At 38.7% G+C, this 72089-nt stretch overlaps 1 long non-coding RNA gene across 1 annotated transcript; it reads right to left on the bottom strand.

The window, feature by feature from the left end:
• Positions 1–39215: 39215 nt before the first annotated feature.
• On the bottom strand, positions 39216–60442 carry LOC129146952 (uncharacterized). The gene is made up of 3 exons (XR_008554363.1): positions 60381–60442; positions 60014–60134; positions 39216–39251 (listed from the first exon to the last, which is right to left on the bottom strand). It is a non-coding gene; the product is annotated as an uncharacterized LOC129146952 (long non-coding RNA).
• Between the last annotated feature and the right edge of the window lie 11647 nt (positions 60443–72089).

The raw sequence follows: 72089 nt of genomic DNA, 5'->3' as shown, positions 1-72089 counted from the left end.
TATAACTCCCTTTTGATGTGGAAGCAATAAGAATGGCAACCATAATTATGATCCAACCAAAAATTCCCATTGAATTCTTCAAGAAAATATGCTGATTTTGTGTAGGAAAGCATTTATAATCAATGACATCATTCTTCAAGAACAGAGTTTACAGCAATCAAAAAAGATAAACTCATGCAATTTGCAGCAACATGGATGGAACTGGAAGGGATCATGCTCAGCGAAATAAGCCAGAAAGGAAAGAAAAATACTGGATGGTCTCACTCATAGCAGGGATTTAGAAAACCTAAATAAGAGACCAGGAAAATGACTATAAAAAAAAGTAAAAATCAAAATCAACAAGCAACTACAAACCAGAGACACACTAGGGATGGGAGGAAGAAAGGAGGGATTAGGGTCAAAATAAGGGGGGGGGGTGAGAATTGTATAGGGAATATAACCAAGATAAAAATGCATACATTGTGCAAAAATGAAAAATGATGTAGAAAATATATAAAATAAAATCAAGAAAAATCAAGAAAGAACAGAGTTTACATTTTCTTTCAAGGTTTGAAAAAAATATTTTACTCATATTATAAGCCATTTTATTTCAACAAAAAATTCAATCCATGTTGCCTCGGAATCATCTAATAGGAGTTCTTATGCTTTCATTTTTTTTTTAATTTTATTTTTCTATATTATTTGCATTTTAGTTGATGAGAGCATTTCATGCTATATAATTCATACTACACTAAAAGATGAAATAAATGGACTTAAGTTGAAATGACTATCTCCCATATTTCACATTTGTTTGTGAGACTGAGTTCATTATTAACTCTTTTTGTAGACTATTATTTATAGCAAATATTTTCTGAGATCACTTACTCAAGTGAAATACTTTATTGGCACATGTGATTTCTCTTATGATATTTCCTGAAAACAAAAGACTTGCTACTATTTAATCATCTATTTCTGATAGGATGAGAATCAGCCTTACATTGGGCTATCTGCTTAAAGAAATGCCCCAGAAGACAATGTTTTATATAAGAAATATGACAATAATCAGTTTCCTCTTTAGTAAAAGAAGGTCAGAGATAGCCAGGGTTAGCAAGTTGCTAGTATATACTTGGCCTACTTCTAGTTTTGCTTTAAATTTTGCATTTGTCTTCATGATCCAAGATGGATGCTACAGCTCAGGATCACACCCACAGCAGGGCAGCTGAAGAGATAAAGAAAAGTATGCCACCTCCCTCCACTAGCTAAGAAGGCTTCCCTGAACACCCATATAACATTCCTACTTATATCTTAGCCATAAAACTTGGTATCAGTGTCAGACCTCCATCCAAGGAAGGCAGTTTTCAGTAAACACATAGGCAGCCAGGAAAAATAAATGCTTTCTCTTCATGGAAAATGAAGAGAAAATATATTGAGAGGCAATTAAGTTTCTAATACATGATCTCTAAAGAGATGCCCATTGTCATCAAGAAGTCATGCTGAATCACTAGGCCAATAGTTGTAGACAGAATCTGAGTTGGGATGAGAAGTCAGTGATCACATGCATAACACTTGCTGAATAAAGAAATGTCTTCCTAATATGTCTTAAATAGATAATAAGTAGTTGACTTGACCCTGTCTGTTCAAGAACTCCATGACTAACTCTTACCCTGTAATTGTTAAATGCTATGCGGTCTGGATGAAATACAATTAGAATGGAAATCAATAGTTGTCAGTCTAGTCATAATTCTGTCCCTCCTTGCTCAGTGACCTGAGTTATTTGCCGTTATTGAGACTGGGTTTCCTCATATATTAAATAGACATAAAATATTTTCTTATTGATCTATTCATTCAAGCCACAGATATTTACTGATTGGTTATTAGATACTAGCCCTGAACAGGATAAAGAGGCAAATAAAATACAGTAATGCTTTCTTGGAGCTTAGCAGAGAAGATAGAAACTAAAAATTACTCATAAATTAAAAGCTTTTTTTTTTTTTTTACAAATTATAAGGAAAAGACACGGTACGATAAAATATAATGAAAACCATTAGCTTAACTCACAAAGTCTTTGTAAGTCCAATATACAATGCGTGACTGTTGGGTCCTTGTTACCTTGTTAGCTAATGAGTGTTCAAATCTAATCTCAAGTCGGAGAAGTGAAAACATCCACAACTGGATAAAGCACAGCATTAACTCTAAGGTAGTAAATACTGACACCATGTACTGCATTGAATTGTACTGCATTTAATATACTAATTTGAATGGTTGTATCTATTTGCAGGAGAATGGAAAGTAAAGGAGGGTTTGAAATAGAATGTCACATTTATACCAGGTCTTTAAGAATGAAGAGGATTAAAGAAAAAAAAGAAGGGAAGGAGAGGGATTCTCAACTGCAGGAAGCTTGATATGATACAGACCTACTGTGCCTTGGCTCACCACAGACATGGGAAGCCATGACATCTGTCCTCTCCCAGCTCCCTCAACCTCAGGGCTCTGCCCACTTCATTCCTTACTATGCTCCTCTTTCATTTTATAAAGAGTTAATGCCCTCAAATGTCTCCTTCCCTGTTCCTTTCAGAAAAGAACAAATTGGATCTAATCTATTCACATTGTGAAGTACATGATAAACCCAACTTGAAAACTCTTCAACGGTGCAGTCTACAAAGATTTTAAAATAGAAAAAGGAGGCCTAACAAAATCAATGTTAGTTTGAAATTAAGTGCAGAAACCTTCAAGCCAATTAAAAAATAAAAATTATTTTTTTATTTGTTTATTCTCACCTAAAATCACTGCAAATCTTATGACTTATTAAAGCAAAACATAAGAAACACACAGCAACTGAATAAAAATCAGACAGTTCAATTACAATTACAGAACCCAATAAAATGTTAAAACTATTACCAAAGATAATTAAACCCAATTTACTTAGCACTAAACTAAGTAGTAGTGGGGCATGAGTATGTGGCTGTACATTATTTTTTGTAACTTATAAGAATTAAGTATTACATAATTTATTAAAGTCAAGGTTTATATCCACTCTGCCAATTTTTTTGAGAAAAATATGGGGGAAAAAAACACATACAAAATAAGGTATTCATACATCCCAGTATGATAAGAGTAGCCTAAATAAATAGATTTAAAAACACAATATAACCAGGGAGTACCCAAATGAAGTTAGTAAAGTCAAAACCAGGGAAAAGATTTCAGTTGAATAATGGGGGATTATATAGGAAGCTAAAGCTTAGCCTGCTAAGTAAAACTGAAATTCCAGGTCATGTCCAGTAAATATTAAAGAGATACTGAAGCTCTAGAATTTAAGACATCAGCATTAGGGTAGAAGAAAAATGCTTGAAAGGCAATGGGCTTTTGTCTGTGACACCAAAATCACATTCACATAGATCTTCTCCCTCCATGAGACGTTAGCAGTATCTTATTAGAATCATTGACTGAGTCCTTGCTTATATCCCTCATTATACTTTAAGGTGTTGACAAACATGCATGATACAGAATATGTCAGACACCAGACACCAGGGCAGGTATTGGCCACAACTGAACTATGTTTACATCTAGGCCACTGCATCAGAGCTAGAATGTATTTACCATTATTTCAGATGATGTCCAGTAATCTGAACAGGTGTTGCTTGCAGCAACCAATTTATCAAATGATTGGAATAAGACTTCAATCAAATATCAGCTGGACATAGAGAAATATATCCATCACTTTACATTCTACAAATTCTACAACACCTTCATGCCAATACACAATATGCTTCAGATGGCATTTTTTTCAGTATCACTCATTTGGTATAGACTGTATTGTTGAATTTGTAAGTGAGTAGAACAGATTGTGACCAAATAATATCACAAACCAAGGACAACTGGGCATAATCACTATTTCTACAAAATATTTTTCTTTTGTCTTGAAGGTCCTCACAGAGATCAGAATAGCGATTATTTAGAGAAATAAAAAATCCTATAGCGAATCAAAATGGGTAGTGATGGTATTGCTCTGAATGTTTAGGTAACAATGGTAGAAGAAGAAATACATTACAAAGTTTTTCTGAAACTCAGTAAAGGCAACAATCTAATTATAATATATTATATAATTATGCCTAAAGATGGGTAGTTCAGAGATTTTTTGATATCTATTAATTGATGCATGTATTCACTTATTTATATAGTTAGTGAATTTACTTCTACAGAAGTGGATTTACTTTATTCCTGTTTATTCCCTTCTATTTCTGAGAGAATCATCTGGGCTGAGTATAGTAATTCACTAGGGCAAAAATGATAATGATTTTGATAGAATTAAATATCATGTCCTAATTAGAATTCCTTGTTAGTATGCTTTTATACACTATCCGCTAATAATTGGTTGTTTTATTTAAAAAGAGTATCCAGAAATTATTTTGTGAGGATGCTATGATGATGCATAGGCAGTATCTCTTATCTCTTCTTTGAAACCATTTGGGTTTGGGTACCTTATTTTGGTCTCATTCCAGAAATACATTGTTTTCTTAATTGGTATGCTAGCATTCTCTTGGCATGGTTCCTGCATGCAAGGCCTATTTGCTTTTCATATCTGAGATTTCTATTTTTATATTCATCAGATCTGATAACTGAATTTTGTTTCATTGTTATTTGTACTTTCTGCTTGGTTTTGTTAGACACCACTCAAGTTTCTGTTTTTAATCTTATTTCTTCTGTTTCTTTCTTTTTTTCCTCTTTATGTAACTTCATTTTTATAACAAACTGATTGTCATTGAATTTTTCTCTGCTAGTATTATCATTCAAATATTCTTGAATTTTAACTTGTATAAATTTTTAAAGTATACCTGGTTAATGAATTATTTATAGATCACTATTTAGCTAGAAGTTTCATTGCCCAGCTACCCCTTGATGAATCTAGTGGTGAATTTGTCATTAATAGGTACTATGCATCTCAACTGCATGATAATCTCAGCAGGAACTGAATTACCTGCCAATAGGCGAGTACCTAGGGTTTGAGAGCTTTTAAAAATCTAGAAAAAATTAATAAAGGATTTTAGAAACAGCAGCAGGCTTCCTGAACTAGAATACCAGGCCAGCATCAGCAACACTTAATACAAACAAATGAAAACATTAACAAATAACATAGTACATGCAGGACACAGCAGGAATTAAAACAAATATCAAGTTGAAGATAAGAGAGCATTTTTTAGCACAAAAGAATAACAATTCAAGAATGGATCAGAGCAAAACATGACTTGAAAAGTTTTTCTACACTATTTTAAAGAAACGAAAAAGGATAAGCACATTATTTAACATGAGAAAGGGATGCATTTCTACAAATAAAAATAAGCAACACAATTGTCAGGATACTCATTGGAAGCAGCAAAAAGTACAATAAGAAAAGCAGGAAAACTACAGAATAAAGAAAGGAAAACACCAAACATTGTATCATGGAGAAGAACATGGCTCTCTCACTTGTGAATATTACAAATTCTAGTAAAAATACAAATTTAATCATAATTACATACATCACATACATCTCTGTTTTCATGAAGGATTTCAGGCAAAATTTTATATTTCATTTTTGTGTTAAATATCATGACTCTTCCAGTCATTAGTTCCATTTTCCATTTCCATTTATATTGTTTTCACCTATATACTATTAAGAATAGCTTTATGCAGTTTACATTTTTGTTGCTATATTTTGTTGCTCTCAATAAAATATCTTTTTCTTTTATTTTCTAGTAGATTTTTGCTTTTGAATATGTAACTTATAAATATCTTGATATACTAAACTCCTTGTAAAATCCAGTATTTTAGCTCATTATTTTACACTAATTTTATATATTTTTATTAAATCTTTGAATATTTATTCTCATTAGTTTTCCCGTGTTTTATTCTAACAATTAATAAAAAGAATTAAATAAGAATTATGAAGCTCAAAATGTCTTCATGTTCCTACTTGCAGAATGAATGCCTAGAATCTTATTCTGCAAAACTTTTAACATACAGCAACTTTAGTACTTATATAAAAATGTATATTATCAAGATGAATTTTTGCTGTCAACATGGTTAAATTTTACCAAATGATGTTGAATTAGAATGTGTTTTTCCATTTATAGAAGCTTATTAATTATTACATGGGTAAATTAGAGATTTTTTTAATTAACTATATTTGAAGGATTTTAGAAATTGAACAATCCCATTAAAATCTAATCAGCATTGTTATTTGCTTGTCATTGATAAATTGAAAAAGCAAGCTTTAGTTTTGGAAAAGGTAAACTGATGACAATGGAAAAAAAATGAAATAAGGTAAAATCAGCTTGAATCATGTTAAAAAACTGTAACCAATACTAGAATTTACTATAAAAATGAAAGTATATAACAAACGCAAAATATTATAATAGTAACACAAAGTAGAGGCAAAATTGGATAATGTAAGATAAGTAATGAAACTGTCAGAGAAATATATTGATAAAATCTGATACAATTAAATAAGAATAAAATTATTTATCCTGAAAATGGGCCACCAACCCAAAGAACTCTCAAGGATCTGAGTTAACTCTCTCTTTTTCTGACAGACCAGTACTAGCCTTATTAGTTAAAGGAATGAATTATTTTTTATTTCTAAAGAATAAAAACAAGTATCTTCTGTAATATCATTATTATATGTGCCTATGTCTTGTGTTTTCCTTTGTGGTGTGTGTGTGTGAGAGAGAGAGAGAGAGAGAGAGACTGAACCACATGCTCATGTGTCTGGTTGAGTAACTAAACTCCTATCAGCTTTTATGTTTCTGAAGGTCTTGCTGAAATTGAGATCATAATTTATACTGAGAGCTTTACTTGTTGTTCTTTAAATGTCCTCTTCATCTAACTGATCGCCATCTCCAATTTTATCTTCCTAAGTGGATATTCTATAGTACTAACTTGACATACACTACAATGTTCATATTAGCAGTTTGTTCCAAAAGGAAATAAGCATTTATACATTTGGAGTAAAGCAGACACATCCTGTGTTCTGGATAACCTACAGTATCCAGTATCCTACAGTATCCTACAGTATTTGTTGTCATCGGATGGTGATAGCTATGCTGTAAATACTTCCCTTCCGCTCACTACACATTAATGTAATAGTGAAAATAGGGGTTAACAACAAGGAAATGTCCTGTGAGCCAATCAAGGTACACTGACACTGACTTCTGAAGGAACTGGAAGGTAGGTGAGTGCCGCCGAGAGGACAAGAGTCTCTCTGTAAATGAAGGTTCATCTGCTACAAAATGAATAAATGGTTTGCAAAAATATAGAGAAAAGATACTAAAAGCTTCCCCTGTTCCATACTTCATCTTTGTTGGCAGATTTTTCATTGCTACTTAATTACTTATTCAATTAATATTTAAAAATATATATTAACGATAAAAGAGTGAAAGATTTTCCACATAAATAGGAATATTGGAGAAAAGTTAGACAAATGCTAGAAGTGAGCAGAGGATGAAGAAAACAATAAGAACTAGTTCACCAAGACAGGAATTTCTGAGCTGATCTGACCTGCTGAAATATCTCCTCATTTCTCCTGCTGCAGGGTAAGACCCCCTCTGGCCAGGGGTTCTGTCCACAGACCTAGCACATCAAAAATGGTTGAGCACCTGCTATTTCTCAGGCACTATTCTAGAAGTTCTAGCTACCTATCAGTGAAATAAATAAACATGCTTGACCTCATGAGCTTTATTTTTCTAGAACTTGGAGACACACAACAGACATCAGTAGATTACACAGTAGGTGGAAAGACTGGCGATGCTATGGGGAAAATTTCATCAGGCTGGATACAATGAAAAAGGAGCTTCAAGTAAGATTCCATGGGGAGGTGATATTTGGACCAAGATTTGAAGGTGTTGAGGGAATAAGCAGTGTACTATCAGAAGAAAGGATAATTAACTTTCAATTTAGGGTTTAAGATTGCAAAGTTAATTTTATTAATTGTTAAAGCAAAATGGCTATTATACTTAGAAAATCAGAGTGCAAAATGTTTTGAAGGAAACCCCTTTTTAAAAGTCATAGTAAAAAGATATATTAAAACATGTCTTAAACCCGATTCCCTTTCCTTGGATAAACGAATGCACTTCATGTAAGTACATTTTTTTCAACTGCATCAAGTGTTTTTAAATAATATCTACACTGAGGTGTGTGATATATGAAAATATTCTCCTCACAAGGCTTGGTACATAACACATATTAAATAAAAGTGAGTTATTCATTCATACAACAACTGTTTATAGGATGATAATAATGACCATGAACCAAAACCACTTTATTCTATTCATGGCAAATTGAACTTTTTCTTTTTCAGTGGAAAAAAAATTAAATAGCGTTAGAATTACCTAGATTCCTAGCATGACCATTACATAACTTAAGATCCATTATCTTGTCATGTTTTAAATGTACTATTCAGGACTTTATCATTAATTACTTAAATTTATTTTCATTCTAATACTGTTCCAACTAGGATACAGTATTATTCACTATGAAAAGAACCATTCATTAATTCATTTATTTAATCAGCTTTTATGCATTCTACCAATATTCATCAATGACCTGTACCTCGCCTGGTCCCACAGTGGTACCTGTGATCATCCTGTTGTCTCTAATCTATTCAATCCTCTATTCTTCTGGAAATTATTATCCATAATCTTCTAACTGGGAAGATTTGTTATGCAAGTGTGGATGCCCCAGTGGACAAAGACAATTATGACCCGGCCTTCAAATCCAATCCACGGCAGCACCTCTGCCAGAGCCCATTAGTCAGTCACGGTTCCCCACATTCAGGAGAAGGCAATGAAACTCCTTTTTTGATAGTGAAGTATCACTGAGTTTGCACACTAGCTTAAAAAACTGCTAGCCTGACCTCTAGACACACATTCTTTATATTCCTCTCACATACAAAATACACTCATCCCTGAGAACCGTAGAACTTGCAGCACAGCACAACTTCCTTCAAGCAGTACTGAGAGAAGACCAGACTACAGCAGGCTTCCTGCAGCATAAGCTGTGTCCCCAGGATGACCCCAGCCCTCTATTAAAATGCCTGTCTGAGACAGCTTAAGCCTTCCGGGAGAAAATTCTACTTGTTCTAGCCAACACCTGACTCCTAACCTCTCCTTCTTAGAGCATTTACTCTAAATAACTTACTATTTGGAAACCTTCTTCTGTATCTACAGATAATCAATGCATTTTCATTTTAAATATATATCCATTTATTAAATACACATTTAAATATATATGTACATATGTGTATGGATGGAATGAAAGATCAGATAGATAGATAGATAGATAGATAGATAGAATGATAGAAAGACAGATTTCCTACAACTCAGGAGTATCTTTCTCAAGGACCTAAAAGTTGTTTCTTTTAAATTTAATCATCAGGAAGGATAGTATCTGTCTCCCAGTCTCTGTGGGAGGTAGAGAATTCTAACTTCAATAATTGCCAGCCCAGCAGCACAGCTGACCCAACTGTATTTATGCTGACCGACTCTGTAAGTTTTCACTTGTGTCCCCAGCTCTCTCCCTCCCTAATCCCTCAATCTCCCATTACAACACCAGTCACCTATGCACACACTGGAAAGCAGCTCAGCTCTTTCCCCAGTATCAGTCGTTACCAAACAAAATCTGTTTTCAACACTTCAACTAATTGTTGGCCTTGTTTGTTACTCTTCCTGTAAAGTCACATCATATTACAAACTCAAAGCCCTGTCCTTTAAATCAGGCCCAGATACAATAAGGCATTTAGAATATGGTACCTTCCATATTCCATTTCTCAATTGGAAGAACTATAAATTAAAAAGAAAAATTCTGTTATGGGTTCATACCCAAAATGCTCATATGAAGAGACCTAGATAATTGCTATGGGCATGGTATGGGATGCCTATAGAAGTTTTCAGAGCAAAGCAATCCTGATTCAGCTGGGCACAGAATGCCCTTTCCCTGATTAAGGTGTAGTCCTACTCAAAGAAAGTAGTTTCACTCTGGCTTTCAATTCTACATCTTGGACTTTTACTCACATCTTCTTATTTCATCCTGTGAGTCAATCTTTCTTTTTTCATAAGAAACAGTCTGTTTGAAACCAAGTAGAAGTCTTTGCTGGTTCTTGCCTATAAAGAGTTGGGAAAGGTAGTGTCCAAAGTTCTCTTTTTCACCTTGTACTGTATTTGACTTTTGATATAAATTGATTTTTTAAAATACCCTTAATAACATTGTGTATTTCCTGTGTATAAATTTATAATGTGCTCCATCAAACAAAACTTACATCCACAATTCAGTTATAAAGTATTCCCTCATTGGATTCCCTGGGAGGTTTCTGGGGGTACAATATCTTTAAGGGTCTTTGCAAGTAAAACACATGTAAGCAATAAATATCCAAAGTGTCAATGGATTCCTTGTTGAATTCTTTCAAATTTTTAAGGAGGAAGTTCTCTACCAGAAGCAGAGGAAACACTTCCTAATTCACTCTATGAGACTATTTATTAAATTGAAAGGGTTTATGAAATATCTACTTAAATCTTTCTAAAGCTTTAGCAAAGCATTTTATAGTCACACCCTCAGCTTATTTTTAGCTTAAGAAATATTTCTGATAGCTTCCCAGACTTTTATTTTCCCTGAGGTCCTTTTGTACTTTGAAATAAGTAAATAAACATTTGGAAATCTGGGGCTTCCCATTTCTGGTCTAACAACAAGAGGTTGGGAAGGCAAATCTACCCTAACAAAAAGCTTAACAAATTGAAAATCAACAACTCTTCTTAGATCCATAGGAGTGAGATCATTGGGCATACCACTGCCCTCAAAATTGGAGAGCCCAACATGTTGATACAGCAAATCGTAACTCAGACAGAGAACAAAAGTTGAAACTTCAAGGGGTACTAGTGCTGAGGTAGAGAAATCTAACTGCATCTGGAAACTTGCTGGAGGTTCAGTATGGACAGGTCTGAGAGATAAAAACATCAGGGTGACATAGTCATGAGTGGTGGCATATTTGTATGAGTTTTCCCTGATTTTCACAGTAAATATTGAAAGACTAATTAATAAAGTTCCAAATCAGAAAGTACAATATCTGGACGGGTTCCTTGTTGAATTCTTTCAAATATTTAAGGAGTTAGTTCTCTATCAGAAGCAGAGGAAGTACTTCCTAATTCATTCTATGAGGCTAGCATTACACTAATGTCAAAACCAGACAAAGACTTTACAAGAAAACTACAGAACAAAACTTTCATGAAAATAGATGTAAAAGCCCTCAACTAAATATTAGTAAATAAAACCCAACAATGTATAAAATAGTATACATCATCACTAAGTGGAACATGCCCAGACATGCAAGGTTAGTTCAATATTTGAAAATCAGTTAATGCAATCAATCTTACGAATAAGCAGAAAAAGGAAAAAAATCACATGATCAAATCAATAGACATAGAACAAGCATTTTACAAAACCCAATGCCCATTTATGACAAAATTGTTAAATAAACTAGGGTTAGAGGGGAACTTCTTCAAGTTGATAAAGAATATCTACAGCTAAATATTTAATGATAAGAAACTGAAAGCTTTCTTACTAATATAAAGACCACTACATCATTAACTTTCAGCATCATATTCAAAGTCCTTATCAATGCAATTGGCAAATAAATAAATGTATGTTTTTTGAAAATGAATAAAAGGAAAGAAGATAAAATATTATTATACAGATTGATAAGGAAGACTTAAAACTATCTTTATTTCCAGCTGATGATTGCCTATGTAGAAATTCTGAAAGAATCAACAAAAGAAAAAAAAAAGTCATCCAAATTTAATAATTGTAATATGGTTGCAGGAACCAAGGTTAATATATAAAAATCCTACATATCAGCAATAAATAAGTTCAATTGAAAATTAAAAATATTCCATTTATATTCATACCCCCAAAGTGAAATACTTCACTATAAATACTATAAAATGTTAGATTAAAAATCTATATCAGGAAAACTATAAGACTCCAATAAATCAACAGAAAACTAAATTAGTGGAGAAACATTCAATGTTCTTGATAGAAGTCTCAACATTATTAAGATGTCAGTCATTTCCAAGACTGACTCAAACACCAGATTCAATAAAATCCCAAAAATCCCAGTGAAAACTCCATGAAGAGTTTTCTGGCTATAGAGAAACTGACTCTAAACTTTATTGGCAAATAAATGACTCAGAATAGCCAACACAATATTAAAGAAAAACAAATTTTCTAGATAGACATCACTCGATGTCAAGATATGATGATGCAACAGTAATCCAGATGGTGTGGGATTAACAAAAGAATGGATAAATGGAGAAATTAAATAGAGAGCCCAAAAGTAAACCAATATAAATATAATCAGCTCATCTTTGACAATGGAGCAAAATAATACAATAGAGAAAGATTATCTTTTCAACAAATGGTGCTGGAATAACTGGGCAATCACAAGTAAAAAAAAAAAAAACTAGACACATAGACACAGATCTTAAACTCATAAGAAAATTAAATCAAAATGAAGCACAGACCTAAATCCTTGTTCTGTAAAATGTAGAACTACACAACTTCTAGAAGATGACACAGGAGAATATCTAGAATACTTTAGAATCAGCCATAATTTTTAAGTACAATGCCAAGGGCACAATATATGCAAAAAGAATTGATAAACTGGATGTTATTAACATTAAAAATGTCTGCACTGTGACAGACACTATTGACAGAATGAAGACAAGCCAGACTCGGTGAAGATATTTGCTAAATACATGTTAGATAAAGGATTGTTATCCAAAATGAACAAACTCTTAAACAGAAAGGACATAAACAATATGATTTTAAAAAGGACCAAGACCTTAACTGATTACTCACCAAGGAAGAAATTTATAAGGCAAGTAAGCATGTGAAAAGACGTTCCACACCATATGTCATCAGAAAATGCAAATTTTTAGAAAACAAGGAGATACAACTACATACCTATTAGAATGACCAAAATCTGAAACACTGACACCAATAACTAGATGAGGATGTGGAACAATAGGAACTTTTCATTAACTGCTGCTGGAAATACAAAATAGTATAACTAGTTTGGTAGTTTCTTCAAACAGTAAACTGATTATATGATTCAGCAATTCTGTTCATTAGTGTTTATCAAAAAAATATGAAAAAAGTATATCTACAACAAGCCTGCAAATGGATGTCTACAGAAGTTTGGCTCATAATTTTCAAAACCTGAAGCCCCAGATGTCTTTCACTGGTGGAGTGACTGAATAAACTGTGGTATGTCCAGGCAATGGAATATTATTCAACGATAAAAAAGAAATGAGTAATCCAGTGCTGAAAAGTCTTGGAGAAACCAAAGAATTCTATTTGAAAGGCTACAAAAAGCATGAATCACACAAGTTTATGTTCCAAAAATGGAGGTAGTGGAAAGATGTGATTGCCAGAGGTTGGGTTTAAGGGAGGAATGAATAAACAAAGCACAGAAGAATTTTACAGCAATGAGGCTACTATTATGACATTGGAATGAAAGCTACAAGTCATTTTTATGTTTATTCAAATCCACAGCATATATAACAGAGAGTGAATCTTTTTATAAACTATGGAATCTAGGTAAACACAGTTTATCAGTGTTGGTTCATCAGTTGTACAAATGCGCTGCTGGAGCCTTGAATGCTGATAATGGGAGAGGCATAAGGCATATGGAAAATATCTCTGCCCTACACTCAGTTTTGCTATGATCTTAAAACTGTTCTAAAAATAGTTTACTAAAGACAACTTTTGCTAAGAGAGACAGGAGAATCGAAACAGTTGTGGTGTTATTCTTTAGTCCATCAAGTTCTGACTCTTATATTTCTTCTAAACCTTGCTTGAAAATATACTTTTCATGTTTTTGTTTCTGGTTTTTGCCTCTCTCTCTGTTTCCTTCCTGTATCTGCTTATGCACCACTAAAAGAAATGAGTGGATACTTTCAAATACGTCATAACAATTTCCTTAGGCAAAACCATTGGTTAATGTAGGTTAATACTATATTTTCTACATCAAAAAAGTTTTGTGAAAGTTTTTTGAAAATTCCTGCCACTATATAATAAGGGTCCTTTGCTTTTTCACCCTCTAATATCAATTTCCACACTGTCCTGAAAGCTTTGACTCCCAATCTTTGAGATCCTTCTAGATTTTCTAAAATCTCAAGTTCCTTCTTGGGTTAACTGTCATACTAACTTGCATAACTAACATTAAAGGACATTTCAACTTATTCCAAGTGCCCCATTCCAAAGGCACAGGGATGTAACCAGGCCAAGATGGGGTGGCTTTGGAAGTAATGAGGGAAGACAGCTTAAGAAATCTGGCTTAGTGCCTCCCCGGTGGCGCAGCAGATTGAGCACAGTGCTGTGGAGCTGTCCACAGCCTCTGTAGCACGGGTTCAATTCCCGGCCAGCCAGGGAGATGCCCACATGGCGCAGCAGACCTCTTCTGTCTAGCCCTCTGCTCCCCTTAGCAGTGTATTTCAGTCAGTCTGCCTGTTCTGTTCCCCACTCTGTCTCTGGTGAATTCTCACACCCTCCTGCACATCTGGCCTGTACCCCAGTTCTTATATTAATTAAAAAAAGAAGAAATCCACCTTTTAAGTTTTTTGCAACATCAGAACCCTAATTATGGTACTAATGTTTTGTTCAAAATTCATAATAATTAACAATGTAAAATAATTACTCCGGAGCCTCCCTGGTGGCACAAGGGGTTAAGATGCAACCTGTGAAGCTATTGGCAGCCACTGCAGCACGAGTTCAATCCCCGCCCAGGGAGCTCCCCACATGGTGTGGCAGAGCTCTCCTGACTCACCCTCTGCTTTCCTCAGCAGTGTATTTCAGTCTCCACTCTGTCTCTGGTGAATCTTCTCACACACAACCCCCCCAGGCCTGTACCCCAGTTCTTGTATGCATAAATAAATAAATCTTTTAAAAATAATAATAATTATTCCATATGGCCATAGACTTTGTAGGACAAGGTTCAATGAGATGGACTGATCTCTGTCTCATCAAGTCTACGGTCTCTGATGAGTAGACACAAAAGTGAGAGTGACACAATTACTGGAGTCTGGAATTATGTAAGATTTATTTATTCAAAGCAAAGGGTAAGTTTAAGAAGTTAAATAAGAAAATATTTTAAGAGATTTTTCTATAGCTAAAAGATATACTTATTTAGAAAGGTTTTTAAGAATGAATGCTATTGAAGTTCATAATACATAATGTCTTCTATAGATGTTTTATAAAATATCCAGATACATTCTTTAAAGAGCCATTTCTCAAACTTAATCTCAAAAAATATTGATGATACAATTTTCAACCCAACTTCTTAAATAGATTCCAGTAAGGAGCTAACACTTCAGGTACTTATCAGAAGGACAATCTGGCATTTCATGATGAAAAAGCAGCAAACTCCAAAAGAAGGAAGGAATGATTTACCTCTTCCTTCTCTTGTCCTTCCTTTTCTCTCTTCAAAACAGAAGTTGTTTCTGTCAAATCCCAGGAGCTAAGGAAGGAGGCAATTATAGTGTTCGCTGGAAATGAGAAAGTATAGGAGTTCCTTAAGCAAGGCACTAATGAGGTGAAGATGCACTAGATGTGTGTGGTTTTCCAATGACCAGGAACTGGAAGGAGGCGGTACCAGAGGCAGCATGGCTACTTAGGCGCCAAGGGCAGTAGCACAGGAATGTCACCAGAACCACGAGCTGGGGTGGCTTTGGGAGGAATGAGGGAATAAAGCTCAAAAGGTTGTTTCATGTACAAAACAAAAGAATCCACGGATTGAGCAAATCTGGTTGGATTTGCTCAACAGTAATTCCTCAGACAATGGTGTATGTCCTGAAAGATGTCTTTTGAGCAAAAGGAAAGCCAGTGGAGAAAAAGTAGAGTTACATATTGGTGTTGGAAGCAGACTGTTTTGTTAGCTTCTTTCCACATTTGAAGACTTTCTAATGATCTGCTACATAAAAAAGCTGACCTTTCAGATTCAAAAAAAAGTTAAATAGTCCCTTCCTCATTCAATTCTGCCTTTGGTCTCACTCCCTGAAATAGCTCAAAGACAATTTAATCAGTTTTGGTTAATTAATTCAAGTTCAAAACACTAGGTTCAGTTGTTGCTCCCTATTAGTAAATCAGATAGACCATGAGCTGTAGGTTCTATTCTATGTCCAGGTAGATTAGAGTGCACAATAAAGGACATTCACAGACACTCATTTGAAGCACCTAACTGCCAAGACACTTCCCCTTGGTATAAAAGACAATTTAAAGTAAATTTAATTAATTTGGGGTCTTCATTTCCCAAAGAAAAAATCAAACACACTGACTACAAAACTGATACTTGACGACACAAGGCCATGATTTTGTTCTTCCTTCTTGAAATGTTAGTGAAATTAAGAAAAGTAACATTGGTGAACTCAAGCATCACTATTCTGCTGCTGCTGCTGCTGCTGCTGCTGCTGATGGTGATGACGACAATCACCGTGGTGATGGTCACAGTGCTGGTGAAGATTGATTTCAGAGTGCCAAATGTAAGTGTTAGGAATCCAGCGATGTTTAACAAATTGTATTGTCAGCAGTGACTCACATTAATGGAGTCATTATCAGAAAATTGCATATAATTCCTGTTATTGCAAGTCCTCGGGATAATATGGCTGTTCTGCTAGGAGATTTAGAAGCTGCATGCCCTGTGTAATTTTGGAAATTGCCCTGATACAGCTCCTGTGGATACAGAGGTCAGAGCAGGCCCATCACATGTGCCTGTGCTCCTCGGGACAGCACTGAGGCAGGTGCCTGCCTGATGGGCAGCCGGGCTGGATCTTATTCTTTAACAACCACAGCTCTCAGCATTCAGTATACCCCAGTCTCTCACTTGCATTTAACAATGCAGATGGAATCACATGCTCGTTTTACTCTAATTATGCTTTAGAAAATGGCTCCATTTCAAAAATTAAAAAGTCAAAAATTACCTGCCACCAGGTCTTTAGCAGGAGAATGGTCAACCCTCACAGGCTTCTTTCTTGTCAGCACCAGGCTTTCTGGCTCTGCCATCAGGCACTGAGCTCTGGCGATCTCTTAGAATCATTTTTTTTTTCTCTTTCTGAGATAGTATCTCCCTTTAGATAAATTCTGATTGCAATATTTTACTATTTTCAATCTTCCAGGAGGGAAGCAGTAATGCCCTTCTTCCTGTCCTTCACACCGATTTGTCTTTGCTTCTCATTATACAGAGTCTGCTTAAGTCGTGGTGCCTGCTGCCAGTTCTATTAAACTGCAGAAGGAACTGCCAGGCCACAATTTATGCTGCAATATCATAAAATTAACTTTCATGCAGAAATCCCCCCCCAAAAAAATCTTATTCATTTTTATGCTTAAGAAATCCTGATGATTTCTGTTAGAAGGATTAGTTCTCTTTTTCTCTGAAATTGACAAATTGGGCAGAATTTTGGTTTTAAGAGTTTTTAAAAAAGTAGAATACAAGCTTCATTCAGATTTTCTCCCTAATAACTACAAAATTCTTACTACCTCATTTCACTAGATTTAAAGCAGAAGTGCATGCCACGGAGCCTGGTATGGGTGAGACTTAGATGGAAAATGATGGTCTTTCACCCAGATCTTGAATCACAGCTCTCCATCCCTCATGCAAGCCTCCCTGCTCTTCGCTACTCCTGCAGACCTGGTAAAAACAGTTCCCTCATTAATGGGGACTTGGGTGCTGTGTGCTGTGCCACTTCCTATCACAGGCAAAGGTAACCAAACATTAGCAGGTGTCCCTAACTATCTTTTACTCCCTTTTCCCAGCAGCTAGCAGGCTCAAGGCTGGAACTGCAGCTCAGGAAGCTGAGGCCTTGAACTCTGAGTGATGCACCAGGAAGACCTTCTGGGTCCACACCTTGGAAAGGGCTAGAGGAGTAAATCGTGGCAGCTTCAGGATTTTACTTTTCCTATTGAAACTTTTATCTCAACCCTCAAAAAATTAAAGTGCACTTCCTCGACCTCTCTTTTTTTCCTCCACTTTTCTTTCCTCTTAATCAAATAAAATGTTCTCTATCTGGATACAGTATGCAAAAGTATGTTATCACCAAAGGGGTTTCAAGGAAGAGAATTCTGATATTACAGATTTCAGTAAAAACAAAATGATACTTGTTTTTATAAACAAGCATATTATTTCAAACTTAGAGTTGTTCTTGAGCTGTGAAGAAAAAAATATTTAATCTTACAAATTTTATATATAGATACCTTCTGATGTTGCAGGTTGGAGTAGAACAGGGGAACCTAACGTGAGATGTCATCTACATAGCTAGCACTTACTTCTAATACAAGTTTCATGGTAAATGATGACTATTGCAAAACTGAGATTGTATTTCCAATTTGTATCATTCTATATTTTTTCTGAACAGTGTAAGAATATTTACCTATAAAAATATTAAATGGGATATAGTTAGGGTTGTAAGTTTTTCACATTGAAGACTGACTTGGGAAGTAAACTTTTCATTACCTGGAGTTTAAAAGTGTAATTGAATGTGATGTAATTACTAACCTGCTTAGCAGGTAATATTCTATCACACTGTGAGAAAGACCCATAAAACATTTACCCCATAACAAGGAAGAAATAGTACCATGTGGCACTAATCATATGACTTTTCTTATTACATAATATCACACTTAGTCAATACAGATCATAGTTCACATACAAAGGAAAAGCATAAAAAATAAACTCCCCGGTGGTGCAGTGGTTGAGCGCTGGGCTATGAAGCTGCCCCGCAGCCTCTGCAGCGCTGGTTCAATCCCCGGCCACTGGGTGAGGGTCCCACATGGCATGACAGACCTCTCCTGCCACACCTGTGTTCCCCTCAGCAGTGTAGTTCATCAGTCTTCCTGTTCTGTTCCCTGCTCTGGCTCTGGTGAATTCTCTCACCCTCCCACACTTCTGACTGTACCCAGTGTTTTACAAATAAATAAATAAAATTTTAAAAAAATAAACTATGAAGAGAATGAATATGAGAAGTTGTCAGCCAGCATACAAATCCTAGTACCTATCAGCTAAGAATGTGACCCCAACTTAAAAGAAATGTAGCAAGTGTGCATTATGTATAATTCGCAAAAGGAATTGCTTCAAACAATCTTGTGCCATTCTTATGTATTACAAAAACCTGTCCCTGAGCTGAGTTTTGATCAGATTCTATGAAAAATCAACTTCCACTGGGTGGCATGACTGAAACTATTGAAAAACAGACATAGGTAATATCTCATTAATTTAACTAAGTGTTTCTGAACAGGTTCCAAATGTGGTGTGAATTATAAAGACTCTGTTGCAGTCTGAAGCCAGAAAATAAATATGTTTTCTGCCAAATGCACTTAAATAGTAAGTGAATTGTTATTATAGGTTCTTTAATATAATGAAGATATTGTGGCTACCTGAGAGCTTTTAACAAAAGCAACAAGAGCCTTTCTAATGCTCACCATCCCTGGGCTATGTAGTCACAGGCTTTAATTGTGTCATCTTAGGACAAGGGAGGAGAGACACAGGCATAACATATGCTGAGCTCACACTCAATTCTAAGTAATAATTGAATGCTATAGAAAGATCATGACTTGATCTGGCCTCTATATCTTGGCAATTGAAGTAAATTATAAACTTAAATCCAGAATGTACACAAGTACATGGTGTGTGTGTGTATGTGTTGTGTGTAGCTCACAAACAATACCATAATCTTGCCTAGCTCTGTGTACCTCACCCACACATCTTTCCTGCTCTTGTACACCCTTTCTCCTGCCATACCTTCAGCTTAGAATGGCTGTCTTTTCCTTCTTTAGCTTTGCATAAACACTAGTTGCTTCATTCCTTTTTCAGAAACCACAGGCCCATTAAGTCATTCTTAATTAGAAACTCTCACAGTCTTTGCATTAGAAATAAGTTATATACCCTTCCTGGAGAACAGGGTTAATTCATTGTTCTTGGTATCAAAGTTACTTTTATATATTTATTTACACATTTATCCCTATGAATTCACCGTCAATCTGTAGACTGTAAAGTCCAAAATGTACTCATTCTTGTATTTCAACCAGCACCAACCATAATGACATGCATATCCTCAATCCCAAATTAGATGCAATATTATAATACAGCTATACTAAACTCTGGTTACTTTTTCTGGAAAGAAAGAATTAATGAACCTTTTAAAGACTTGCACAACATCAGGAATTACTGCTTAAGCAAGGTCTACTCAAGCCACAGTCATTGATGACCAAAGAGTCTGTCTTAAGTCTAACTGTCCAAAAGGAATGCATGATCTATGAACATGCAGGAAGACTATCCTTACTGGGGACATGATTCTAAAAATCTTAATGGAAACATTAACTCACAGGGCCTCCCTGGTGGCGCAGGCAGTTGAGCGCAGCCCTGTGAAGCTGTCCGCAGCCTCTGCAGTGCCAGTTTGATCCCCGCCGGCCTCGGAGCAACCCACAAGGCAAGCAGACCTCTCCTGTCTCACCCACAGCTCCCCTCAGCAATGTATTTCATCAGTCTGCCTGTTCTGTTCCCGGCTCTATCTCTAGTGAATCCTCTCACCCTCCCACGCATCTGGCCTGGACCCCGGCTATTGTATAAATAAAATAAATCTTAAAAAAAAAAAAAGAAACATTAACTCACAGACTAAAAAAGCCAACAGAAACAGAGCCTGCAGTTTGCTGCAGTTTGCTCACGATGGCTTTGGAGGGTTTTTCAGCTTAGAGTCTGTCTCTCTAATGGTTTGCTGGGTGGCCTCAGACAATTCATGCCTTGCCATTGAACTTCAAATTCCTTGAAATGCTCTTTTTCTGACATTATTATAATGTATTCTTTCACTTAACAAAAACACCAGCCGACAGTGATTAGGGTGAATCCCTCAACCTCTGTGGGATGCTCTTCAGGCTAAGGCTATTGAACAAACCAGTCAATCTAAGTATGAATGGTCCTTCATAGAATGAGCTTCTCATGATACAGTCTCTAAAGGTCCCATGACTCAAATGAAATTGCAAAGTCCCTGGACAACAGGCTACTTCATGTTTACTTTCATGACAATATACATGGACCTCTCTCGCCAATTTTTTTTTTTTTGACTTTTCAAAAGCGGGTTTGTTTCAGATCCCGACTCACTGAGAGCACTGACTCACCTCACCAGCATATGATCGAGAACACACTGTATGATGGCTCATTTTAGGTGACAACTGGTGCCATCACAGGTATACAGCTAAGTGTTCTCTCTGGGTAGATGTCTGCAATGGCGTTTCTGGGTAGCATGAGCATCAAATGAGCAGACTTGGTAAAGTGGGTTGCCCTCTCCAATGTAGAGGGCCTTCATTGATGCTTTCAGGCCTGGATAGAACAAAAAGGTGGAAGAGGGAAAAAGTCCTTTTCTGCTTGATCTGGGTCATATTTTTTTTTTTTTGTCCTTGAACTGAGACTTGCACCCTCGGTTCGCAGGCTTCAGAATCAGACTAGAATTACACTATCAGTTTTCCCAAGGCTGTAGTTTACAGAGAGCAGATTGCAGGATTTCCCAACATCTATAATTGTGTAAATCAATTCTTCAATAAGAGAGTATATGTAAATATACGTATATGCAAATTTCAGCTTATTACAATCATAGGTCACTGATCCCGCTCACTCACCTATTCTTTCAATACCTCCTCCACAGGTGTACACACGGTTCCATAAATGAATAAATTCCTGCTCCTATAACCTACCACTGCTAATCACTTGTTCACTAAAACAAAGATCCTTCTTCATACCTCAGTACTTCCATCTGAAAACATATAACTCCTTTCCACCCTTTTGTGTTACAACTTCTGGATTTTTATAGTATAAAATCCTCCCACCGCCTGCAAAAATCAGAGGGATGATTTCAAACAGCATAACAGCGACATCATTTCATTAATTAATTCATCAATGGGATAAAACTTGTCATTTTAACTTGTTTCTGAGATTCCAATCAAAGCCTAATTAGCATAAACATTTCAACATGTGTTCTGTATGAACAGCAGGCATCAGGAAATGAAGACTTCCAGCATGGAGGGGTAAGGAGGTAGAAAAGGTCATCCTTGTAGCCAAATGGAGGTTTTTGTTAAAAACGAGCATTCAAGAAAATGTTACCATTTGATGAATCTAACAGCAACCCTCTGTATGGACCTGATGAATCAGTAGATTTGCAAACTTTTCACTCTCCAGCAGGGAAACCTTTGTAATGGTCAGACCTGTCCAAAGATGACACAAGCTACTTTAGAGGAATGAGATTCCTGTCAGAGAAGGACACAGAAAATAGACTGAGAAGCCAGGGCAAGTCTGATAATCCCAGTTGGAGTAGGTAAGACGGGACAGAGTTCTCAGATAGAGAAGAGAGACTAAGTCCTGTCTTTGATGAGCTCTCCCAAGGTCAACTGGTCAGCAGAAGTGTGTGACTACCTGTCAGGATGTCTACCTAGTGCAGCTACCTTGAATCTGTCCCTGCTCTAGGCCCTAGACGTATGAGTCTGTGCTGACATTAAGGCAGGTTAGATAATTAACAGCTTGCCTTAGAGCCAAATACAGTTCATTACAATATATGAAATAGTTTGTTGGCCTGGGAAAAGCAGAGCATTACCGGACAACACTCACCCAAAGTGTGGCTGAGTGTAAGGCCTATAATCTCACTTCCCAATTTTATCTAGGTCTAGCCTAAGCTTCCAAACACCCTAATACAAAATGCCAAACTGTCTGACAGTTACCAAAGGAACATGAGAGGTACAATTCTCCAATGTCAGCAGACATCCCAGCTCTGCCTCTTCAAGGTAAACCTGAAGGAATGATGGACACCTGGCCCCCAGCTTTGCTCTCTGTCATGACTTTCTTTCCTTTCTCAACTCCCTGGCCATGCCATTTCTCTCGTGGCTTCAGATAATTCCGAAAGAAAAATTCTTCCCTCATGCACCATCTCTCCAGCCTGCACTGTGGCTACCGATTTCACAGCTTTACCTGAGAGCAGTGACAGGTTACCTCAGCTTCATTTCTAAGTCTGATGCCCTCAGTCGCTGCCCATTTCACATGTATGTCAATGCAGAGTTGTCTATTTTTATTTGAAGGTTTTAGAAACACAGCAGAGAAGCTTCAGCCTTTCCCTTCAAATAACTTCTCCGACAGCGTTATGGATGGCTAGTTAGTTTCTTCTGACCTCCCTGAGAGGTCCCATCAGCTCTAACCCAGTTTCCTCTCAATCCTATATCCCCGGCTCTGGAACAGCAGCAGAGGGTCGTGTCTTGTTCCACAATCCATAATTCTCCGCTTCAAAGTTCAGCCCCAAATAAGATCTCACATTGCTGGATAACCTTTTGTACCAGCCCTGCAGCAGTAATTAAATCCCACTCATTCCCCATACTCAAAGAAAACCCAGGCCCTCTGATTGTTTTCAAGTACAGAAACAAAGCAAGACAAAACAAAATTCAAAAGCAAAGAGCAGTGACACAGGTCGGAGGCATTCTCTTCACTAACTGTTCTAGAGAAAAGTGAGGGAACAGGGGGGGCCACAGGTGCAAGGTAAGGAGATACAGGTGGCTAAGTGAGGGGTTCATGTCAGAGCCCTTTGGGGGGCTCCTGTTGAAGCAGAACTGAGAGCAGGATCTTAGTCTATAAATAGCAAGTCCATAAATCCTTTGGAAACCTTGAGCAGCCGTGGCTAATCATGAGATAATGTGAACCAGGGAAGCTGCGTGGAGCCCTGGTGTGTGAAGATCTGAGATCACCAGGAATCAGAATATGGAGCTTTTCTCTGGTTAAGGGACAGGGCGCATGAAGCTACTAGAGAAACAGCAAAGTCAGGGGAAGGGGGTGACCTGGCTGGTGGATCCTCCCCGGCACGCTCACAAATGCAGGACACACCGAGAGAAACAATAACAGAATTTGTTTGCACAGGAAGTCAGGGAGAGCAGAGAGCGAGGATGCACAGGCCAGCACGTGGCCAGATGCACTGCCATACCCCCGAGAGTGTCCACAGTGCAGAGACCAGAGTCCAAGCAGGAGCCCTGCATGCAAGACGGTGGCTGGTCCACCCAGCAAAGCAAGTCAGGACTGGCCGCACGGAAGAAGAGGCTGGTTGGATGATCAGAAAGAAGCAGAGAGCTGGGACCAGAAGCCCAGAAGCGCAATTTCGAGTCTGGATAGTGTTAAAAATGGGTCTCCCTGGTGGACAAGGGACAAGGACAGCACTGTGAAGCTATCCGCAGCCTCTGCAGCTGAATTCAATCCCGAGCTGGCCAGGGAGCCACCCACATGGCACAGCAGACCTCTCCTGTCTCACCCGCTGCTCTCCTCAGCAGTGCATTTCAGTCAGTCTGCCTGTTCTGTTCCCCGCTCTGTCTCTGGTGAGTCCTCTCACCCCCTGCACTTCAGCCTGCACCCCAGTTTTTATATGCATAAATCTTTTTTAAAAATGGGGTACTAATGTCACCAAATATTAGTGTATAGCTAGTTCTCTTTTCAGTTCTGTTAATATCTGCTTGATTTATTTTTGTGTTCTGATGCCGGGTACGTATATTTGCAATTGTAATATCTTGTCAATGAAATGACCCTTATAGAATATAAAACTTTATCCCTTGTGACATTTTTTATTTAAAGCTTATTTATCTTATATAATATACTCATTTCTGCTGTCTTTTAATTATCATTTGCATTACCTTTACTTTTAGATTATGAGTGACTTAAAGGTGATATGATTCTCTTGTAGAGAGCATATTTAGTGAATCCTTTTTTTTTTTTTAATCCACCATGCCACTCTGTCTTTTGGAACATTAAGCCATTTTAATTAATTATTTTTAGATAAGGTCTCAATATTGACATTTTGTGAATTTTCTTCTGATTGTGATACAATTCCTTTCTTTCCTTTCTCCCTTTCTTGCTGTCTTCTATGTGACCTAATGTTTTTGTTGTGGTATGCGCTGATACCTTTTTCTTTAATATTCATGTATCTTCAGTTTTCATTTACTTTGCAGTTACCATGAGGCTCACATAAAACCTCTTAAAGTCAACTTTCAGCTCATAACAACTTATCTTCAACCATATACAAATTCTCTACACTTCCCAAGACACACATATTATATGTTATTAATGTCACCGCTTACATATTTTCCTCATGTATCCATTTCCAAATTATTTTAACTATAATTTCCCTTAATATTTGTGTCTTTAACTTTTATACTATAATTAAAAGTGATTTACAACCCTCATTTACAATAGTATTCTAAAATTGATTATATATTTCTGTCTTCTATGTTTTCATGTCATTAATTAGCACCCATTCATTTTTAATCAAATTATATTAATTTACCATTTGTCTACAAAACTATATGCTTTTTTCAGACTACAGCTTCATACATCAATATGTACACATGCATCCCTCACCTCCACCAAAGTTCTAGCACCAGCACAGTATCATAATACCCCTACTACCTCTCCCTCCCTCCTCTCTCTCTCTCTCGCTCCCCTCTGGTAACCGCCATGTTTTGTTTTGTTGTATTTTTGTTCATGGAGTCAAAGAGTTATTTTTATTGTGTTTTGCCAATTTCTTTATTTTGGTTATTTACATTCCATACGTGAGTATAAATATCCAGTAATTGTCTATCACTTTCTGATTTATTTCCCTTGGCATAATCACCTCAATGACCACCCATATTGTCCCAAAAGCTCAATTTCATCTTGTTTAAACAGCTGAATAGTATCCCATTGAGTAAACACTGCAATTCCCTTGTCCAGAAATCTTTCCATGAATATTTGGGTTCATATTATGTCTTGGCTATTGTGAATAATGCTTCTATGAGCATAGGGGTGCATAATTACTTTTTTTATTATTGTTTTTATATTCTTTGGGCAAATACCTACACGTGGCATTGCTGGGACAGTATGGGATTTCCATTTTTAGTTTTATAAGGAATTTTCATACCAATTTCCATAGAGGCTATACCAATTTACACTCCCACTAACAGTGAATGAGAATTATTTTTTCTCTATACCCTTGCCAACACTTGTTTCCAGGTTCTTTGGAAGATTAGCTGTCATTATTTCCATAAATAAGCTTTCTTCTCTTTGGGGGATTCAAGCAATACATATATTGATTCATTTGTGGGTGTTCCATAAATCCCGCAGTCATTCTTAATTCATTCTTTTTTTTAATAGTCAGAATGGAGGATAATTTCAGATGACTTATCTTCACATTCACAGATTATTTCTCCTGCTTGATCAAGTAGCTAATGAGTTAATTGGTTATGTTTTTAATTTATTATTCCATTTTTCAGCTCCAGAATTATTGTTTGGCTCTTTTTTATTTTTATTACTCTCTGTTTGTCAAACTCCTGTTTTGCTAATGATTTTTTTTTTCCTGGTTTTGTTAAGTTGTTAAATGTTTTCTCTTACAAGTCACTGAGTTTACTTAGTATAATTGTTTTGAATTGTCAGGCAATTCATAGTTCTCCATTTATTTGTGGTCACTCACTGGAATATTATTGAGGTCCTCGGTGGTTTCATGTTTTCTTGATTTTTCAGGTTTCCTGAACTTTGCACTGCTGCCTTCACATTTGAAGACACATTCATTACCAGTCTTTACTGAAAGGCTTTGGGAGGGAAAGCCAGTCTTACTAGAGATCCTGGACATCTCTCAGTATTATGCTGTGGATGTGTTGTTCACTCTTTTGCTCACCTCTTGAAAGAGGAGGCTATCTTAAGATTTTATATCTTTCTACAACTCCACAAAGGCAGGCTGATTAGGAGAACTGTTGGTTATTTTCCTATGGCAGTGCTCTGAGGTGCCCTGAGGTCTTCTCTCAGTCCAGCAGAGCTGGGCATGCGACATACATGTACATATGTGACCTATCTGAAGGACATGTGTGGGATTGCCAGCTACAGTGGGGAATGTGTACCTGGCTGAATTGTGGGAGGGTGTCCTATAAGATTAATGGGTAAGTCTCTTGATGGAGTCAACATACATTTAGTAGAATCTCTAGCCTCCCCTGGTTTCTGTGAGCACCCATTCTGTTTCCATGCTCATAACTGCTCTACCAGTTGTATTACTTTAGAGAAGGAGTAATTCACTGATGTGAAACTATTCAATGCAGCTGTTTTCAGACTTGTGTTTCAAGGGGAGTCAGGGCCCTCTGTTTTATGCTCGTGGAATCAGTGTTTCTGTGTGGGAAATAAGGGCTGTAAATTCCTATTCTGTCATCGTGCTGCTATCACCAACAAACCCCACATTCTTTATAAAGTAATCACTATAACCTTCCCAGGTTTCATCAACCTCCTCTTCTAGAGACAATCACCCTTCTCTTTCAGACAGTCTCTTTCTGTTATTTTAATGTCTACATATATATGTCTCATCACCTAATACAATGAAGCTTACAAGGCCAGAGAACTTGTTAAATATCAATGGCTAGGTCCCCCCACAAGGATCTAAGTGTTATTTAGAAAGCTAGTTTACTCAAAATTTTCATCCCTGTAGGTAAAAAGCTGAGGTTTAAAAAAAAAAGAAGTAAAGAGGAACCATAAATTACATTTAGTATGAGGGCGCACTGTCAAGACTCAGGAATAACTGGCACTGGAAGATATGCCCCCAATGATGTGAAAGGGGAGAGTGTCCCCAAACAACAGGAGCTCAGACTGTCTCACCAAGCACCTCTACCAGGGCAGCTGCACAGCCCAGGGCCTGTGTAGTTTACAAAATCATAAATTCCACAAGGGAACAAGAAAGAAATCAGACTGAATCAGGAGAGAACTTCCGATAGTAACAGGTAAGAGATTTTACTAGAACTGAGAAAAAAAACAGTCTTAGATGGTAGCACTGAACCCCCGCCCCCATGAATCAGATAAGACACTTAGGAGGTTAAATAGATGATCCTGATCTAGGCACATCTTAGAATAACTCAGTAATTGAAAAATGAACAAGGTCATGTACACACTGGCACACTTGAAAATAGTAGAGATCTGAGTTGGAGAAACTGAAAAGTATGAAAATCTTATATAACAAACAACACTTGGTATAATATAAACCATAAAGTTCATATTCATTTGGATGCCAATAAACAGTTGTTTTGAAGATATTTGTTAGCCTCACAATGACTAAAGTCACTGGGCATCCTTGTTTCTATATATTAAATTTAGATTTTTCTCTCTGTGTTTTATAAAGGAGTAATTCAGAAAATTTTCTCCATTTTTGTTTTTGCAAACATTACAACATGACATTGTGAGCTGTACCTCTCATTTAGACCATTAACAGTAAACTCTTCACTGGTCTCTGTTCATAATTGCCCCTTAAAACAATTCAAATATTGCTTCTAGAGTTACAGTCAACTGTCTCAGGCCCATAGGCAAAATGTATAGGGTTCACATTACATTCAGGAATCCCTGGTAGTGGACATAGAAGATAAAAATGACATCTCCTAGCATCTAGCCCTACTAGAATTCCCTATCCTTTTGCTCTATAAAGGCACCACCTCAACTTGCCTCTGAGTCTCAGCCACACTGACATGTTCTGCTTGATATTATTTTCCCCTAAGTCACCACCCCCTCTACATTCCTCTAGATTTTTTTTAATATTTATTTATTTATTTATTTATTTATTTATTTATTTATTTATTCATTCATACATACATACAAGCACTGGGTACAGTCAGAAGCGCGGGAGGGTGAGAGAACTCACCAGAGCCAGAGCGGGGAGCAGAGCAGGCAGAAGGACCGAAGTACACTGCTGAGGGGAGCAGCGGGCGGCAGGAGAGGTCTGCGCACCATGTGGGACCCTCCTCCGGTGGCCCTGGAGCAGCCGGGGATCGAACCAGCGCTGCAGAGGCTGCGGGCAGCTTCGCAACCCAGTGCTCAACCGCTGTGCCACCGGGGAGGCCCTAGATATTTTTTTTTCAACCAACGGCACATAACATTTTCTGAATGCAATTACCATCCAGATGATACAGACAGAAAAGATTTTATCAGCTTTTCCAGCCAATGGAAAATTTTCTCTCTCCGTATTTACAAGTCCCACTTCAAAGTAAATGACACAAAAAATGCTATCTCCTTTGAAAAGCCTCCCCAGATCCCTTTCCTTAGTATTATATAATCTTTATGTCTGTAGCATACTTTTCACCACTCTCATGATAGCACAGTGCCTAATCATTCTTATTACATAACTTACATCATCCATGTAACTCTTCCCCTGGTAGAAGGTCAGATTTACTTTTCCACCCTAGACTGGAGCTACTAGAGGACAGCTGGCAAATACCATTTATCTTTGTTCCCTTAATTGAAACACTGTCTTATTACATTTGCTCATTGTAAATGATCGATATGTTCCCTGTACTTGAACACAACACAGACCCCACATCTGCAGCATTTTCATCAGCTACTTACCTAAAGCTGTTTTACTGATGGCGACTACTTTGTAGCAAGGACAGTGCCCTCATCTCTGATGGTTCCTGCACTTCTGTTAGTTACAGCAGCATATTTAAATAGATATATCACTGAACTGATGTCCACCCACATTTCTACTCCAGATTTAGTCTGAAATGTGCCACCTATGGAAGGTCCCATCATTAGAGAAAGCTCATCTTATATCTCAATGAGCCTCCATCTTCAGTTATTTTTACTGTCAAGTATAAGAACAGGGTTTCCTAACATCATGGACTATGGTGTGCAGGAGAAAAGCAAATGGACTTTCTCCAAACAAAAGCAATAGGTTTTTATTTCTAACCAAAGAGACACAGGTCTTGCTAAAATCCAGGCATAGGGCATGTGGAAGGAACTGTTAAACAGCCTGTTTTTGTTTGCTTTAAATTTGTTGCTTTTTATAATATTAGAATTTTTTTCTTTACTATCTTCTTTTTGCTTCCATAAAACCAAAAGACAGTCAAGGACCCAGGGAACAGGACATTTGCAATAATATTCTCTTGTAAGTCCTCTAGAACTTTCTATGAATAATCTTTTAAAGAACCTGTGATTTTCTGAGCTTGTTTGCTAATGTTCACATTCACCAGACCTTCACTGCCAAGCCAACTTCATCAGCCTGAGATAACTCTGATCAGTGAACTCATGATCCTAATTTTTCCTAACAGAGATAGAGCCCAGCTTACCATGTTCAGTCATGAGTTTTCAAGACTAAACTAAGGGTGGTTCATTCATGATCTTAATTTTTCTCTCGAGAGTAAGGAAAAAAAAAAAAAAAACAAAACAAAACATTGTGTGCCAGGCACGGCTGACCTAGAGCTTAGAGCTAAACGTAAAATCAAACCTGTGACTGGAATGTTGTCAACAAACCTTTTCTTTTTTTTTAAAGATTTATTTATTTTTGCATACAAGAGCTGGGGTACATGCCAGAGGTATGGGGGGTGAGAGGATTCACCAGAGACAGAGTGGGGAGCCGAACAGTCAGATTGACGAAATACACTGCTGAGGGGAGCAGCAGGTGAGTCAGGAGAGGTCAGGAGAGGTTTGCTGTGCCACATGGGTAGCTCCCTGGCCAGGGATTCAACTCATACTGCAGTGGCTGCTGATAGCTTCATAAGTTGCGTCTTAACACCTTGCGCCACCAGGGAGGCCCTCCACAAACATTTTCTAACCCAAATACCAACCAGGAAATGAACACTCAGCACCCACATTAAATAAAGCCTTTACTTTGCATGTCACACCCCTTATTCATTCTACATATGAAACCACCCTACAAAAAAAAAAAAGTGTTAATATTATCATTTAAAAAATAGAAAAACTGAAGGCCAGAGATAAAACCTTTCTGGAATCCCATCACTAGAAACAGGAGTGGCAGGGCCAGTCAATATCCTAACGGCGACCCCATAACACCTTCACAGATACCTCCGTGCTTTATTATCATCACCTTTGCCCCGCCCCCACACTATACTATGAGTGTCTACAAAGTAGAATCGTAGGTTGTCTTCTTTGCATACAGTGGCCAATGCAATATCTTTCATGGAGCTGCTACTATTTGTTTTAGTCTGTGTGGACTTGAGAAGAGAGAGACTGGTGAGGACTCTGGAGGTCAAAGAAATATTCCTGCCTGTGTGAGAAGAGATGGTAGAGATGTGCCTGGAAGAGGAGATGAGTTTGGATTGGCTGAGTTAAGCTGCCTAGCATTCCCCGAAGGGGAAAATCTCTTTGGCAAAGACCCCAGAGGACCCAAGGTGTGGAGCATGTCTGTGAATGACTGGTATGGGGCCGTTAGCAGATACTGGACATAAGAAATGAGAAATCATGGAATGATGAGATCCATCAGGGCTCATAAATACCATCTCTTTGAATGACTAGGTTTTGGTCCTGCGATTTCTCAAGCGCCCCAAGGGCCATGATTGCCTTCACCCACACATCTCCTCCCATTTTCTATTTCCATCAAAGAGAGAAAGCTTAGCTTTAAGGTGAGCTCTTTGCCCTTGTTATTCTGACAAGAATTGCACATTGCTGTTTGCCATACCTCCCCCACTGACCTGCCCTTATTCTTTGAAAGAAATAAGAAGGAAACATAGGAAATTAGGAGGGGCTGATTTCTGGCAGAGCCGCTCATTTAGAAAAGTCATTTCAAATTGCACTAGGTGCTTCAATTGCCCTATTTTCTTGAAATTAATTCCAAATTTTATGGGTACAATTTGTTTCCCTTAAGTCTCTAATTATGCTTTTAACATTCAATCTTTCAAACTCTAGCCATTAGTGACTAATATGGTGCTATCAGGAGATAGAGTGGAGTCAGGAGTGTGGGTGGGGATTATAAGCGCAGAAGTTGCACCTGTGCTTGTGATGGTTTGAAATTGATGTCCCCTGGAGGAAAGCTAAAAGAAAAATCTAATAAGTCACCAAAATAGACTAAAGTCAAGTCTGAAAATTAGTATTTAAGGTATTAGGACAAGGGGCTGGAAAGGACTTCAGAGGTAATCACGAAGTTCCACTTTAACTTACTAAGCACGGGGTAATGGTATGGGATCGCAGACCAAACAAAAAAGACAGAAAAGTCAGTCATCATCAGACAGTAAGGCATGTGCAAGATATAAAATGTTAAGGTTAGAGAAGAACATTCGAGGACATAAAAAAACTAAGAAGGAAACAGGTAAGAGTGGCTCAGAGATAGGACCAAAAAAATTGAAAACTGAATCACTGAATAGCTGGGAACAGTCTATAGGAGAAAGAGACAAGATAATCAGGAAAGCAGAATTATCATTTCTTAAATGAGTCACCAATATGTATTGACCGAGCAGTCAGAGTCGCCTGTTTCTGGAAAGAGGAGGTACACCAGGGGACCTCTGTAGCTCAACCACCACCCCCTCAGCACACACGCTTCCCAGCCTAGCCCAGCCCACCCCACGGTTCTGAAGACAGTACATGCTTTAGACCTGAAATGCGGCCCAGGTGTTGGAACAGTGCCCAAGGGAAGCTAATGAAGGCCTGGATGGTTCGTGAGTTGTTCAAAGGAGCCAAAAACCCAGATTGTACCACAGAGAATTCACAGTTTGAGAACTAACAGGAGGAGGACCTAACTTTTGGGAAACCACAGACAATGATGGCAGAGTTTAGGAAGAAAACAGTCCTGCCAGGAGGACCTTGGAAAAGAGAGGTCCCCACAGTCAGAGGCATTCATCTCCTGAAGTCCAGGAGTAAAAAAATAAAATAGGAGACTTTGTCTCTAAAATCAACAGAATCAAGCACAAAGCTAGGCAGAAAAGGGAAAGAATCACACCCACGAGGCAACAGTGATTGTTCGGAACAGAACAATCCCACATCGAAAGTACATTTTACAAAAGCTTAGAGAAGTAAGACGTCATTGGATCTTGAGAAAGCTCCTCAGATGAGAGAAGTCCTTAGCTGGAGTCCAAGGATAAATAGATACTGATGAGACATGGAATTTAAAACTCTAGTAAGTAAAACTAAGAGGTGGAGAGGTGTCCCCTAAAATCGTGTACATGCATGTAAGCCCTCACCTAGGGCTTTAAGCAAAACAACATGTAATGAAACAGGCCCTCCGTACTTTCATTATTTACTGCCAGCCCAGATTGTGTTGCTGTTGTTGTCATTGTTTTGTTTTTTTTTTCTTGTTAAGGTTAGAGCAAAATGACATGACTCCAGGACCTGCTGTAGGCAGCATCCATGCTGTTCCACCAGCACCCGGGCGTATGCCATCTTCAGAGGTTTCCCATTAAAACACGTGTTCCTGGCTCCCTTGTCCCTCCCTTGCCTGGTTCCACCAGCCTGGGAGTTCCATTTTATTTCTGTTCCTTTTCTCCTCAATAAACTTTTTCTAAAAAAAACATGCGTTCCATTTGCACAGGTGCGCCACCTAGAAAGGTGAGTCATCAATGTAGGTGAACAAGAGCTAGCTGGTTTGTGGTATAAGGGGGGGCATATGTAGCTCCCCTCTTTCCAGAATCTGTCCACATGGATTACTAAGAAAGCAAAGGACAAAGAAGTCTAATCCAGAGCACTGTGACACACTAATAGTGAGGAGTCACATATCACTCTTTGTTTGGCACCAAACCACACTCTTTTCTCTGAATCACATTCAAGTCCTATAATGAAAGGGGAAAAATTTCTTCAAAGAATTTTACATTCCAAATATTTATCCTAAATAAGCAAAAAAAAAAAAATAGGCAACATGTCAATAAGAAAAACAAAGAAAGAAACAAAACAGCTTAACAAGTGTATATTTCAATAGATTTGTGTTACATTTGTATACATTTAAGCACTAAATTCCAAAATGGAGGCAAAATGATCTTCCCGTTTTTACCTCTTAACTCTGTCTCCTCTTGTATAGGAAACAAATATAACTCAAGATTCACACTTCCAAAAAAAAAAAAAAACTTCTTTAATTCAAAGATGAACTTGAGTATGACCTCAGAGAATTCAGAACTTATGCCACGTTAGTGCTTTAATAAACTGGAGCTGGCAATAACTGATCTCAAGGAAAATTCAATCAAAACTAAAGTCTTATCTTTCTTCAAAAACAGGACAGTTGAGAATTGAATGTGATGTCCTGGAAAAATCGAAGAAGAAATAACATCAAACTAGTTTGTTCCTGAAAACAAGGCAACGAGAAATTGATGGCATTTTAACCTGTGGTTTTACTACAAAAGATCCTGGGCTTAGAAACCTTGTCACTGGACTCCCTTAAAATCCAACACACAGGTAGAGACAGAGCACAAGGAACCACGGTGGCAACATTTCTGGGTCATTCTGAAATAGAATCCAAGGAGGTGCTGGAACCAATTACTACTATTCCTTGAACGGGTAAAAGTTCTCCACACAAACCACTTAAAGTGTTCAGACTCTCTTCTCTCAATTTCTCCCTCCTGAGAGGCAGTGAAGTGAGCAAGGAATGGAAAATTAAGAAAAAAGAAAGACTTGGCAACTTCTTTCTCACATCCTGATTAGTAGGATCTTTCATGAAGTAGCAGAAATAACCTGAATATCATCTTTTTTTCCCCTGACCTTAAAGATGGGTAAAATTAAAAAGAGAAGCCAATTTCTCAGTAATTACTGAGGACTTACCTACTTACACAATTCTACTCATTCCCAAGTTATTAAAAAAAATACTAAATCTGTCTTTGATGTCATATATATGTATATATTTTAAAATTGAATCATTGAATAGTCTGTAGGAGGAAGGAGACAAGATAATAAGAAAGCAGAACTAGCATTCCTTGAATGAGTCATCGATATGTATTGACTTAGCAGAGTATGTCTATTTCTTGAAAGAGGAGATATACCAAAAGCTCTCTATATCTCAACAAACACCCCCTCCAACACACACCTCCCAGTCTAGACTAATCAGCCCATATACATATGCATACATACATGTGTGCATATACATGTGTGTATATGCATGTGTGTGCATGCATGCATGTATGTATATATATACACACACTACTGTGGCAAGAGATAAGGGTTGTGATTGGCATATGCAAATTATGCTCTATAAAGTCAAAGGAAGGAAACTGAGTCCATAACAGGGGCCCAAAGATAAAATCTTGAACCAAGAGTCTTTAACTAAGGATGAGAGGGAAAAGCCTGAGAAGACTGGGCAGGGCCAGCAATAGTGAGGTAACAAGAGCAAAAGAGGAAGATGGAGCGAGCATGGTGTCTATGAAATCATGGCTAAAAACTAACAAAATCTGAATTCATTCTTCAACCTCCACCTCTGTTTTTTGCTGGGGTTCCTCATTCAGCAAAGCCAATCTGAATCAGAAGGCAAAAGAATGAGCTGGTGAGGTCTCTTCTGATCAGAAATTCTCATCACAGAGCAAACGAGAGGAGGGTGGCATGTAACTCCGCAAGACAGCGTCAAACACCTAGCTCAGAGGAGCACAGATCGGGATCACTCCCAGGAGAGGGACTATTTTATCATGGACATCTCTATTTAGATTAGGTCTTCACTCACGACTTTCCTCAATACCACAGAATCAGCTCCCACTGTTTGTGGTCCACACAGCTGCCTTTTCTTTACACTTAACCCTTCTATCACTGCGATGTATTTTATAGCCAGTTAGGTATATATTTGCTCCATAAATAGGTTCTGAGATCTTCTAGAAAAAAAGCCATGTGTCTGAATCAACTCTGTATTTCCTGTGCCCAGCACAAGTAACAATCACCCACTTTTTGTTAAATTGGATGTAAATAATTGCATCCATCATCTGAGTAATTCACCATATCAGGGAGCTCTGCTGGGTCTGAAAACTACCCTGTGCATTCTTACCACTCTCAATTTGTCTAGTAACCTGCACCTTCATACCCACGCATCTGAAAAGAAGAGATTATTTTATCATCCAGATGATACAGGAAAGTGAAGTGCAATGTAATTATCCAGGAACCAATGGAATAACCTGATGCTTGCAGCAATGTGGATATTTACTAGACAGCATCCTTCTTTTAACTTATTAAATACCAGTATTCAAAACCATTCAGATTCCAACATCAAACATTTTCCTGGTTGAGCATCCCCTCCTGGTGCAGCGGTTGAGCGCTGGGCTGCAAAGCTGCCTGCAGCCTCTGCAGCACCGGTTCGATCCCCGGCTGCCGGGTGAGGGTCCCACAAGGCACGCAGAACTCTCCTGCCACCCACTGCTCCCTCAGCAGTGTACTTCATCAGTCTGCCTGCTCTGCTCTCCACTCTGGCTCTGGTGAATTCTCTCACCCTCCCGCGCTTCTGACTGTACCCAGTGCTTGTATGAATAAATAAATAAATCTTTAAAAAAAAAAAATTCCTGGTGACTTTTCTGCCCAAGATACCTTTGTCAAAGAAGTTCACACTTGTGGCTCTTTCAATGATCAGAAGATCTCCACAAGGGAAGGGATTACTATCTGCCTCTTGTAATCAAGGAAATTGAGGCCAAGAAAGTTTAAGAGATGTCATTTTCAAGTGGCACATAAACACAATTCTTTTCATTTTGACCAAGGTCCCCTTCTTATTAAATGAAAGTGATTTTTCTTAATCTGAGAAATAAATGCATGTAATGTCTAAGAATATAAAGAGAATGCTTAGATTGTTGATCCTTGGTTTTGTTTCCATTAAATACATAACTACAAAAAAAAATACGTAACTACAAACATGTTCAAATCTAATATTGCTTTTTTTGTTGTTATTTGGAAGGCAGAAAGAAATATTTTACTTTTACTTTTTTTTTTTTACTAAAGAATAAAAATAAATGATTACCAGAGCTGTTCAAATGAAAAGCCACTAAAACACAAATTAATAAACTTTAAAATAACAATCATGGTAAATAGTAGGCTATGTGACCTTGAACATTTTCTTGTGCATTTTACTATAAATCTAGGAAATTGCAAGTCATTGGTTAAAGTTCATGATAATGTGTTTTTATGAGAAGGACTGAATGTCATTCTGAGAAGACAGAAAGTTTGTTTAGCAGCTAAAGGAAAACATTAGAAAGCAAATAGATTCTGGTAGAGAAAAGTAAAATTGACATGATTTGTAGCTCTGGGTGCCAACTTCATTAATTAATACAGACTTTAAATGCCTTTCAAGAATATGAGCTACAGGACTAGCATTACTGCTGGTGTAGATAGTAAATACAGATCAAATGGGTTTCATTTAAAATATGGTGGCTTCAGATAAGACTAATTAGCAGGATGACAAAAACAGTCAATAAAATAGAAACAAATCTTATTGTTCAATTCTGGCAACAATTAGTGGAATTAATTGGAAACTGTTCCTCTTGCCCACTCGCATATAAAAACTGCACTCCAATATTGGTTTTGGCATTTTTTATCATTTTCTTGTGTTGTAATAATACGAATCTTGTTCTATGTGACCAGAGATGCTAATGGCATCAGGGAAAGAGGGACGGGGTACGCGTGGTTGGGGGACAGGGTTATGGAATGACAGAGAAAACAAGAGAGGGGCTTAAGGGGGCAGACACATGTGAAAGATAGGAATCTACTAGTGAATAACAACAGATTTTGTGTTGGTTTCATGCATATTTTCCAAAGCAAGGTTATCTATTCTATCTCTTTTGAGGGCTCTCAATTTCCTGATTATTTGTTCTTTTAGTTATATATGCTGTGTAACCAACTATGGCCAAACCTTAGCAGATCTTAATAATATATATATATTTTTTAATTTGCTACAATTCTATCTTTGGGGCAGATCTCAGCAAAAGTGGCCTGTCTCTGTTCATGGAGCATCAGCAACTTGACTAAGGATGAAGACCCGATTCTAAGACCATTTAACATGCGTGGCCAGCAAATTTATATGAACTGCCAGGGGGGAGCTCATCTTGGCTTATTTGCTGGGGCTCCATTCTCCATATGGGGTCTCTACATGGTGGGTCAGGATTCTTATCCCATGTGAATTCTCCAAAAACAGAGGTGAAAGTACCTAGATCTTGTCTTAGGACTGAAATGTGAATAGTGAGATTTTAGCCACATTTCATTATGAAAGCAGGTCAAAGCCTTGATTCAAGGGAGGGGGCCATAGGAGGGCTTGAGTATTGACAGATATGGGGTCACTAAGATCACCAAAAGTCAGCCTACTTTCTGTAAAAGTAATGACTGACATTGGGCAACTATACTGAGTTTTCAGATTCCTGACAATGTTAAAACAACAGTCTAACAAAGGCTCAATATGACTCTAACACCTTACTGCATAATTCACATCACCCCAGATTCATAATCTACAGAATATAAAATAACATCATCCACCTAACGTGGGGACCCTGATATGAGCAACTTTCCCTCAATTTTTTGAAATATTTCTTTATAAAGGGAAATTCACCAGCCAGATTATTGTAGATCGACTTATGTTTCTCTATCTCCATAAAATATTTATTTAGTTCCATGCTACGTCAGCAAAAACATGCCATTCCTGATGTATAGGGTACATTGCTATATATGGGGACATGTTACCTATTCCTGGTGTACAGGGTACAATGGTATATATGCTGAAAGTGTGCCATGTTTTAAAACAGAGTCTTCAAGTATCAGTCTCATGGATTTGGACTATCTGAGAAAAATAGTTTATGGAAGAATTTTCAGCTTTAACTAATTTTTGCCCATAACTAATATAGCCCTCCAAGACTTGTATTATGGAAATACAGAACAAAGTGATGTAGGAGAAAGAACAAGCAATCTTAATTAAATTTAAGTCACAGATAATTTTCTATTTATTTGGGATAGTGCCCACCACCACAATCACTAAGCCTTAGTTTCTTCATCTTTGATAATCTAAATGAGGATAAAGTAAAATAGGACAAAATAAGAAACATGAAGTGCATCCTATGCTGCAAAGTATTATACAAAAGTACTGCTGCAATAGGATGGCACATAAAGGTCTATTTTAACCAACTCCATCAATCTTGTTTGTTTGTTTTGTTTTGTTTCTGGCAAATGCTTTAGCTGATGATCTCACACACTGGGACTGCAGAGTCCTACTGCTCACATGCTCACTGCAGGTGTTCTGAGAACTCCATATAAAGAACATAGTTTAGGATTTTTACAGATGCTAAAGAACCAGAATATAAATGCTAATTATGGGTAAGAAAGCCACTGAAGAGATGCTAAATGTGGAGTATAGGGTCTCCAGGACACTTGACATTTTCATTAAGAAAACTCTTGCAATTACCTGAGCCTCACCTGGTCATGCCTAAAGATGAGAATTTGTCCTTTTTCATAAACCATGTAGATTTCTCTCTGAGAATATCAAATCATAAAACACTGAATGAGCCTTGAGCTTCACATTTTCGTAGGCATTCTCTGGAACCTATGAGAAAGGTATAAGCTGTGTTCAAAGTTCTTGAGGAATGTATGGTCCATGACCACTTTTAAATGGCCTGTGATGCCACTAACATGGAGTAGTAGCCCGGGCTGAATGGGACAGGTGGGGATGGGCAGGAGCTACAATAGCTTCAGGAAGGTAGAGACAAACCCTGCTCGGGCAATAGGAAAGACTAGCTGAAGAGAACTAAACATCCATTTGTATGTAAGCATTAGGAAGGGACTAAATCCATTTGTATGTAAGCATTAAGAAGGGGCTGACTTCTTAAGAAGTAGTTTATGGACTTTTATAGGTTCTTAAAGATTAAGATGCTCAGAGAGAGCTGCAAAGGAGGTATTTAAGATGAAGGGAGAAACTGGAGACTGGATGACCAGAACTGATGGTTCCAGTATTCTGAAAGACTTGTGAATGAATGAAACTAAGAATTCAGATGATAAGATTAGTTGCATAAGGGAACTACAGCTGGTAGAGAGTCCCTGAGTCCAGGAGCAGATGTTAAGGCTTTCATCTGATAGACAATAAAGCACAATTATTATATGCTTTTAAGTACAATATTCCACTTTGTTTTAAAAAAAAAAAAAAAGGATGGAGTGAAAATGTTCTACAGTTCCATTTCTAATAATGAGAGTTCAAAGTCATAAAATTCTGATGTGAAGGAATAGAAAAAAAAAACCTTAAACATTGAGTCACTTTTCAATGATAGAATTATTTGTCTTTGATTAATCTTGAGGATATTTCATTTCTGATTGTGTCTCCTTTCATCTATTTCTATTTCATACATTTCTTAGATACCAAAAACCCACTCCTTTGAAACTATAATAAGAAATTTCATTTTGTGCTGATTTTTTTCCTTTTTGCACAAAAAGGTATTATGTTTGTGAAGATGTTATAATAACAAGCTCAGCAGCAAGTAAGGCAAGGCCACCGGAAGCTCGGTAGTCTTCTATGACAGTTATTGTCTTGAAATAAAATGCCTAATGATGTCTCCTTGCAAGGGTAAACAATCACTGAGTCAGGAGTTCACCAAGGAAGAGAAAACAGCAGAAGAGAATGATGTCTCCTTGCAAGGGTCTTTTGGGATGTGAAATATGAAAATAAAGTGTGACTTCTGAATTTTTTTCTATTACCAGAATCTAATTAGCTCTCTTAAACCACAGACTGTAGAGTCCTAGTGAATTCACACTTGCATACGCCATGGATGCAGAGAGGTTGCTAAGGTAGCAGATAACCCTATGCTGGCAAAGCCTAGCTAAATATTCGGATAAACACAAAAGTCAGGTGAACAAGCAAACCCTTGCAGCCCCCTGAGGCACAGTCCAGCTAGCCTTGCCTACTCCTCTGTATTCTACAGGAATGCTAATTTTAATACCAGCCTGGATCTGTACTTAGCAAATCTCCAACCCTTGCACACAGATTTAGAATTGTACCTGACATATTCTAAAATGATACTTTGATTTTTCACTCTCAAACCATGCAATTTTGCTTTCTAAAACTTCAGCTGAGAATGAATGTATTTAACATTTGGCTTTGGCAGGAAGAAAATGTTTCAGTATAGAAATAGGTGTCTCCATGAACAGAATTGTTAATTCAAACTCTGTCTATGCAATTAAAGAGAATGGGAATGTAGCACGTAGTAGGTATTTAATGATGCCATTTCATACACTGAATTCCATCAGCTACGTGGTCACAACTCAAAATTACATGGGGGATTTAGAAAAGTCATGAATGAATTAAATGATGCAGGATAGGCCAAAAGTGACTAATGGTTCCATGACAAAATAGAGAACGAGGAGACGAGAGGCTCTAGGGAATGATCCATAGAAAAGAGCATGTGTCTCATCCTACCCCGTCCTTTAAAAATATAAAACCCGAGTGCAGGAGAGCTGCTCCCCCCAACCCCACACTCCATGCAGGGAAATGAAAAAGATGGACCCAGGAATTAATCCTAAAGACAGGACAATAAAGGGGAAAGCACTATATCTTATTTCTACCTCCAAATATGACTTGTGTGTGATAACAGGAATACAATGTCACATCTCGAGGCCACAGTCACATCTGCTAATGAAGGATTTGGAAATAAGCAGCTTAGATAATGCCCTGTTTGTGTATGAAGACACTAGAGGTTATTTCTTATCCTCAATTATTTAGCATAATTCTAAAACTTCCCAGAAAGAAACGTTGTTTTCAAACAAGCAATTTTAAAAATTGGAAGGACAGAATTATGAAACATGTTACAAAAATATCAAAGTTGGACTCCGGGGAAGATGAAAGTCCAATTAGGAACCTGGTGCAGCAGCTCATTTGTCAGAGGGAGGCAAGAAAATGGCCAAAGGCACAATCGTAAGAGGGTAAGAGGAAGCCCAGGCACCAAGGACCACGGAGAGCCACTCGGCCTCCTATTCTGGAAATGCTGTTCTGGGCCAAGCCCATTCCAGGTAAGTGGGCCCAATAGCAAACAAATAGGAAAGTCCTGTACTCAGGGTGCCTGATTCTAGTGAGGAGAGATGCACAAATAAATGAGCAATATGTTGGAGGGTCTGTGCTAAGAAGGGCATGAAGCAGGCTGGAAGGAGAGGCAGTGAGGAATGCTCCTGAAGACTGGCTGGTGGGCACAGGCCATCCTGAGGAGGTGACATGTGCACAGAGACCTGCAGAAATGAGAAAGCATCCAAGGAGATAACTCAGAGAAATAGCTCCAGCCTGGAGACCAGAACGTGCAGATGAAGCCCTAAGACTTGAATATATTCTTGGTGAGCTTGAAGAAATACAAGGAAACCGATATGCCTCTGGGAGGTGAGAGGTCAAGGGTGAAAGGTCAGTAGAATATATGGCCAGCTTAGGCACAACAGGCTGTGCTTTTTCCAAGTCAAGCAGGAAACCTGCAAAACACCTTTAGGGTTAACCTGTTCTAACTCACTCACTCTGGATGCTTTACAGAGAATGAATTTCAAGAAAGCAGCATCTAAGAGGAAACTTGCTCATGAGGCTGCTGCAATGTGCCAGCCAGAGTGGGGTTTGGACTCAAGTGCTGGTGACAGAGGGGCAAAAGGCGGTCAGTTTGTGCAGTCATTCTATAGACAGTGCTAACAGAACTCTCTGCTGTGTCGACATGACACCCCAGAGAGTGAAGTGCTGTCTCTGGGCCTTGTGCCACAAGATGAATCCTTGGCAGGGGAGACAGCAAATACAAGTGAAATCTCAGAAATGGGACTAGGCCGCCCTTGGTGCAAGGGAGTGACGGAGGCGCTGGGCTGGGTGTAAAGGGAGGTTGGCATATGATCTACTGCAGCTCTCTGTGCACACAGGCCCAAGGCTGGTGAGTCACAGGCAATTCCTGCCTGCCCTTGGGGTGGTTCAGCAATAACTGGGTCTCCTCTTTGTCAGAAACGAAGGTCCATCTTTAGTCTTTAGAGGGTATAAAAGGCCAGGGCCATTTGATGACATACTTAAAGTAAGGAAAAAGTGGTGCCTGGGTCGTGTCTGGAAAACAAAAAAAATCTGATTGGGAACTCAACCCCCTGGAGTTCAGAAATGGTCAATCTCAGGGAAAACAGGGCTTGCTCAGTGCTGGGCTGCTGACTGTCAGCTGTGGTCACATAATTGGCTGTAGCACCGTGTCACCATAATTTTCTTTTCAGAATATGCCAGAATTGAAAATGCTTGTTGCAACTGTATCACAGGGCTAGACAGACAGCTTTGACCAATCCAGCCACTGATTGGCATCTATGAGTTTTCCATCCCCACTGATGAGCCCTGGTGGTGCCTGTTAGTACAGTCTCAGGAAACCGTGTCTGCTGAGACACACACTCTCATAGCCACTACTCAAGTTTAATTGGTTGGCTCCCATGTTTTAATATATCATAAGTAATCTTTTAAAACACTTCACTTAAGATTTATCAGTTAACTTTGTGCATAAATTCAGTGTTAAGCTTATTCCTTTTTGGATAATCTTTAAACCCATGCTAAGGATTTCCTCACTTCAAAATCTCTAATTGTTCTTGACATTTTCTTAAGTTAATAAGAATTAACTGACAACACATAGTTTACTGCTTCATGCTTAAGACTTTCCGAGAAAGTTTAACATTTAGAAGATGAAATCGACAATAAAAAGCCAGAAAGAAAGCTGGCGTGTCACTTTCTGACTCCCCCTCCAGGCCCTTGAATTTCCAGGCTCATTCATTTGAACAGGTAAATTCACGGCGTGGACAAATCTCCAGCCAGACTGGCAGGGGTTTCAAGGAGGCTGTTTTCACAAAACCAGCCAGTTCATGGTTCATTTAGATCTATTTTAAGGACAAGGACGAGCCTCTGTGCTCAGAAATTTCTTCCGATGCTTAATCCAGGGTCTGTAGTGTAAGCATTATAGCTGCACCCCCTCATGTTATGAATTGTCTCTCTGGACTTTTCTTATACATTCCAAGTGCCCCTGGAAAGGTCAGTGCACTAAATCAATACAGGTAAGTTTATTGGAGTCTTTCCTCAGTGACGAGCAGTTTCCAGTAATATCACCAGCCATGGCAGGGGGGAGACAGGAGGGAGAGCTGCCCCTAAAGGATATGAAATGAATCCAAGAATGGCACAGGGATGGGAAGAGGGGGGGTGTCAAAAAGAAACCTCCTTATCCTACTTAAAACATGACTTTTCAAAATGGCTAAGGACAAACAGTTCATATGTGAGGAAAATGGGGAATGAGACAATGGAGTTGGCAAGATTGAGGTAGCTGGTGACCTTGGTAAGTACAGGGAATAAAAGTCCAGATGACTGGCATGAAGTGGAAACGGATCTTCCATTCTCATAGTACGATGGTGAGACTGGAGGAGTGAGCGGAGGGGTCCTTGGATCAGACTTCAAAGGCTGCTGTCTAAGAACACCTGGCGCCTACAGCCTACACAACACGGCGCCAGCAATCAGATGGATCCCAGCACTCTGGGTAAATACGATGTTGATGGAATTAACTGAAAAATTGGGTGAAAGGGTGTATAAGGGGGATCTGGAAATGAAAATGCAAAAACACATTCACAGACTGGTGCTGATTTGGAAAAGAATTGGTATGTGTATATGTGCATGTGTAATATTTTCCTATTTCCAGTAAAATAACTGACACTTATTGAATGTTTTCTTTTTCAATTCCAGGTACGTACCCTACAAATATCAACTCTCTTAAAAACTAAAGCAACCATATGAGTAAGGTACTATGCTCCTTTTCTTGCAAAACAGAAAATGAAGAACAAAGAGATGATCAACTAGTTTAGGTCACGTAGAAAGCAGCAAAAAGGCAGACACATCATCCCAAGTGGTCTGGATTCAAAGTCCGTGCAATTAATGGTTCTGGTTTACTGGCTGCCTAAGAAATCATTAAATCTCACACCATTTCTTAGGTTCCTTTTTTTTGGCACTGTTACAATATATGCTATTTATGTGCTCATCTGTCTTTGTCTCTTTCTCTGGACGGCTTCCTTCTTAAGGGCAGGGACTCAATCTCCCTTGTCCTCTCAAAAACTTCAACAGTGTCTGGTACAGAACAACATGAATACTTATCCAGGATTGACAATATGCCAGGCTCTAGAGAAGAACTTTGTTTAATTTGTGTTTTTCTGAGGGCAGAAGGGAGAGTAGGGGGAAGGTGGAAGGTAACATAGGTAGGTGGACTCTAACTATGGAGACCACAAAAAAAAAAAAGACCCACACACAAAAACCAGAGGGCAAAGAGCCAGCAAAGGAGCAGATATTTTATGAGAACATGAACTAGATTTTATTTTTTCTCTGCTCAATGTTTCGAAAATTCAGTGTAAGGATTAATGTAAATCTATTTGAAAGAAGATGCTAAATTTTAACTGGAAAGACTTCTTTGTGCTAAATAATCTTTATAGCATTCTAAATTACAGCCAAGTAGCCATATCATTACAGGGCTGTTTAGCCTGAGCATTTTATGTGGAAAGTCAGGAGAAGGTGATGATGCATATCAAAATATATAATAAAGAACTTTCAAAAATCATGGGTATCTTTATTTACTCAAAATACTTTTTATTTAGCCATTTTGGTGCACTTAAATTAAAGGGGGAAATGAAACTAACCAGTGGGAACTGCAAAATGTCTGTGAAATGATAAAAATAGTATTTTGTACTCTCGCAGTACTTGCAATGAAATAAGGTCAAAGCACTTTACAACCATTAACACGTTCAACCTTACTCTGAAGCCTGTGGGCTATACAGGTGGTAAGCAATTTCAGTTCACTTTGCTGCAAACGAAAATGGACATGAAAGTGTTAAGTGGAAACAAGTCAGTTGTTACCCTTGGATGCCTTGGTTACCCCGGGATAATGCCACAGGGTCCCCACTGTGCATGGAGGGAGGGTGAGAAGACGACCTGCAGTTCCCCACTGAAGCCTCTCCTCTCCCTCCCAACAGAGTCCTCCCACAACAGCCCTAGGAAATGTGCATATACAGAGAATCAGAGAAAGGGTGTCTACTATCTCAGCGCCTCACCATCCCCCCAGAAGTGCTTCCACAGCCTCTGCTCCCATACTGTGTTCACAGATGCTCACACTCCTGCAGAAGCCCCTCCTAAAGTGCTCAGTAGGATGAGTTATAGAATCTATAAAGGGCTTGTTGACCGAAGGAAAATTGGGTAGGACTCAGGAACCAAGGTACCTCATAATCCATGAGTTCCTCTCACCTTTCCGATACTAAATATACTAGTCCAGAAAACAATTACACCACTCCTGCCAAACCAGACTCTTCCTTTAGGGGTTGCATTTGGAGAGAAAGACAGTGAGACTGGATAAGGCCACGCTCATGACATTCTCTGCAGTCAGAACCACTGCGGGCAAACCAATGTCCTCAACTGTGTGTTTGAACGTCCCCACCTCAATAGAGGACCCTGCCTTCTCCAGCTTGTATTTCAGGGGCCCTAACGCACTTCTAATTCTTCACATATGCAACACTCAAGGGATCTTCATGATAAAGACATTATTTTTGGAATAACAAAAATTATGCAAACCCCAGTTATTGCTGAGGCATCCTACTGGTTTTAAACCAGTAGACTGTTTGAAATGGAATTATATAACAATGACCTCATGTTTTAAGAAAGGTTGGAGCTCAGCCTGAAATCTTGATGCATCTGGACATCAACGTTCACTCCTTATACAATCCCTAGAGAGCAAATGTCTCCTCCTATGTCCACCTGAAACACCTGTGTAGAGTGGATTAAGCAGACACACCTGGGAGTTCAGCAACATGTGTCACATGACCCCATGTAGAAGCTGCTGCTGCTGCTGCTGAGGATTGAAACATCATCACACCAAGAATGAGCTGACATTCCAATGCCACGTAGGAAACGTCACAAGGTGAGTGTCAGCAAGCAGAATCCAAGGACAGAGTAAGGTCTGCAGAAGCCAGATGAGGGAAGGATTGTTGGACGAGAGGGAACCCAGAAGACTCTTGCACAAGAGGCAGTAGGTCCCGTTGCGGAAAAGAAGACAGGAAGTTAAGTTTTTATGATGTATCCTCATCACTGAGAATCAAATATTCATTCATTTAACAAGTGAGCAAGTAACATGAGTGAGTGGACAAGTGAATGTCCCTGAGAAAGAGCCTGTCAGCAATAAAGTGAAAATTGGAAGATGTTCTCACTTTCCAGACAGAAGATTAGTATCTCTAAGTCTATGATACATCAACTGGTAAGCATATCGGCTGTGATGATAGGGTATAAGAGAATAAAAAGTAATACCTTTAAAATATCCAAGATTTATTTCCATCTAAAAACAGATAGTCACGTAATAAGCACTATATGGATGTCAGCTGACTGAAATGAATTACCAGACTGGAGAATCCACCACCTTAAATCTACTTCTGTGATTCCATGACAACAAGCTTTCTAGCTACCATCTAAGTTGTCCAGAATCAGCATGGAGAGGGAGTGCATCAGTCTGGATCAGGGCCTGGCTCTGAACAGCCTGAAATGGCAGACCTGGAGTCTGGCCTTCACCCCTGGGACCTGTCGCATCCCCACCTCATGCCAGAAGAGCTGATCCCACAAGCTTTTCTATTGCTGCTGGGAACCCTATTTTCATATTGTACTAGAGCAGGGTGCCTAATATTGTCCAAAGTGGCACCGTATTGTGGAAAACTGATATTTACAAAACTAAACTAGTTTCCCTTCACTTCTGATTATGCAAAAGCAACAACCCAATAAACGGTAACCTCCTGATAAAGAAACAATTCTCTCCAACTAACCTCTCCCGCTCCATATCATCTTTCCTAATCTCAGCCACTACCAAGATGCAGGTGGTGACACCTTTACAAATAGCGTCTACTTGTTTGCTAATTCCCTCTAAAATAGTATTTCATTCCTTTTTAGAAGTGTAGCTAATTTATAGCAAAATGCAAACTCTGAATTGCTGATGCATGCAACAACATGGATAAACTTCAAAAATAGTGTATTGAGTCGAAGAATTCAGGCACAAAACAGCACACAGAGTATGAGCATTTATATGAAGTTCAAGAAGTGGAAAAACTAATTTATAGTGATATTTGTTTTTAATTGAGGTTATCTAAGCTTCCTTCTCCTTGATGATGCTAGTGACTGGTTATTTGGTTTAATTTGCACTTAGAATCATTACTTCTTTAAATGAATGCTTGACATGACCTCCAAAATTGCTCCATAAAGTGATAATGTGGAAGATGGATTGGAATAATGGAAGGACGATGTTCAATTTCTGCTCTTCCTTTTCTGATGCCCCCCAAAAACCCCACGAAATCAAGTGATTCTAAACCAGGATGAGTCAATCAGACCATCTTGTCCAAAGACCACATTTCGCTCCGATGAGAATGTTAAGGTTAAGCAGGTCACAGTGGCAAATCCCCCACCAAAATCCACCTCTTTCAACTCCCAATTCCCACTATGTCAGGAAAAGTCAAAGAAAGCCCCCGTGTGTGTGTGTATGTGTGTGTGTGTGTGTGTGTATGTGCAAGTGTTCACAGAAATTTCAGTTGATTTCAAAGTTTAGTCAGTACCTACTGCCTCACAGAACAGTTTAGATGGTTAAAAGATCAGAAAGGTGTAAGAAATACCTATTTTCTTTATGTGAATTCACTTAGCATCCCGCCAACATAATCAGAAAGGGTTTTAAGGTATGTGACTTAAGAACACTGAAAGCAAGTAGACTCAAAACTGAACTCTCATTTAATTTGGGGATCCCTGCTTATAGTGATTTGTGGCTCCTGTAACTCAGCTTTAAAGCCAAATAAAATGAGGAGGATATTTATCCAGAGTGCAAAGCCAATTTGGTAGTGATAGCATGGGAAGTTATTGACACCACAGTAAAATTCCAGCTAGTACATTCATTTTTTTTTTTAAGATTTTATTTTAAACTCAGCAGAAACCTTCTACTTACTTGACCAAATAGACCATTCTCTTAAGTGATGTGCACCCACCTCCATCATAAAGAATCTTCTGGGCCCCAGTCGCGTCCCTGGCTAATGAGACTCAGTGTGAGCATCACTTAGTAATGTCTCCCAACAGTCCCCAGGCTGCCATGTGCCAGAAGGTAGGTCTTAAGGTTTTCAGTGACTATTTGTATCTTTCTGAGCCCTAGCTCACTCTAAAATACTTAAGGACAAAACCCAAGTCTCATTGTTTTAAGTCTCAGTTTCATTTTTCCATAAAATGGTGATAATATCAATATCTTAGGGCAGTAGAAAGGCCATAAGTCTGGATTGCCAAACATCTGGCACAGTAGAACATATTCAATAGCAGCAAATGGGATCTGGCATCATTACCGGCAGCAGCCACAGAGCACTGCACAAAAGTGTGCACAAAGACATGAGCCCAAAGACAGATAGACCACTTGATGCTTGGGGCTTCTGATGTAACACAGGATCCTATTCTAGCACGCTCCCCCACCGAGGTGTTTGTCTAGCCTCTACCTGAGCACCTGTAGTGCAAGAAGCTCACGGTTCTCAAGACAGTCCCTTCCAAAGTTGATATTCCATCAGAAGCAGACCTGCATGTGCATCTTTGACAGGAAACACTTGTGGCATGGACAGGGGCATCTGCTCATTAAACTCCAGAGGTGACTATAGGCAACTGAAGAATCTCAGCTCCCTGGCACCCGAAACGCTCTTGATACCAGGTAAATGCTGTGTTGGGTTAGCAAGGCCATGGCTTACTCCTGGTCTTTGCTCAAGTGGCCCTTTCCTTTCCCAGCTCACTGCACAGAGCATCTTCCCAGGTCCTGCCTGGCCACAGATTCTGCCCCCTTGTCTCTGAGCCTGGGTTAAGAGCCTTTGACAGTCTGTTACAGGACCAGAAATCCTAGCTTTGCCAGCCCCTGAAGCCACAGAAGAAACAAATATTGTTGCACTCTGAAGTGGACCTCGTCGTCACAGAAGAATGAGTGGCACCCATTTTCCAAGTGGGATATAGAGGGAAATTAATTTTATATATTGTTATCTGCATAGACTATGCCAACTCATTTTGTTTGCAATAAAACTGAAATACTACTAATAATTATTTTTATCACTAACTCTGATCTCCTCTGGCTCATGGCTTAGTGAATATATATATATATATTTTCAAAAATCAATATTTAATAAAGTTATCAGGGTCTGTGTCTTAAATTGAAGCCTCCCCACCACACACACACACACACACACACACACACACACACACACACACACACACCCTTTCTCTTTTCCTTTTGTTTTATTTGAAAAGTGGAAGAGATGGCTGCTTTCTGCTGTCTGTTCACAGCTCTTTGCTTAAAGAGCAGTGTTCTCCTAGAGTAGTTAGCTCCCCAAATGTCAAGCATTTGATTGTTGGGAAAAAAAAAAAAAAACACGCTGTCACCTCTCTACTCCTACAAGGGCAGAAGACGTTTGGTTTCGCCACAGAAAGTGTAAGACCCACTGATCTGAAGTGGCACCACTGTGCAGCCAACATTTCCCACCAGGTGTCCTGTCCTCAATGACCCCTCTAAAGCCCTGTCCTCTGGGCCAGTCATAGTGCTGAGATCAGAAATATGACCCATCAGAGTCACTGCTATTTCTCAAACCATCAGTTACACTCACACCAGAAGTTCTTATAAGATAATCCCAACACCTGCCTTGGGTCTCTTTCAAGAAACATTTTCAGAGAAGAAAAGTGTATGGAACAAAGTAACTAAGTACTCTTGATGTATTTACCAATTTTCTATGCTTTCGATGCCTTTCTTTACCACAATAAAATAAAATAACATGCATGTGAGATACAAAAGGAAATCAAGCACAAAACTCAAATGCAAAGAGCTGTCAAACCCCCTAGGAGGACTGCAGTATCTCCCAATTATTTACAACTTTCCAAAACTGTCATAGATTCCCAAGTTATATTCACGACATTTCTCACATGGAGGACACTCCGAGGCAAATAATGATAAAAATAATACTGATAACAATAATAGCTAGTGTATGTTAGGCATGCTTACCATATGCTTGACACTACGGTCAGCATTTTAATTTTTTTTAAAAGAGGATTTATTTATTTGCACAAAAACTGGGGTACAGGCCACAGATGTGGGAGCATGAGAGAATTCACTAGAGAAAGAGCGGGGAGCAGAACAAGCAGACGGACCAAGGACACTCACTGCTGAGGGGAGCAGCAGGCGAGGCAGGAGAGGGCTGCCGCATCATGTGGGTTAGCTCCCTGGCCGGCCGGGAATTGAACCGGTGCTGCAGAGGCTGTGGACAGCTTCACAGCACTGTGCTCAACCTGCTGGCCACTGGGGAGGCCCCCTATGGTCAGCATTTTAAATTATCTCCTTCATTATATTGCTACCTCAGTAAGAAAGGCATTATCAGCCCCACTTTGCAGATGAAGAAATAGATGCTATAAGACATAATCTGCCAAAATTCTTATCTAGGAAGGAAGTGGCAGAACTTGGTGGGGGAAAAACAAGAGATCCTCTTCGCCCCATCCCAGACCAAATTCTGCTGTGGCTGCTGTGATATACTGCCCTGAATTCTGTTACGATTCTGTTATGCTTTCTAAGCTTCTGTGTCCACATAACCCTACAAGTCCAGAGAAGATAATATGAAAAGGTTCATGGGACTCACTACATGATTATGTGAAATAAAATTCTCAATCTCTACCAGTATTTTAATACAGAGTCTTTTAGAGTCAAGAGCTTGTGCTGTTACTGTATTCCATCATTTACTCTGTGACTTGCAAGTTATTTTACCTACACAAGTTTAATTTTCATCATCCATAAAGTGTGGATAACAACAGTATCTGTCTCACTGAGAACTCATGAGTTTTGAATTAAATAATGCATCTAGGGCACTTAATGGAGGGGTATTTAATAACTGCTCAATAAATAATGAAATGTTTATAATTACAATATATCATCTTCACAGCGTAAGAAATTTCCACTTTGGACAATTTATTCACAGACATTTAATTTCCATGAAATTAGAAGTGACCTTGAGATCAACAAATCATAATATGGATCCAGTGCAGGAATTTCCTCCTAAATTTCATAGTTGACTGTGAAATTCTTATTCATAAAATATTCTGAGGGAAAAATAAGCATTTAATTCAACTTTAAATATGGAATTGTTTAGTTACTACCTAACTGAACACAGATGCTTTTCTCCGTACTTTAGTCCACCTGCATCCCTTACTTCCACCCATATATTTTCTTTAATTCCATTTCAGAACTTAGCAGAAATACTGAGCTTTGATTTTGCTATTCATACTGTCCCTTAAAAATGACTGTAATTTCATTGCAACTAGTTTTACAGTAAGACCAAATTTTTGGAGCTCCTATAGAGTTTCTAGTTTTAACAAAACATTTAAAAATATTTAGGGTCACAAGGTATGCATTTTTGCAGGCAATATAGTTTAAGAAGCCAGGCTTCAGGTTGAAACCACCTTGTGTTAAAATTCTATGTCTGGTCATGTAATACAAGTTGTATAAGCTAGGAGAAAAACGCTCAAGGGACCCTAATTCACATGTAAATTAAAGAACACCCTATATATTTCCCTAAGCTGCGGTTAGGATGTCAGGTCAGTGTGTACACAGCACTCACTAAATGCACAGAGGAAGGGCTGCTAACAAGGTTTGTGATACTAGAATTGGCCACTGGTCATTCTGCCTGGAAAAAGAGCATTTGAGAAATAACATATCAGTTCAAGATTAGTTTTCATTAGTTTTGTCCTAATAAAGGAAAATTACTTCAATAACATTTTCCAAAATTTCTAAACAACTCAAAGTAAAGATTGAGGCCCATCTCTCCAGGAAATGGTACTGGTAGAGTTTCATTCTAATATGTCCCAGTGCTGGTTTTATTATTTCATTTTATATATTTTATAGTGTTCTCTTTTCATTGTTTCTATAACATTTTTTTAAAAATTTTAAATGTTGATTTATTTATGCATACAAGAACTGGGATACAGGCCAAAGGTACAGGTGGTGAGAGGATTCACCAGAGACAGAGTTGGGAGAAGAGCAGGTGGATTGACTGAAATACACTGCAGAGGGGAGCAGCAGGCAAGACAGGAGAGGTCTGCTGTGCCAGGTAGGTTGCTCCCTGGCCAGGGATGGAACTTGTGCTATGCTACAGTGGCTGAGGATAGCTTCAGAGTATTGCGACTAAATCCCTTGTGCCTCCAGGGAGGTCCTACTTCTATAACAAATTTGCTTATCATCCTTCTTAGTATTCCTGAGTCCAAACTAAGTATTTCTTGTTGTGAAACAAGTAAAATCAGGGGGAAAATAGTTACCGATCACCTACTATATTTCCAAGAGGTTTACAGAAATGCTATTTGCTTGCTTTCTGCTTACTAATACAATTTACATCTATATTATCTAAGCATCTTTGTCCAGATGTGCCATTAAACACTTCACTGCTATGGAAACTGAGGCTCTGGCAAATGGAAGAACAGAACTGAGATTTTAGATGCAACCTGAGAGCCAGATCGGTGGTTGGAATCCATTTGATTCTGCTAAGGAATTCAACACTCTTTAGCTGAATATAACAGAATCCAGAGATTTTATAACACAATAATAAGCTCAGACTCATGGTCACATACTTTATGAGTAACCAGGATGTTTATGATTGTTAGGTCCTTTTTATTTATTTATTGTCTGTCTAAATGCTATGAAATGCCCTGCTTTCTCTACCTTACGGTTTATTGAAATCAGTATAGCCATGCTTGTCTTATTAGCATCATATAGTCTTTTCACCCAACTATCTACAAAGTCTCACTGCCTTTATATTTTTTTAAAAGGAATCCCTTTTTTTTTTAAGATTTATTTATTTGTTTGTTTGTTTTATTTATACAAGCACTGGGTACAGTCAGAAGCGCGGGAGGGTGAGAGAATTCACCAGAGCCAGAGCGGGGAGCAGAGCAGGCAGAAGGACCGAAGTACACTGCTGAGGTGAGCAATGGGCGGCAGGAGAGGTCTGCGCGCCATGTGGGACCTCCTCCGGTGGCCTGGGAGCAGCAGGAAATCGAACCGGTGCTGCAGAGGCAGTGGGCAGCTTTGCAACCCAGCGCTCAACCGCTGCGCCACTGGGGAGGCCCCTCACTGCCTTTATATTAAGTGTCTCTCTTCTTGACAACATTTTAGTCAGGTCTTATATCCATTCTAACAAGCTCTGCCTTTTCACTGGCACATTTACTACAATAATACTTGTGCAATTATTAATCCCAATGGATTCAAAGTTACCATTTTAGGGGCTTCTCTGGTGGCATAGGGGTTAAGTCTTAGTGCTATCACAACAGGTCACTGTGACAGCCTGAGTTCAATCCCCAGCCAGGGAGCAACCCACATGGCACAGCAGACCTCTCCTGGCTCACCCGCTGCTCCCCTCAGCAGTGTATTTCAGTAGATCTGCCTGTTCTGCTCCCCACTCTGTCTCCGATGAATCCTCTCACCCCCCACATCTTTGGCCTACACCCCAGTTCTTCTATACATAAATAAATATAAATAAATCTTTACAAACTTACCATTTTATCATTTGTTTTATGTTCCTTCCCTGTCATTTTTGATCCTCTGATCTCCCTTCCCATTTTTCTTTTGATCATTTAAATATCATTTATCATCACATTTTGTCTGATGACATTTTTTATACTTCTTTACATTATTTTTTAATAATTGCCCTAAGGAATAAACTACACAGCTTTAAACTTTAAAATATATATTTAGAGTTAACATTGCACTACCTCACATAAAATGTAGAAACTTATCTATTTAGCCCCCATCCCTTTTGTTAAAGTTGTCATAGTTATTACATGAATATCCATGGTAAACTCCAGAATACAATGCTATTATTTTTATGTTAAAAAGACATCAGCATTTTTAAAGAAAACTAAGAAAAATGTCCACTTATATTTATATACATATTTACTGCTGCAAATCTCTTCATTCTTTCCTGACTGTATACATTTCAATCTAGTCTTGTAACCCCTAAATATAAGGAACTTCACTTATGATGTTTTACTTTTTTTTCACTTTTTGAATTTATTTTGCACGGAAGAACTGGGGTGTAGGCCAGAGATGCAGGGGATAAGAACATTTACCAGAGACAGAGTGGGGAGCAGAACAGAAGGCTCTACTGAAATACACTGCTGAGGGGAGCAGGGGGCGAGACAGGTGAGGTCTGCTGCGCCATGTGGGTCAGCTCCCGGGCTGGGGATTGAACTCAGGCTGCAATGGTGACAGTGCTGAGACTAAATCCCTAAGCCACGAGGGGGGCCCCACCTCCTATGATTTTTCATATTAATCTGCTACTGGTGGTTTCGAATCACTAAATGGCTTTACTTTTGCCTTCATTCTCGAAGGATATTTTTTTATATACTAGATACTTCATTCAGCACTGCCCTCTGCCTGGAGTGTCCTTCTCCCTAGCTACTTTAAAGCATTTCCCTTTTCTTAACTTTTCAGTAGTTTACTACAAATTCAGTCCTGGATTCAGTTCTCCTTAGTTTTACTGTATGAATTTGCTGAGCTTCTTGAATCTATAAATTTATGGCAATTTTTTCTTCAAAAAAACTTCAAGTCTCATTATCTCTCCTCTCCATTTTAGACAAATTGTTCTTGTCCTACATATTCCTGAGATTTTTCTCATTTTTTCTCAATCTTATTATTTATGTTCTTCAGATCAACTAATTACTATTTCTCTATTTTAGGGTTCACTGCCTCAGTCTTTTGTCATTTCCAATCTGTTGTCACATCTATCCAGTGAAGATTTTAATTTTAGATAATATTATTTCTGGTTCTAAAATTATGACCTACTTATTTTTTATAGTTTTTTTTTTTTTTTCCCCTCTGATGAAATATACTATTTTGTCATGCATTACAAGTATATCTCCCTTTAATCACTGGCCACAGTTATCAAATCTACTTTAAAATCCTTGGCTGCTAGTTCATTCATCTCCACTCATGTGATTTTTTTTTCTTGAGAATTAGTCATAATTTTCTTTAAGTCGAGTGATACTGACATGCATCCTAGACCTTGTTATTATAGTCTCTGGATTCTGCTATATTCAGCTAAAGAGTGTTGCTTCCCTTTCACTTAGCAGAATTCAAGTCTGCGAGTATCCTCCTTCACCTTCCTCTTCCCCTTGGCTGTTTTGTTACACTGACTATTTCAAAAAGATGGATTATTTGGCAAAAAGAGTCTCAGACCCCTGAGTACACAATATTGCACATATGTAGCAAAAATTAAAGCGGACAATTTGGACAATATTGTCATTTAATTCAACTGATATTTACTGAGTACTTATATGAATGCTAAACTCTACTAGACACTGTATAACAGCTGTGAACAAAACAAGCTCAGCTCTGCCTTCATGGAACTTGTAGTACAGAAGTACAATCACTAACCTAATGATCACAAAAAATAGTGTAGTATAAACTGCTAACAGTTCCTAAAAAAGTTACAGGTCAAAGTGGCATTTTGTATAGCCTAAATGCTGATTAGGAAGAGACATTTGGGCCACACTCTAGAATTAATGGGAATTTCCTATGCAAGGTGATTAATAGAAGCATGATGGTAGACACAATCAGTTAAAAGATGGAAGAGAAAACCTAGAGTATTTGAGGACAGGAAAATAATCAGACTAGAAGATTCTTACTAGATGAGACTAGAACAGGCAAAGTCCATACATGCAGGTTCCATGTTAAGATCCTGATGTACTGTCACCTATATTATAAACATCAGCAAACAAGAGATTTCATTGTGAAAGTGACAATGTTAGACTTTTTTTATGATCACTCTGGCTACAGTGAAGAACAGACCAGAACTACTTGTCCATGACAGAGAACAGTAAATGTCAATCAGTGCCTCATATTAGATATTGGTTGCTTAAGTTGGGGTAGTGGAAGTAAGCCAGAGGGAAATATGAATATAAGAGACATTTAGTACTTTAACTCTTATAGATGGCTTACATCTTTTATCTTAAGGTTGAAAGAAAGCAAGAATCAAGATAATATTTGATTTCAACCTTTTATAAATGACTATGTGTTTGTATCATTACCTAAAGACGAGTATGTTTGGAGGAAAGAAGAGTAAGTCCAGTCTTGGACATGAGTTTGAGGTTTCTCTGACATATCCAACAGGAGATGACACATCAGCAAATAGAAGCTGGGTTTGAAGCTTCTATTTGTTGTTTAACAATGGGAAGTGAAACTATGAGGATGAAGGAGATTGTTTATGATGGTAGTGCAAAATATAGAAGAAGGAGGGCTAGGCGTGGGCAAACATTACATAGCTGACACCAAAATGTCCTAAGACTAGTTCTTAGGGTAAATAAGGGTAGATCAGCAAAAGAGAGAGACAGAAGGAAAGTCTGTATGTATGGCATCATAGAAGCCAAGAGCAAAGTTGAAAAAATTTAAACAAATATTGCACAAATGCTCTTGTGATAGTTAGCAGAGTAAGAACTAAAACATTCTCACTGAAAATCATGTACGTCAATAGAGGAAGCCAGTTTATAGTGGGCTAAGAAATGAGTGGAGAAAATATGAAAGGGAAAAGTTAGCCATTCTTTAGAGAATTAGTTATCAAGAGGAAAGACACAAATATGATGTCTTAAAAGTGAAGACTGCATTTGAGAGAAAATTTATTACATAAAAATTATTTTATTATACATATGATGCAAATGTAGTAATTTGTTTGTTCAAGGTAGAAGATACTTCGATGGTTCAGTAGTAACAGAAAAGAGTAGAGTAGGGTAAGACAAAGGAAAGAACATAGGAATAAGAAATGGGAATCCTTGGGCCTCCCCGGTGGCGCGGCAGTTGAGCGCTGGGTTGTGAAGCTGCCCGCGGCCTCTGCGGTGCCAGTTCGTTCGATCCCCGGCTGCTCCCCGGCCACCAGAGGAGGGTCCCACATGGCGTGCAGACCTCTCCTGCTGCCCGCTGCTCCCCTCAGCAGTGTACTTCGGTCCTTCTGCCTGCTCTGCTCCCCGCTCTGGCTCTGGTGAATTCTCTCACCCTCCCGCGCTTCTGACTGTACCCAGTGCATGTATAAAACAAAACAAGCAAACAAACAAACAAACAAATAAATAAAACATGCCTCTATTTAAAAAAAAAAAAAAAGAAATGGGAATCCAGTCCTGAGTAGATAGTGGTCTTACATGGAGGAAGGTCCCCTGGCTAGTTACGACTGGAGGCAACAAGAACAGAAGACAGAACCCTGACAGGTGCACACCTATGTGGGAGGCAGGTAGCCAAAATTACCTGTATTTCCTTTGTGAAGTAAGAAACAAGGTGAAACTGCAGGATTAGAAGCACATGACATTGTTTAAAACCCCTGATGGCGCAGGGGTTAAGTCTCAGTGCAATCAAGTTATCGCCAGCCTCTGCAGTGCAAGTTCCAACAAACATAGGGCGCAGCAGACCTCTCCTGTCCTGCTTGCTGCTCCCCACTCTGTCTCTGGTGAATCCTCTCACCCCCCCACCTCTGGCTGACACCCAGTTATTCTGTGTGTAAATAAATAAATCTTTTAAAAATAAATACATAAATAAAATTTTAGAAGGGAGAACAGATGAGACGACTGTAGTATGATTTCTGGGTAGGACAGAGGCCTGTCTGGGATAAGACCACAGGTGTATATGAAGCCAATGTGCCCACTTGTAGAAGAGTGTGCAGCTGCCAGGGTGCCCATCAGGGGAGCTGGCTGTTGGTATAAGCTATTCAGAAAGGGGTTAATGAAGTTGGCTCTAATAAGGAGTGACTATGTAAACCCATGTGGACCACACTTTTCTCATTTGTTTAATATCAACAACAAGAACAGTACTAATGCTGACTATGGTGTGTTTCCAGAGCCCCTACTAGAATTTTGGGAAGTACCTGACCCCCTCTTTGACAGTGTTGAGTGGGACACTCTAGACTTTTTAATCCTAAGAATGCACAATTACAAAATACATAATTTCTAGTCTAGTCTAATTCTCAATGCACTTTAAATAGGTGCTACTTATTAAGACTTGGAAGCTAAATTATCTCATTTAATTTGTACAGAGTATCTTCCACAAGCTAATTGGCAAAACACATTTTTTCATCCATTCAATCAGTCAAATTAAAATTATTGCTTGCTAGAAAAATAAAAAGTCTGGCTTCAACTTTTTTGATTTCAAATAAATATGTATAATAAATGACTTCATGGCAAGTAACTCTCTTCAGAATTCTAATTCAAGCATAGACAGAAAAAGCAAAGAGCATTGCAGAGACCCTGTGACCTGAGAGAAGCAGAGCCCGCAGGCTCACTTGGCTCTCACAGAACTTGTCTCTGAAGCAGGACATTCCTCTGGCCCCAAGTTTGGTGCCTCAGAAGTTTTCACCTCTCAAGACAGTGAACCACAGTGAAAGTCACATTAGATGAGATTGACTTTTTCTTAATAAATGGAAATAAGACAAGTGTGAAAAGAGAAAAAAAAAGAACAGCAGTGCAAAGGAACTTTCTCAAGGATCAATTTTAGGAAAGATTGCATGTGGATCTGAAAACTGATTTCCTAAAGTATATGCTCCCCAGAGCCCTCCACAGGTGTATGTATGTCTAAGAAAAGGCTCACTCCCAGGGGAAGGGACCACGTCACACAGCCCTTTTCCAGTATGTGCAAAACTAATCTATAATTCCAAATGCAGGATGTTTAAGCTCATAGACACTTAGGAAGTTCGAGGATGTCAATACTGCACACATGAGAGTATCTCCATATCCGAAACCTCAATTGTCCATATTGCAGATAAGAACACTGAATCTTAAAGAATTAATAGTTTTTTGAAGAAATTTGCAACAAGGTTTAAAGTTGCAATGGAAAGGTCTAAAAATACCCAGGAATAAAACTCTATATTAATTCATCATCTACTCATTACTGCAACACATACCTAAGTCTCTTCTCTGTTCCAGGAATTACAAGGATACTTCAGGCACATATCCTGTCCTTAAGGGGCCATCAGAAGATAGAAGTGTGCACAGAAATTGCAAGACAAGAAAGGATATGCAAACAGAAATGCTAGTATAAGGACAGTGTCTTCAGGGTTCGGAGGAGGTTCAAGGGTCTAGTTTTACTATTATGGGTAGCACACCAATGACTTACTTCTAGGAACACCCCAATGCTGGTTAAACACAGACCAGGGGATGAATCTCTTTCCACTATGACTGGAGTTCTACGACTTGGAACCAAAATCTTCAGAGAGCAAACATGAAACCAACCTCTGCATTACTAGGCAAAGGAGGACTCGGTATTCAAAAGCCACACCTACCTTCTCTCAGGAGGCCTGAGGGCTCTCTACTGTGAGACAGACAATTCTCCAATGACAGATGGTAGAAGGTGGACAGGGAGCTCTAGTGGCAGGAAAGGAAGAGGAAGCACCTTTGAAGATGCTAGAAAATGGGACAAAAATAATTTAGAAAACTCTTCTTTAAATTCCTTCAGAAAAAACTTTCAGAAAATCTGTTGTTTGATACCTAGAAAGCATATGAGATGTGAGTAATGCTAATCAAAATTCTGACCTTTCCTCAGCAATAAAAATAAACTGGTCACCCCACTCCCCCAAACTCTCCGAGCACTCGGTCAATGCCTCTCTTTTGACATTAATCCTTGTATCACAAATTAGGGTTTATACTTACTGGGGTCTTTCCCCACTTCCAGACTATGAGCTCCTTGGAAGGAAGAGCTGGTCCATCTCATGTCTGTGTCTTCCTGGAACATGAACACAGAGTAAGTGCTCATTTGACCTAAAAAGCAAGCTAGGAAAGCAGCTGGTACCATGTAGGCAACACAAAGTTAGAGATTTCTACTGCAGATCTCCAATTGGCCTCAGAAAAAGATGAAAGAATCCTAAAAACATTTTCCTCTCACTTTCTTCATCTATGCCAGTAGGAATTCAATGCACGCCGTAACGTCTATTTTGCGAGTTATTTCCCCTTAGCTGGGAGCTCGGTGGCATCCCATGCCTGCCAGGTTATACTCTAATCCAACAATGGCTCATGAACAAAACTTGGTTTCAGTGACAGCCTCAGGGCCAATCCCTGGAGATGTGGAACAATTTTTCTTATTATGTTTCTTTGTGGTTTAGGAGACTATCGGCTTGGATTTCACCCAAAGCAAACTTTTGAGCTGGGTGGGCTCTCCGAGGAATTCTGGCTGACAACAGAGAAGCCAGCGGTTCTTTTCTGCAACCTCACAACCAGTTTTCACTCCACTGCCAACCCCTAACTTGATTTTTTGTCTCTAATTCAATGAGAGGTTTTTGCTTCCAAATCACTTTCAAATCCTCCAGCTGTGCTTTCTCCTGGTGCATGATAGGTACATTGCCTTCCGATTGAATTATCACCCTATTTATCTATTTTTCTATATTAAAGTCTGGTTAGCTGTTCTCTCCCAATGCCCCAGGGTCTGGCCCCTTCCTTGGCAGAACCTACCATTACTTTCCCAGTAATAACACTAGGTAGACTCATTAAGTTTCAATATTAAACAAGCTGTAGGAAACTTTTGAGTTTCTTCCACAAAAGAAAAATGATCTTGAAATACCCGTAAACATGTGGTGTTTTCAACCCCATCCCAAACTGTTTGTTACATTTTAATGTACATTAATATATGCAAAATAAGCTCTCCAAAGACAAACTGTGGCTTAGTGAATGAATGTTAAGAATGTAGTGAGTGTTAAGAATGACACAACTTAAGGTTAATTGAGTCCCATAAGGGATTTGCAGATACTTTTAAGTGAAAAATTCTTTGCCTCCTCTCCTTATTACTTGAGAAAAAGCTGTGCACATGGGGTGGGTGGGACAGGAGGAACAATGAGCCTGAGATGAAACATTTCCAAAAATCATCAGCCCAGGAAGCTCCACCCGACCTCCTCCCTGGACCAGCCACTAGGCCCACCTGGGTACACATGCCACAGTCTCTACAGGGCAGAGACACCTGCAGCTTCCCAAGAAAAAGCACCAATCCCCAAGGCCTGCGGGGGATGGGGCGCAGGGCCTCCAACACCACCCCAGAGGGATGGCTGAGTGGTACGGAGAGTCTGTGGTTTCCCCGGACCTCGGCGGCTGTGGCCAGCCCTGAGGCCCTGTGCAGTCTGTGTCACCATCTCAGCCTCCGAAGCGTCCAAAATTCACAGGATGAGGGAAGTAAGGAGACAACCCAGTAATACAACTGAAGATGTTGAAGGGGGAATATTTATGCTGAATTACTCTATCCTTGCAAATGAATGGGACAATTTCTGGGGAAAGGAGGGGGAAGAGAGAAAATTATGTTTACCCAAGTGGAAAGTTTTATTTTCTGTCATAAGCTGAGGCTTCATATCCCATTAAGCAGCAAAGGGAAATAACTCTTTTAACCTATTCTTCTTGTCACTTTGGATTTAAATGAAATAGAGGACAAAAAAAATGAACCAGGGCTACAGGTCAAAGGATTCTAGTTTTCAAAATCAAAACGCTGTTAGAGATGTTTTGAGGCAATCTGCCAACCAGGGAATAAATGTAGGTTCTATAGGATCCAGTCGACACTATACGGGCTAAACGTGGCTTCAAGCTTCTTTGTCATTTTAATTGCTCAGGCCCTGACCCTGCCTGGGATGAGCATTGCCTCTCCTTTCTTCCCCTGCAAAGAGGAAGGTGAGACGATTTGGCTCTTATCAGGAGCTGCCACAAAAGGTGGACTCCCCCAGGCACAAGGCAGGCAGGCCCCGGAGTGGGGGAGTGAGCCCCCAATGCCATGTGATGGAGCCAGGCATAGGCATGGGGGAGCTGGCTCCACCTCCCACCCCATCCCTGTGTCCATGATGAAAAAGCACAGGCGGCAGAGTTGAGAAGCAAGAAACTCATTGTACTGGGAAATTCAGAAACAGCAGCAGCAACAGTAGCAGGGAAAACTCAAAGAGTCACCGAAGTGAAAGGCTTCAGGCAGCTGTGGTCATGGGACCTCACTACAAATGTGAGTCATTTCAGAATTCACCCTCTCCTTCCCACATGGCTCAGGGGAAACATCACCAGTGTCTTGCAGGCAGCATTTTCTTCCCCCCTGAGCTCCAGAGAATGGAAATCTCCAGTAAATGCTTCAGTGGCTCTGATCCAGAGAATATGCACTCCCCAAATGATTGTAACCCCATCGGCTTTAGTGCAGATCCTTAAGGGTCCCTGATCAATACTTGGCAAAAAAAAGTCTAGATGCAGAGAGAAAGCTCGCTAAGTAATTCCACCAGCCTTCCTTCTCCGGTGGTAGTATTAGTTCATAATGACAGTATATTTTCACATAAATTCTGTGATCTTCTCCTTTAGGGTGTTACCCAGCTAAGTATATTAAACACCTTCCCGACACACAGTATCTCCTTCCCTTCATCCATCTTGTCTTTTTTCAAGGACTGTTCCTTCCCAGTCTTTGATATGTTGTTCACCTTGTTACTACCTATCTTGTCAGGCATTTCCTCTGTGGTTTCAGACATTTCAGGCATCGCTGCTCCCTGTGTCCTTTTCTCGTACTTTTTTTTGCGGCCCAGGCCTTGAATCACTTTTTGGTGCAGTATTTCGTGGCATTCATTCTACATACAAATGTGCAATTGATTTCCATTTCCTTTCTGATTACCCTCATATTTCCTACTCCTTAAGATACACAGTGGATCTATCCTCTTCCAGAGAGTATCCCATGAAAAGATGGAAAAGAGGAACAATGATGTCTTCCTCGTAAAGCCAGTTTACACACTTGGATGATTCTAGAAGAAGTTATACTGACTGACCAAAGGCAAAGGTGAAGTGTTTGGTCACTGAGGAAGCCAGCAGATCTGTACAGATACAGTCAATCTGCAACACAGTTTGTCTTTCTTCAAAATGATCACTATTTTAGTCCTCGAAATCAATTTTAAAATCTATTCTCCCAACTAAGAGTTAAACCATCTTTTTTAAAAGATGGTCTTCAAGGTTAGCAGACGCTGAGATAAAAATAAATTATAACTCAACGGAGAGGTGAAAATCAAGAGATCCTTAACACAGAAGAAGGAGATCTGTTTTTAACTGAGTTTCGAAGCCATATGGAGAGCTGATGAGGTGGAGAAATGTAAGCAGGATTTTTTTCCAGATGGTGGGCACTTGAGTTGAGGAGCTGAATTCTGTAGAGGCCAAAGACCCATGGAAAAGGATTCTGAAACTGTACAGAATTGATTCCCAAGGTCAAAGAAAATGAAGTATTCAATTGTAAGACTCTAAACAAAATGGAATGTCTAGGTAAAGGATGTGACACGTGGAGACAGTTGATGGTTTCCAAAATTTTCGCAGTATATGGAAAATTAAAAGAATATAAGGGAAACTCACTGATGCAACAACAAAAATTCCATGTGTTCTTTTGGAACAGAAAAAGGGTGATCTATATACGGCAAGTAGACTCAAGTAGAAAAAGGATAATCAGTATTTCTCAAAAAGCGGTCCCTAATATATCTTCAAAATGCAGAATTCTAGGCCTCACTCCATTTGCTAATAAAAAACAATTCTTGGTTGAAACAGATTTTTTAAATGTTCACCAAGCGATTCTCTATGGTCAAGAAAGAATAAAAAATGGCCTCCCCAGCGGCTAGGGGTTAACTCTCAGTGCTATCACTGCTATGGCCTGAATTCAATCCCCAGTCAGGGAGCTGTCTCATCCACCACTCCCCTCAACAATGTATTTCAGTTGATTGTCCTGTTCTACTCCCCCACTCTGTCTCTGCGAATCCTTTCAACCCCCACACCTAAGGCCTACGCCTCAGTTCTTGCATGCATAAACAATAAATAAATCTTTTAAAAAAAGAATGAAAAGACCCTGGCGATGAATATGCTACAAACAGACCCCAGTGCAGAAAGAAAAGTGACACATAAGCTAATATACCCGATGCCCCCAAATGGTGTCTGATGATAAAATGCAAAATTAAATGCTAAAAACAACTACTTAAATAGATACTATCATATAAAGAAGCTACAAAACCTTCACTAATCCAAGCTGATCATTTTATGGGGCCTTCCAAATAATAATTTCATTTTCTACTTATGTGTTATTCATAACCAGAAAATACTTTTTGAAATAAGGTTTTGCTTGTTTGCTTAGAACTGATGTCATCCAGCAACCAAGTAATCATGGTCTGCTTATGTTTGGGTCAGTGGGAACCTTGTGGGTTCTCATGCTAATGACTAGGGACAAAGTGTTCTAGCATCTCATTACGTGGTTACAGAAAAAATACAGATTGGGAGGGCTATCTGTCTACTCTGTGACAAAACTCAAACTTCCTTTCATTTTTAAATACTTTTCTTTTTTTAGATAAAATTTTACTGATTTACAATACTAATTTTCGAGAGCATGGCTTCAAGCCTCTATAAGAGTGTAAGCCTCACCCCACCCTCCCCGAAACTCGAGTGCCGTCCCCATTACCCCACTGAGCCCTCTGTGCTTCCCCCAAGCCCCTTTGTCTCCCTCCCTGGCAACCACCCCATTTTTTATAGTGTGTAAGAGTGACTTTTGTTGTGATTTGTTAGTGGGTTTGCTTTGTTTATATTCCACATACAGAGAAAACATCTAGTCATTGTCTTTCACTTTCTGACTCATTTCACTTTGCATGTCTCCTCCATGATGTTGTGAAAGGCAAGATTTCATCTTTTTTTAACAGCTGAGTAGCATTCCTTTAAGTATATACAACACAGCATCTTTATCCAGTCATCTTTATCCAGCACTGGGGATGCTTTCAGGACTTGGCTGCTGTGAACATTGGGGTACAGCTACCTTTTCAATTTAGTGTCTTCACATTCCTTAGGTATAAGTACCAATGAGTTGTATTGATGGATCATATGGCATTTCTATTTTTAGTTTTTTGAGCAATCTCCATAATGTTTCAACACAACAGCTGCACCAATTTATATCCCCACCAACAGTGAATGAGAGTTTACTTTCTCCATACCTCTGCCAGCACTGGCACCAGTCCTTTTGATAGAAGCCATTCACATGGGTGTGAGGTGGTATTTCATCACAGTTCCACTTTGCATTTCCCTAAAAAGTGAAGATGAACATCTTTGTAATGTCTATTGGTCATCTGCATGTCTTTTTTGGGAGAAATATCTATTCAGGTCTTTTGCCTGTTTTTTTGATTATGTTTTGTTGTTGTTGCTGTTGAAAAGAGCTTCCTTTAAAAGGTGGGCTTTTTTTTTGTTTCATTTGCTTTTTATTATTTTTAGTTTTCACTTTCCTATCTTTTGAAAGGTAAACAAAAGGAGCATTCAAAACCATAAAAGGACTTTGAAGAAGTCTATAGATTGTGTAGACTTTTTTTCTTTTGCCAGGAAGTATCTTTTGCAAGATTTCCCCTAAAGTCAGTCTATTACTGCATTGATATGCTGCTCATAAAGGCCATTCTAAGTCAAAGGGTAATGGTTGAAAAATTCTTTTCACTGATTCATTGTAAAATGGAAAATGTAAAAATACTTCCTTTTCATGAAGACAAATTGCATTTTTAAATTCTCCTAATGAAGCAGCATTCATCAATGCTTGCTCATTTGTCTTTGTAGGGGGAGTTCTGGGGCAGAGATAAGAAGATTAATGTCTCTGAACTTTTCAACACATTGAGTTCAGTCATGGTCCTCCCCTGGTGAGCAGAATTAAGTCAATATCATTACTAACATTCTCAGTAACATTTTTAGATTTACATTTATATTTCTGTCTTTTTATTTTTTCAAACTCAGAGTCCATTCTGATACACGGTTTATGTTTCTAATTCACCAAGAATATGGTTTCAATTTCTTTTCATCTTGGTGAAAATAAAACTGTGGTCAGTAGGGATGGGACGGTGAGATGAAAGTTAATAGTGCTTGAGGGCTTTAAGGAACGAGGAAGAAGCTAGGCCTTTGTACCTAAAAATCATTCATTTATCAAACATTCACTAAGCATTTACATTAAGGGAGACACTGAAAAGGCTCTGGAAAAGCAAAGATAAATAATAAACTGATCTTTCTCCAAAGACTCAAAATTGTTGGTGAAGGTGTTTCCCCCTAACAAAGGCAACCAGGAAAACAAATATAGGTTCTATATGAAGGATGTGGCACTACTCCATAGAGAGAAAAATATTTTATGAGTGAATTAGAGGAACCACTTCAAGACAAGAATCATTGGATTGGGAAATGGCAAATAAAGTTGAGATGTTCTATTGCCGCTCCCGAAGATGATGCCCCTCCCAACTTTATATCTACGAAGAATCTATGAACATTATTTTATTTGGAAATAGGGTCCTTATAGATGAAATGAAGTTAAGATGAGGTCATTTTGGCCTAGGATTTGTCCCTCATGCAAAAATTTATGTCCTTATGAAAAGAGGCATTTTGGACAGAATCCTACTAGGAAAATGCCGATGTAGGCAAATATTGGAGTGATAATCTACAGAGCAAGGACTGCCCAGGATTTCTGGCAACCACAAAAACCTAGGTAGAGATAAGAAAGTATCCTTAGGAGTCCTCAGAGTGAATGTGACCTTGTGGACACCTTGATTGTGGATTGCTAGTCTCAAGAACTATGAGCTAATAAATCTCTATTTTTTAAAAAAATATTTATTTATGCATATAAGAATTGGGGTACAGGCCAGAGGTATAGGGGGTGAGAGGATTCATCAGAGACAGAGTGGGGAACAGAACAGGCAGATTGACTGAAATAACTGCTGAGGGGAGCAGCAGGCAAGTCAGGAGGAGAGATCTGCTGTGCCATGTAGGTAGCCCCCTGGCCGGTGATCGAACTCATGCTGCAGTGGCTGTGGATAGCTTCATAGGTTGCGTCTTAACCCCTTACACCATCAGGGAGGTTACTAAATCTCTATTTTTAAAGCTACCTACAATGTTTTGTTATGGCAGCCCTAGAAACGAATACTAGAGGAAAAGAGAGTTGGAGAAGGAGTTTCACAGGACACATCATCATGAAATGTGGCTGGAAAGGTAAACTGGGTGCACAGGATGAAAAAAATCATGACGGTGATAATCACCTGTACACTCAGTGTGGCGCATTTAGAAATTATTGCATATTTTGGTCTTATTCTTTTACATATGCCATGGTAAATGGAATCTGCTATAAATTGCAGACAAATGAATGCCTTGAGATAATTTACACAGGGGCAAGAAAGAAGCAGAATTGTTCATTTCAGTTTTAGTTTTGTTTGTTGTTTTGAACAATATCTGACTGTCTTATATATAAAGGTACACGGGCAGAAATAGGATGAAATACTGTGAGAGGAAAACTAGAGAGCAGGATACCCCAAGGTTCAAATGAAAGCCTATGTAGATGGTTAGGAAGGGTCATTTTCAATGATAATGGGCTAATTTGCATCAGACTAAACCTTCTCTCACAAACTCTAGTCAAGTTTCCTGGAGAAAGAAAAGAAAGAAAACAATAAATCACTGGAATCCTTGGATAACAAAGACAGGCAGAAAGCAGAGGGGATGTGACCCTTGAAAGTAATGCAACAAATTAGGTACAATCCACATTAAAGTTGTTCTCCTGATGGACTTCTCCAGCTCACAAATATGGTGGCTAGAGTTCAAGTCAAGTGTGATAGTCTTACCCCATGGTGAGGAGTCAGGGATGATTTCCAGGCTGCCAAAGAGATAGGAAATTTAAGAAAGAAACCCACCAAACATGAAATAAACAGGGAGAGCCATTACTTCTGCATAGAAATGCCAATCACATTGATTGACTTCTGATCTGGATATGCACAGGTCAAGAGAAGAAACAAGTTTCTAAAGGTAGGAATTTGAAGAGCTGGAAGGCTGAAAGAGTTGAGAAGAGATTTTTAGCAGCTACTCAAGGCTGGGGAGGAAAACATCAAAGCCCAAGTCCCACCGTACCAGACAGACAGGACTGGTAAATAGCTCAGAATTACTCCTGAGATCTTAGAAAGGTAATGCTGTAGAAATAGAACATGTGCAGAATCTAGGTTTAAAGACAAAATTGAAAGAACAAAGTCTAAATCAGAGCTTTCGCAGTGAAAGATGGCCTTCCAGTAATATAACCACCTGTAAAAATAAAAATGAATATTTAGAAGTTAACAGAATCCAGAGTATCCACCTTTCATAGGATCTAAAGTACATGCAAATACTAACGCATATACCGACCAGCAGGAAAGTGTAAATTACACTTGAGAGGACGTCAATAGAAGACCTAAAATAATCCAGATTGGAATGAGTAAACAAGAGCATTAGTATTAAAAAAAAAAATGTGAAAAATGATTTTCAGGAAGAGAGTGATACAATAAAAGAAAAATGAGGACTTTTAAAGAGTAACAAAATCTCTGAAGAAAAACAAAGGAGGGGCCTCATTGGTGGTGTTAGCAATATCGGGGCTGCCCTATAACAGTGGCACAAGGGTTTTAATCTCAGCACTATGAAGCTATCCTATCCGTAGCCACTGCAGCATGAGTTGGATCCCCAGCGGAACAGGGAGCTGACCCACTTGGCATAGCAGACCTCTTCTATTGCCTGCTGCTCCCCTCAGCAGTGAATTTCAGTAGATCTGCCTGTTCTGCTCCCCATCCAGCCTCTGGTGAATCCTCTCACCCTCCACCCCCTGCACCACTGGTCTATCCCCCAAGCTCTTGTATGCATAAAAAATAAGAAGAAGAAAAGTAAAACAAACGAAAACTCTCATTAAAAAAATGCTTGTGACTTAAAAAAAAAAAAATCAGTGAATACACCTGAATGGATTAGAGACAGCAGGGAAATAGATGTGAATTTATTGATAAGCTAATGGAAATTGGATAACCAGAAGCACTGATAGAAGAAGAGATAAAACAGTAAACAAAGCTTCAGTTAACTGTGGGACAGTATCAAGAACTCCATCATACATGTAATTTGATAGTCAAAAGAAAAATTAAAAGAAAATGACAGAAAAACTATTTGAAGAAAATGCTGGTTAAAATTTGTACACATTTGGTCAACAGATTGATCGAAGATACTCAGCAAGCAGGTAAATATAAAGAAAGCCACACCTAAGCATATTATACCCAAATTCCTGAAAATAAATATAAAGCATCATGACAGCAGCCAAACAAACAATGATGGGAGTGAGAACTCACTCTCTTATCAGAAACAAAGGAAAAAAAAAAAAACCTGATGCAAAAATCTAAAAAATGCTGAATGAATATAAAACATCCTATAATTCCATACCCAGTGAAAATATCCTACAAAAGTCAATTCAATGTAAAGGTATTTTCTAAGAAATGAAAATTGAATTTATAAGAATCTCAGTAAAAGAAATCCACTCAAACTGGGCAAAAATTCCAAGTCCATTAAATCAAAATATGAAATATCAAGACACATATAGGTAAAAGTTAAGGGATGGAAAATACAAGATATAACCATCAAGCTTAAGAAAGCTGAAGTGACTTTAAAAATACTAAACTTTAGGACAAATATCACTTGCAGTCAAAGGAGGCATCACATAAGGCTAGAACAGCAATTTTGTCAAGAAGACATCACAATACTGAATGAATCTACATCTAGTAATGAATCTTCAACAGATATACATGGAATTTTAAAAGTAAAAAATCTTAAAGACATAATTGGATATTTCCACGCTTCTTTTTAGTAATTGATGGACAAGCAGAAAAAAATTGTAAAATGAGGATGAGAGATATTTGAATAGCAATAAGACTATCCTATGAAAGAAAAAACTTCCTCAAAAAAAAAAAAAAAAAAGCTATCAGATTTGCCCCAGGTAGCAAAATTTAAAATATGAATAGCCCTATACTTCAGAAATTGAATTTTTCATTTAAATTTTCCCAAAAATAAAATCTAGGCCCAGATGACTTCACTGGTAAAATCTATCAATCATTTAAATAATAAATGATACCAAGCTTCCACAAACTTTCTTAAACACACATGAAAAGAGAAAAGATCACTTTCCAGCTCACTGAGTAAGGCCAACATTAGCCTACCATCATCTAAACGTCACTCGGATCTGACAGGAAAGGAAATTCCCAGACAAAACAACTGTTAAAAGACAAAAATTCAAGGTAATCTGAACACCAATTAGATATTGGATGATACTGAAGAATCTGTCCATTATATATATTTGCTTGATAATGGTGTTTGGACCCTATTAAAATAATTCTTGTCCTTTTTAAATATGTACTGAACTATTTCTAGGTAAAGTGGTAATAAGCTGAATCATATAAAATTGATCTCTATTGGTCAAAAATGCTCTAATATGAGCAATTTCACAGTTCAACATAATACAAAGTCTGTAATTTTCTTCATTATAATCTAATCAGGAAGGTGGAATGAGCGTATGAGGGCAGATAAAATGAGAATGCTGAGATTATGATTGTTGTATTTAATACACCATTTGCCCCATGATCATTCTCATTAGGTAAAAACTGGGCTGTTTGCTCTACTTATCACATCACCAGTGTTAATTGTGCTAAGGGACACTTCACGGACACCAGGGAGGGGAGTCGGAGCGCAGGACCAATCACAGACCACCCAGAGAGGACACATCACGGGAAAAGAGCAGCGTGTGCCAACTCTGCCTGCCCTGGTCATGGCTTTGTTCCTGAGACAGCCCATCTTTTCACAACATGGAAGAGTCATTTCAGTTCAGCTATTCTCTGTCATGCATTCATTTGGAATTTGTTAAGCAAAACGAAGTCTCTTTATAAATCACTGCACATTAGTAAATTATTCTGAATTATACGTGAATTAGTCAATTTTTGAAGAATGTTACACACATTACCTTTCTTATAAATTTCAAAAGCCATCACAAAGTATAATCTAGTCACTGATTTATGGACTTGAACCTTTCAAAGAAGAGTTTCAGATTCACTTTGTGTCCTTGGGTTGCTCAAATTGGCATTTAGATAGAAAATATTGTCTGATGTGGGGAAACTCAGTTCCCGCTTTCCTCTTCCTGGGACAGAGATTCATCAAAAGAATATTTAATAAATACAAGTCTACATCCAACGTCCAATCTCACCTAACCCTGCACACATGCACACACATACACATACACACACACACTCACACACACAATCTGACACACTTTCTCCGTCATTTCCTTTCCATGTCCCACATGGGGTCAGAGAGCAGCTTTCATAGAAGCCCCCTAGTTCTCGGGCTGCTTGGCTATATCTGGGTCCAGTCAGGAAACAGACACCGCCTGCTAATGTAAATAGGGGAAGCTTGATGGAAAGAATTATTAGGTCATGATCAGAGAGTAACGGCAAAAATCTAAAAAGGAATCTGAAGGATACGCCAGAGTGGACAGTGAGCGTGCACAGGAAGCGCCTCTCCAAGGCTGGGTTCAGCTCTCACTGAGGCTGAGTAGTCACATGAATCTCAGACTACAAG

The sequence above is a fragment of the Talpa occidentalis genome, unplaced genomic scaffold, assembly GCF_014898055.3.
Source record: "Talpa occidentalis isolate TD23 unplaced genomic scaffold, MPIMG_talOcc4v2.1 talOcc4.5, whole genome shotgun sequence".
Classification (NCBI taxonomy): domain Eukaryota; kingdom Metazoa; phylum Chordata; class Mammalia; order Eulipotyphla; family Talpidae; genus Talpa; species Talpa occidentalis.
The sequence above is the reverse complement of the archived record's forward strand: the minus strand, read 5'-3'. Positions and strand labels throughout refer to the sequence as shown.